General features: G+C 40.8%; 6 protein-coding genes across 20 annotated transcripts in view; all 6 read left to right on the forward strand.

Moving 5' to 3' along the window:
* LOC133899983 (ankyrin repeat-containing protein NPR4-like) overlaps window positions 1-3,619 on the forward strand; it is a 7,131-nt gene extending 3,512 nt beyond the window's left edge. For 4 of the 5 annotated variants that reach the window (XM_062341043.1, XM_062341039.1, XM_062341041.1 and 1 more), the window contains 3 exons: window positions 1-199; window positions 1,043-1,380; window positions 3,217-3,619. The exon at window positions 1-199 is cut by the window's left edge and continues 334 nt beyond it. In XM_062341043.1, the coding sequence (XP_062197027.1) occupies window positions 1-199; window positions 1,043-1,380; window positions 3,217-3,562 (883 nt within the window). In that variant the 3' untranslated portion in view covers window positions 3,563-3,619. Of the gene's footprint in view, window positions 200-1,042; window positions 1,786-3,216 lie in introns of those variants that run through there. The other variant, XM_062341044.1, reaches the window with a different exon arrangement.
* A 13,483-nt stretch (window positions 3,620-17,102) lies between these two features.
* On the forward strand, window positions 17,103-22,455 carry LOC133900924 (ankyrin repeat-containing protein NPR4-like). Of its 7 annotated transcripts, none has more exons than XM_062342221.1 (6): window positions 17,103-17,246; window positions 17,319-17,506; window positions 17,614-19,047; window positions 19,540-20,155; window positions 20,331-20,863; window positions 21,707-22,455. In XM_062342221.1, the coding sequence occupies exons 4-6, from the start codon at window positions 19,543-19,545 to the stop codon at window positions 22,304-22,306; spliced, it is 1,746 nt and encodes a 581-aa protein (XP_062198205.1). In that variant the 5' UTR covers window positions 17,103-17,246; window positions 17,319-17,506; window positions 17,614-19,047; window positions 19,540-19,542; the 3' UTR covers window positions 22,307-22,455. The 7 variants fall into 7 exon arrangements, with proteins under 7 accessions (XP_062198205.1, XP_062198206.1, XP_062198203.1 ...); XM_062342222.1 differs by having other exon boundaries at window positions 17,368-17,506; XM_062342219.1 differs by lacking the exon at window positions 17,319-17,506 and adding an exon at window positions 19,300-19,402.
* An 11,707-nt stretch (window positions 22,456-34,162) lies between these two features.
* Window positions 34,163-39,544, forward strand: LOC133900926 (ankyrin repeat-containing protein NPR4-like). Of its 4 annotated transcripts, XM_062342227.1 has the most exons (6): window positions 35,838-35,892; window positions 35,969-36,107; window positions 36,360-36,462; window positions 36,600-37,215; window positions 37,391-37,923; window positions 38,767-39,544. In XM_062342227.1, the coding sequence occupies exons 4-6, from the start codon at window positions 36,603-36,605 to the stop codon at window positions 39,364-39,366; spliced, it is 1,746 nt and encodes a 581-aa protein (XP_062198211.1). In that variant the 5' UTR covers window positions 35,838-35,892; window positions 35,969-36,107; window positions 36,360-36,462; window positions 36,600-36,602; the 3' UTR covers window positions 39,367-39,544. The 4 variants fall into 4 exon arrangements, with proteins under 4 accessions (XP_062198212.1, XP_062198209.1, XP_062198210.1 ...); XM_062342225.1 differs by having other exon boundaries at window positions 35,761-36,107; XM_062342228.1 differs by lacking the exons at window positions 35,838-35,892; window positions 35,969-36,107; window positions 36,360-36,462 and adding an exon at window positions 34,163-34,305.
* A 1,364-nt stretch (window positions 39,545-40,908) lies between these two features.
* Window positions 40,909-41,250, forward strand: LOC133900242 (uncharacterized). Its single transcript, XM_062341356.1, has one exon. It carries the CDS (start codon window positions 40,909-40,911, stop codon window positions 41,248-41,250), a length of 342 nt encoding a protein of 113 aa, XP_062197340.1.
* Window positions 41,251-54,809: 13,559 nt separating this feature from the next.
* LOC133900050 (ankyrin repeat-containing protein At2g01680-like) lies at window positions 54,810-60,156 on the forward strand. 2 transcript variants are annotated; one of them, XM_062341131.1, is made up of 4 exons: window positions 54,810-54,953; window positions 57,249-57,864; window positions 58,039-58,571; window positions 59,388-60,156. In XM_062341131.1, exons 2-4 carry the CDS (start codon window positions 57,252-57,254, stop codon window positions 59,976-59,978), a joined length of 1,737 nt encoding a protein of 578 aa, XP_062197115.1. In that variant the 5' UTR covers window positions 54,810-54,953; window positions 57,249-57,251; the 3' UTR covers window positions 59,979-60,156. The 2 variants fall into 2 exon arrangements, with proteins under 2 accessions (XP_062197115.1, XP_062197114.1); XM_062341130.1 differs by lacking the exon at window positions 54,810-54,953 and adding an exon at window positions 55,970-56,756.
* A 1,514-nt stretch (window positions 60,157-61,670) lies between these two features.
* On the forward strand, window positions 61,671-62,012 carry LOC133900243 (uncharacterized). Its single transcript, XM_062341357.1, has one exon. The coding sequence runs from the start codon at window positions 61,671-61,673 to the stop codon at window positions 62,010-62,012; it is 342 nt and encodes a 113-aa protein (XP_062197341.1).
* The last annotated feature ends 10,077 nt before the right edge of the window (window positions 62,013-72,089 follow it).

Here is a 72,089-nt window from a genome sequence, read left to right on the forward strand (position 1 = left end):
ACAGCTTCAGAAAATCGTTAACGTGCGGAACAGAAAAGGAGATACTGCTCTGCATATCGCAGTCCAAAAGTGCAATCCGAAGATTGTCTCTGCTTTACTGCTTCACCAAGACATAGACGTTACAGTTGTTAACAACATTGGTAACCCAGCAACCTGGCAATTGTCTGCTGTCTCCGATCATGCCAAGACTTTGAACTGGGTACGTATGTTTTCTCCATATGTTGGTCCCCTGAAAACCTTAAGGACAAGGTGTACTTCTGGACTGCCATATTGTGCCCCTTCCATCCATTATGCACTTTTGAACTTTTAGAACTAAGCACGACTAATCATTTACATTAGTAGTCTGCAAACAGGGTCCATGCAATTTACATGTTTACACAGACAACCATTAAGAACCATTTGAAAGGAAAAACAGAAGGATTTTAAAGCCACGTGACTATTTTGAATTCAGCAACTGTCACAATAAACCATATAATTTGCAGGGGCACGTCACTTTATGAAACTACCTTACAAATAAACTAATTCAGACTAAAAGGAATTCAATACAGATGCAGAAACAGATTGAGATTATATACTCTCTCTGTTCAAGAATACAAGGCGTATTTCGTTTTGGCACGGTCTTCAAAGTTAGACTTTGACCATTATTTTCTCACAAAATATATAATTTATGGCTACAAAACTAATATAGGGTGAAAGAGTTTTGAAATTTGAATCTAGTTGTATATTTTTTATACACCAAATATACTAATAATTTGACTAATTATTTATCAAAATATATATAGTTTGACTTTTTCAAAATAAAATACGCCTTTATTTTTTAACGGAGGGAGTAGTAACTATGTAGCCTTCAATTTTTTTTAAAGAAAACATAGTACAATTTTTTTTAAAGAAAACATAGTAACAGTGTAACTAGAAGGTACCAACATAGAAAAATAAAAAAGAAACTTGAGCCGCCCCACAATTTTGTAGAATTTATTGTTTTCCTTGAGTATTAGATTAATTGCTGCGAGCATCATTTGCACCTTTCTTTGAATTCATGCAGAATGAAGTGTCCATGCTTATGTTGAAAGCTGATCCAGAAGGCGCAGCATGTACTTATAATCTCAAAAACGTCGTCAAGGCTACAGTAGCTAAAGCATCAAGGAAGGATGTCAGGTCACTGACTCAAACATACACAAGCAACACTTCCCTAGTGGCGATCCTCATCGCGACGATTACCTTCGCCGCCGCTTTCACCTTGCCCGGAGGATATAGCAGTGACGCTGGAAGTGAGGGGGTTCCCATCATGTCAAGGAAGCTCGCGTTTCAAGCATTCTTGATCTCCGACACCTTAGCAATGTGCTCCTCACTTGCCGTTGCCTTCATATGCATCCTAGCCAGGTGGGAGGACCTTGAGTTCTTGCTTTACTATAGATCTTTTACAAAGAAGCTTATGTGGTTTGCATACGTAGCAACAACCACGGCATTTGCAACTGGTTTATACACAGTTCTGGCCCCTCGTCTCCTATGGTTGGCTATTGCAATTTGCATTCTGCCAATCTTATTGCCCACTCTTACCAAGCTGCTTGGTGAATGGCCAGTCTTGAAGCTCAAGTTTCGGTTGGGTCGAACTTTCAACTCTGACCTCCTTGATATGGTCTGACCTCGTCACTTTGTGTTGTTGATTCCGGCTACTTTATGCTCGCATTGTTTGTTCCAAGACATGTTTAAACATTGTAAAAGAATGTTATGTTAGTAATTTGGATTTCTGTGTAAGACCTAAGCTATGCATTGAGAACGCTTCTAGTTTGCCAATCGTGTGTTGATGATTAATTACTCAAATATTCTGTTCAACTTTTTTTTCAAAGTCTACTGATAGCAACCACGGACTTCATATTTTAGGCACAATAGAATCTCACCACCTTAGCCGGTTCTCAGGGCCATGTGCGTAGCTGTGTACCCTCTTCTGCCTCACTAGTTGCTCCAGAAAGTTTTGGTTCACAGCAATCCAACATCGGCAACTAGGTCGTCTGTAACTCCAAGTGCGTGCAATACTTTGCTCCCTCTTCTGTCACACTCGCACAGCTTTCTAGGATTTCCTAGGGAAAAATGCCAAATACTCTAAAAGTCAGTCTGATTTTAAGATTTTTCCCATAAATTATTTTGTTGCAAAAATCCCCCAAAAGCTTATTCGGTTTTGATATTTCCCTTTTTTCATTTTTCATATATATATATATATATATATATATATATATATATTACGTGTATATATATACGTGTGTATATATACGTGTGTATATATACGTGTATATATATTACGTGTATATATATGTGTATATAAATATATGTATATTGTATATATACATATATATATATACATATATACATATATATATATGTATACATATACGGCGAGCCTATTCTGCACCTATGCGCAGTTGCTATTTGTACTGCGTACATCTTCCAGTTACAACCCAAAATACTGTGAGTTACAAGTTGTTAGGTAGACCAGTTATAACTTCACGTCCAGAAATATATAATTGCAACACGAGAAGTTAACACTGTAAGTTATAACTTGTTATTCGCACTGTGTACATCTCTAGTTACAATCCGAAACACTATGAGTTACAACTTATTAGGTAGACCAGTTACAACTTTATGTCTAGAAATGCATAATTTCAATACAAGAAGTTAACACTGTTAGTTACAACTTGTTATTCGCACCGCGCACATCCCCCAGTTACAACTCAAAACACAGTGAGTTACAATTTGTTAGATAGATCAGTTACAACTTAACATCTATAAATGCATAATTGCAATACGAGAAGCTAACACTGTGAGTTACAACTTGTTATTCGCACTGCGCGTATCTCCCAGTTACAACCCGAAACACTGTGAGTTACAACTTGTGGGGTGTGCGCAGATATGAACTACAGTGAGCATACCTGCAGAACTGCGCACATCTCCCAGTTACAACTCAAAATACTGTGAGTTACAATTTGTTAAATAGATCAGTTACAACTTCACGTCCATAAATACATAATTGCAACACAAGAAGTTAACACTGTGAGTTACAACTTGTTATTCGCACTACGCATATCCCCCAATTACAACTCGAAACACTGTGAGTTACAACTTGTAGGGTATGCGCAAACATAAACTACAGTGAACATACTTGCAGAATATATATATATATATAAGAGGGCTGCTCAAAGCAACCATATTTGGTGATGCCAGATCAATGAAGCACCTGGCTCTGCATGCCCCGGGCGTGCTGCATGGAAAAACTCCGCAGGGGAACAACTGCTTCCACATCTCCTACATCCATGGCCACGAGCGGTTCTGCAAAGAAATCCAGGCGCTGAAGCTGAGCCAGCTTCTCCTTGCCGTTGTCAACGTAGATGGTGAGACGCCGCTGCTCACCACCGTGACAAGCGGTCATCCCTCTCTGGCTTCTGTTCTCCTCAGATGTTGCCGTGAGCTGCAGCTGATAGAGGCAATCTTGAAGCAAGACAAGAACGGATGCAACGCACTGCACCACGCCATCCACAGCGGCCACAGGGTGCTCGCGCTGGTGTGCTGATAGCAGCAGAGTCCGCCCTGTCGCGCGCCGTCAACGAGTACAACAAGATGTCATGTCCTGGGTAATTAGAATGCGATTTGTGGTAGTAATTTAGCAATTAGAGAGAATTTGGACTGGGAGAAGCAAGGAACTGGGGAGGGGCAGCACGATCAGCAGGAGACAAACCGAGGAGGAAGACGAGTCGAAGACGATATCTGTTCTGTTCTCCCTCTCCACGAGTTGCTGGCCTCTTTTGTATTGTTGACCTTGGGCTTGCCTTTGGGCCGTAGCTTGGTCTATTGGGCTTGCCTTTGGGCCGTAGCTTGGTCTATTGGACTTGTCGGCCCACAACGCCATCCATACAGTCCATGATACCGTATATGCCTGACATTACCCCTCCGTGAGAAACAGATTGTCCCCAAGCTATGGCATTCAGAAATTGCCTGCACACCACATCATTGCATCTAATCCATGAATCACTCCCAGAGCAGCAACAATATATTTGCCTTACCATCTCAGCCATCTCCTAAATTGATGGCATATTTATAATTGTAACTGATGATGGTATAGTTGGCTTGTACTTGATCACTGAAACTTGTGCAACTTCCTCACCAGCACACTTCAGCTTCTTCGTGCTCACAATTTTTGTTGCCACTAATCATTTAACTAATGATCTCTGACAAGGGTTCTTAGGGACAGAGATACCTCATGATCTATGAAAGGCCCTACAAGAGATATTCGGTATCTCGTTATGTACAAATACAGAAGAAAGATTCATAGTATGAGGGTATATAATATTGAATCTTTGGATAAGTGCACAACTAATTTCATAGAGTCACTATATGAAGTTAATAGGAAGAAGTGTCTAATGAACTCATAGATCGTATTCTATTCAACTAGCACTCAAATAATAAGCATGTGGCAACCATGCTAAGGAAGGAGCACAATGAGTGCAACATAGTGATCGTTATTGAGGAATGTAGCGGATTACACCTTAAGGAGTGTACTTCATCCTACCATATTTTCCTAAGGGTGTTTATCACTTGAGGAGTTGAATGGAAAGGGATGACATATTGAAAGTGAGATTACCGTTGAAGATATGACAGGGTTCATTTTAGAACACAGAAGATGGTATGTGTGAGTCATATTAATTAGACAATGTCAAGGTCAGAGCATCGGCGTATGCCTTGTATGAGTTTGTTGTTTAAATTAGCAAAGGCTATTTTTGGCAATTGTTTACTGCACACAAGTAAATTGCTGAAAATTGTTAGAAATTTTATCTATCGCTTAGCTTTGGATGTAAGTGTGATGCTCCTATGCTTATAGCATAATCTGTCGATAGCAAATACCTTTTACTAATTAATTGCATGGAATAAATTGATATGTCTCACACATTGGATGGAATTTTCCATTAAATATGATTTAGATCATACGCTCTATATACCCAAACTACAACTTGGAAAAGTGGATCTATAAAGTGGAGCTGTACCGTAGTACCCTATAATGATGTCTCCCTCATGAGAAAGCATTGGCCAAGCAATACTTAAGGAATCATTTGACTAATGATCTCCGACAAGGGTTCTTGGGGACGAAGATACCTCGTGATCTATAAAAGGCACTACAAGAGATATTCAATATCTCATTATGTACAAATACAGCAGAAAGATTCATAGTATGAGGGTATGCAATATTGAATATTTGGATAATCTAACCTCACAGAGTCACTCTATGAAGTTTATAGGAAAAAGTGTCTGAATGAACTCATAGATCGTATTCTATTCAACTAGCACTCAGATAATAAACATGTGGCGACCATGCTAAGGGAGGAGCACAATGATTACCTTCACTACATTACCATATCGATGACTATTGAGGAATGTAGTGGATGCCACCTTAAGGAGTGTACTTCATCCTACCATATTTTCCTAAGGGTGTTTATCGCTTGAGGAGTCGAATGGAAAGGGATGGCATATTGAAAGGGAGATTACCATCGAAGACGTGACATGGTTTATTTTAGAACATAGAAGATGATATCTATGAGTCATATTAATTAGATAATGTTAAGGTCATGGCATCCACATATGCCTTGTATGAGTTTGTTGTTTAAATTAGCAAAGGCTATTTTCAGCAATTCTTTTCTCCGCACAAGTAAACTGTTAGAAATTTTATCTATTGCTTAGCTTTGGATATTATTGTGATGCACATATGCTTATAGCATAATCTGTCAATAACAAATAACTTTTACTAATTAACCACATGGAATAAATTTATATGTCTCATACATTGGATGAAATTTCCCATTAAATATGTTCTAGATCATATGCTCTATATATCCAAACTAAAACTTGGAAAAGTGGATCTATAAAGTGGAGAAATACCGGAGTACATATTGTGCCTTTTGTTTGTTGTTCCTTTAAATTCTTGTTTGATTAGTGAGTGGTAACACAATTATTACAACAATGAGAACTTTATTTATTATTATTTTGATACACATAAATTGGAAGAGGAGTGAAGATTCCATGGAAATAAAAATGGATATCTTTCATATAAATAGCCATTGAAATTAAATCTAGTCATTTAACAAATATACAAATCTGTTCCTGATAAATGATAGACTATATCTTGCCCCAATATAGGAGTATCCATCTTCCACTATAAATGATCAAAAGTTTTGAACACCCTGACCATTTAAGCCTCACAAATTTTATGGGTGCTTTCGTTCCTATATATAGCACCACGTATGCTGTTATGCTAGATAGAACATCAGGTTCACATCATTGTTCCTTCGCGAGTAGATTAGCACTAAGATGATGTCTGAGAAAGTACCAATTCTCCTCTTACTAGTGTGTGCAATAATTTCTCTCTCTGCTGCAACATCATTCAAAGCATCAAATGCAAACACATACTGCTACAACCACACCCTACTGCCAGCACAGCACCTCTGTCGCGAGTCAGGATTTAGACATGAAGTGACCACACGATGCATCTTTAAGCATAAAATGACAGCATCCTGCTGCCAGCATAGGATCTCTATCATGACTCACACTTTAGATAGGAAATGACCGCACAACTCAGCTTTAATAATGAAATGACAACATCTCTGTCCTGACTAAGGCTTTATACATGAAGTGACCACACGACTCAGCTTTAACCATTCACATCTGATTCCATCAAGCATGCCACGGGTTTGATGTTAGTCACAATTCTGACAATTATGAGACATATCTACTCCACGAATTGCTTGAGCTAGATGTTAGTGACCACTCTGATACTTCTAGGTACAAAGTCTACACTCATGTGACTGGGCATAATAGTCAAAACATTTGGAGGAATATATGGTGGCACCATTGAAGTCCTTCAGCGAGGTCATATGCACAGTGATAAATTGACCAGACGAATCTACTCTCCATGTAAACCTAGCCATACTGGGGTAACACATGTTCTTTCTTTACATTGTTTTGCAAATTAGATGCAATTAGATGTATACTCAACTTTCTGTAAATATCATTTATCATTGGGTAAAAATGCATCGCCTTAGCTTTTAGCATGAAATGACAACACTTTGCTGCAGCACAGTATCTCTATTGTGACTCACACTTTAGACACGAAGTGACCATAGGACAGAGTTTTAAGCATGAAATGACAACACATCTGTCGTGAATTAGGCTTTAGACATGAAGTGACCACACGACTAAGCTTTAACCATGAAATGAGAACACCTGTGCTGACTCAGGCTTTAGACACGAAGTGACCACATGCCATTGTAACTTGTCGTATCTTGTGTACGAGTAGAGTACAAGTTGGTGCATATTTCCTTATGTACTGTACCCATAGACAAGCAATAAATGCTTATGATGAACGTTATTTGTGATGTACTTTACTTTCTTCAATGAAATGACTGGGTTTTATTATTGTAGTAATACGTTTTTTCTAAGCCCAATGCATTCATAGGATTTTCTGCCTTCCATGCAGAGGCAATAATAACTCCTTACTGAACTTTTGCAGAATGAAATGACCACACCAAGCAACAGCTTTCATAGGGTATCTCTGTCAAGCATCAATGCCACAACTTTTTCAGCTTTCATAGGGAATCATATGCTCCAGCCCCCAGCCAAGCCCATGCACTCAGTCCATACACCAGCCCCCAGCCACTATAAATAACCCCACCCTCATCCATAGATAGATCACTCATTTCTCAGCTCCCTCAACTACAATGTCTTCCTCAGCTCCACCAAGCCCACCCAAGAAACTTTGGAGGATTTTTCATACCTCAGGGGGTCGAACCGCCGATGTGCTTCTGTGATGATCTTTGTAGGCTTCGTGAGTCCTAAGACATCTCCTACACCTATGACCTACGCTTCTTCATGTGTACCAACTACTAATACGACAAGCCTCGATATGGATCCTATGTGAACCACCGGTATAGTGATATACATAACTCAGTGCCACTTTCTATATGATTGCATGCACTGTCTTACTAATATCCCCTCTTGTTTTATTTGTGCAGTCTCCTCCACTTATATTTGAATTCATGTAATGGCTGGATATAGAGCAAAATAAGGATCGGAAACGGTGGGTCAACATGAGCATGCAGTGAAGGAGGGAAGTGTAAGAACATTGGGAGTACGAGCAACAACAGGAGGAACTACGGCTGAAGCATTAGGAGGAGGAGCGCACGAGGAAGGCAGCGGATGAGTGTGCCGTGGCTGACGCACACGAAGCAGAGAGGGAAACAAAGTGGGAGAGGGCCAGTCGCGCTAAGGCATAGGGCCCCGATGCGCTAGGTGCACTCAATAGATATCATCTATTGTAACCCGGCCTATTTTCATTCCCTAAAGCATGTTAGGTTTAGCAGCGGCCCGCTAGGTTAGTCTTTAGGCGTACCGTACATGTCAACGTTTGTTCTCGTCATCTCTTTATGGTTAGGGTCCATTCGCACAGTGATGATATATCCCATAAAATATTTATCAGCGTATGTAACCTTCGTGCCGGGTAAAATGATAATAGTGCTTTGACAAAAAAAAATAATTTGCACCAAATGTACACTATTTTTCAAATTGTCGTATAAAAAATGTTAAATTTAAAAAAAAAATATGTGCACATATCGCTCATTCAGAGGGCGAGACCAAGTTCTCACCTCTGAACGCGTGAGACCAAGTTCTCGTCCGTTTAGAGGGAGAGAACTAGGTCTCACCTTTTGAACGGGCGAGATCTTCCTCTGAACGCCAGGGCCTGTAAGATGTTGCCCGTTCAACAGGCGAGAACAAGGTATCACCCGTTGAACGGGCGACGATAGGTTAGTTCTGCGATTTTTTTCAAATGGACACGTATTCTGAAAATATTAAAGAAAAAATATAAAAAAAATTCGTGATTGGTCTCATCAGCGCATAGTGGAATGGCTCACGCGTGGCACATAAAGGATGTTGACAACTCGATTGGGGTCGCAAGGTAGGTGGCGTGCTCGGGCACTTTGGTGAAGAGTTTTTTTACTATCCTTAGAAAGATACCATACCAAAACTTGGTATCTCACTAGTTATAAATCGTGGTACCTTTCCAAGGACCATCGAACACCTCTATGCAACGACGGACTCATGATTTAGTGATCCGGTATTCAGTATTTATGGTATAAAAATTATGGGCTTTGATGTTTGCTACTGTGGTATGAAAATGTAGGTTTTTTCTAGTTAATAGGTCAAGTGGAGAATGGATATTAGCTTGAACTTATGTTTTGCTAGGTGGTATGATGTATTAAAACAGCAAGCAAATAAGTTGACTCAACTAGAGATATGTATATATAGTATAGCTGTTATATACTTATTTTTTTGGGCAAAAAATTAGGTATTCAGTTGAATACCTTTGCACCAACGTGGGTCCGCCCATACCTCTGTGTGAAGCATGCCACGATGGAGTTGGAGATGCTATTGCAATAAGGAGCAATGAGGCACAATGGGCGGCGATAATCAAACAGAATGGTTGCCGTGCAGGGCGTCAGACAATAGGTGTGCTGTGTCTTCAACGGTTATTGCCAGCAGCATATATATGCTGGCGTGGGCTTGCACTTTGTTATTGAATCGGTCAGTGCAACGTAGCAGGCATCATGTTTGAGAGCTTCACGAAGGTGTGTTACGGCGAGGCACGAAAAATGCTGACCATGGCAAGAGTTGCACGCACGTGAAGGATGTCATGTCAGGGCCAGCAAGTGTAGGGGTGTATTCAATAATAATCCAAAGGATGGTGTAGCAGGTTAATTGGCGTGGGCTTGGACATCTTCCTCAACTTTGTTGGGATAGTGGCGTAAGCTGTGTTCGGACGTTTTGACCGGTGAAGATGATACGATGGTGTCTTCAGCGGTCTGGGTGAGTTCATGCCAACTGGTGTAGTTTGATTGTCCTCACGGAGACACTTAATTCCCACCGTCGCAAATCTCACCATGCCTGATGGATCAAGTAGTGATGCTATAAGCCTGGGACTTCCTATCGTGGCAAGGATGTACGTATTCACCTCGTGTATTTGACCCCTCGGCATTGTTCTCAATATTTGTTTGATCAGAACAGTTGAAAGTGGAAAGATACAGGAAACCATCATTGTATATGATAAAATAAAGCACCACAACTGCGGCCCCAAGATTTCTCAATACACTTCTAAAAAACTATTTTTCAGAACAAGGAGGTACGTATTCACCTCGTGCATTTGACCCCTCGGGCATTGTTCTCAATATTGGTTTGATCAGAACATTTGAAAGTGGAAAGATAGGAAACCATCATTGTATATGATTAAATAAAGCACCACAACTGCGGCCCCAAGATTTCTCAATACACTACTACAAAAACTATTTTTTAACACTCACGGTGCTTTTCCACAGACAGCTCATATGACAAATCGTCTGAGCAGTTGGCGGAGGGTCCTACGGTTTCAGACCACCTGTGGAAACAAATTTCCACATGTCGTTGCTTACGACAGCCGCCTGTGGTAATGATACAATTTCCAGAGGTGGGTGATATAAGAAGCTACCTATGTAACATGTCATTTCCAGAGGTGGTTCCTTATGTGAACTGCCTCTAAGTAATGGAATAATTTTCAAGAGACAGGTGACATAAGAAACAGTCTGTGTAAAAGGTCATTTTCAGAGACGATTCTTTATGTGAACCACCTCTGGTAATAAGATAATTACTACAGGCGGACCACATAATTAGCCACCTATTAAAACATCTTTCTAGAGACAGCACCTCATGTGACCCATCTCTAGTAATCTCTCTATAAAACAATACATGTTCAGGAGCTCCATTCAGACCGAGCTGCTATGTTAGAACAAAGCAGCTCAAAGGCAGCCGGGAGATTACCAAACAAGTGGGCAAGTTTTATTTTTGAATTCTTTGAAGGAGCTGACTATATAAGGTAAGAGTATCCCATCCATAGATAGCATCTTTTTTAAGTTTAGATCTAGATTTAAGGCTTAATTAGGGTTTGAATATGATCTAGAGATTCACATAGTTCTAGCCATTTAGATCCTCGAATTAGCTAAAATTTGTGGTCAATGTTAATTCAACTGTGTAAATTCACATGATTGTAGCATTATATTTCAAAATTGTAACTTCAATTTGATGTTTTTTAGCTTCTAGGAGCTTTAATCATGAATGGAGATCTTTTAGATATATCTAGATCTAGATCTGATGTAGAGGGAAAGAGAGGGTAATGAATCTACATTGTTTTGAGTCATAAATTTGCACCAATATAAATTCAATTGCGTAGACATATTATAATTATAACAAGCCCAATTTTCCATTTTTTTTAAAAAATCTTTTTTATTATGATTTTCTTATTAATTAATTTGTGGATCTAATTTTGTGATTAAAGTTAAAGATGGACAAAGCATGGATGTACGATACGCCAAGACATGGAGAAATATACATCAAATGACTCTTTACTTTTATTGAAGCCACCAAGAAGGACGTTTTGACTAAGATGACAAAGGAAATACACTGTCCATGCTCTGTCTATAAGAACCAGAAATTGTGGGACAAATCAAGCATAATCAAATCACACTTGATCTTGAGAGGTTTTGTCGAGAATTACACATGTTCATTCAAACATGGTGAAAAACGTACATGTGAATGAAACAATGACATCTTTGCTGATCAAGTGGATGGTGATGATGAGTAAGTCGAAGGCGACACTAATGTAATGATGGATGATGATGATGATTTTGATATACAGGAAATGTTGCGCCACGCAAAACCACCTGTTTTAAGGGAGAGGAGAGGTTTAGATAATTTTGAGGCGTTACAGAAGACATCAAAGGAACTTTTATATGAGGAATCGAAGGACTGTGATAAAGAGTTTACGGTGTTGCATTTGACGCTTGAACTTCTAAGGTTGAAGGCCAGCAATGGATGATCTAACAAGAGTTTCTCGGATCTGTTGAGTCTCTTAGCAATCATGCTTCTGATGCCTAACTCCTTGCCCACCACCACTTATCAAGTGAAGAAGTTTATTTGTCCGATGTCATTAAATGTGCAAAAAATACACGCGTGTCTGAACTACTTATCCTCTACCGTAAAGAGTATGAAGACTTGGATAGATGCCCAGTGTGCAATGCGAATTGGTACAAGAGGAATGACAATTGTGAGGACGAAGATGCTTCTACCAACGCGAAGAAGATGAAGAGTATTGCTGGTCGTGACAAAGAAGACACTTCTTCCAATGCGGAGAAGAAGAGAAGAAGTCATACCATGGTGATGTGGTACCTGCTAGTGATCTCCCGCTTGCAGCGTTTGTACTCGAATCCTAGGGACTCTGAACTAATGTGTTGGCATTTCGATAAGCACAAGAAGGATGGAACTAAGCTTTGACACCCCGTTGATGCTAGCCAATAGAGAAAGTTCGATGTCATGTATCTAGATTTCGCTAAAGAACCAAGGAATGTAAGGTTCGCGTTGAGTACCGATAGAATGAATCCTTTCGGGGACATAAGCACCTCACATAGCACTTGGCAAGTGGTCCTGGCTATATACAACCTTCCTCCATGGCTATGTATGAAGCGGAAGTACATTGTGTTATCCATTCTTATCGAGGGACCGAAACAACCTAGCAACGATATAGATATGTTTCTGGAACCATTGATGGAAGATATGACGAAACTGTGAAACGATAGGGTCCGGGTGTGGGATGAGTTGTGACCATAGTACTTCACGCTAAAAGCCATGATTTTTCCGTACTCACAGAAGTTAGTGTACACGTGACACCGATGGTTCTTACTCAAAACTCACAAATACCGCAAGATGAAGAAATATTTTGATAATACGATTTAGCAAGGTGTTGGTCCAAAACCTCGTAGCGGGGTACTAATGTTTTAAATGGTCAAGAACATTAAGGTTGTTTATGCGAAGCCGCCGAAGGGTAAAAAGAGAAAGAAAAGGGAGACTCCGACCGGCATGCTGTGGAAGAATATACCAATTTTCTTTAAGTATTTGCCCTACTGGAGGACTTGGACATTCGCCACAGCATCAATGTTATGCATGCTTTAAAGAATGTGTGTGATAGCATCATTGGCCTCTTATTGACATACCGGACAAGATAAATGATAGAATCAAGTCATGTAAGGACTTGATACATTTTTAAATCAGGCCAGAGCTACACCCTAAAGATAGACCAAACGGGAAACATTACCTTCCCCCGGCTAGCTACTCTCTGACACCTAAGGAGAAAAAAGGCACTGTGCAAGTGCTTACATGGGGTGAAAGTCCGGACTGGTTACTCATCCAACATCAAGAAGCTAGTCTCAATGAAAGATTTGAAGCTAATCGGCATGAAGTCTCACGATTATCATGTGATGATGATGCAGATACTCCCTATTGCAATCAGGGGTATCAAGCCAAGATACATAAAGGTGGTCATCACACGGTTGTGTCACTTCTTCAACGCAATTCATAGAAGGTAATCAATGCTGAAAAACTAGGTGCTCTACATAGTTACTTGATAGAGACTCTATGCCAACTTGATATGTGCTTCTCTCCATCCTTTTTTGATGTCATGGTATACCTCTTGGTTCAAATCGTGAATGAGATAATTGCATTAGGCCCTATATTCTTACATCAGATACGATATATCGGCATTCTCAAGGGCTATGTATGGAATCTTGCTCACCTAGAGGGTCCCATGATTGAGGGCTACGGTACCAAGGAAGTCGTTGAGTGTTGCATCATCAAAGATGCGAAACCGATTGGTGTACCTGTATCTCGACATGAGAGGAGATTGTCTGGGAGAGGGACCAAAGGAAAGAAAAGATTCATCGATGAGGATTACAAAGCTAGTGTAAGAAGCACATTTCACCATCTTGCAATAGCTCAAGATAGTGGAGCCGTACGTCGAGCAACACATGAATGAGGTTCACAGAGAAAATCAAGGCCGCTCAGATGATTGGATCATGAAAGAGCACAAATGTTGCTTCACCACATGGTTCAAGAACCAAAACCTACCAGATGGTGAATCTGTAGATAAAAAAATGCTGAAAATGTTGACTTGTGGCCCATCAAGTTTAGTTACGTCTAAGCATCCAGTACCTTTGCCTAAGCATCAAGCACCTTTGCTTGCTCAGGCATCTTCGCCTCGTGCTTCACCGCCTGTGACTCCAGCACCTTCACCTAAGCATCAAAGAGTCCCTATCATGGTTACCCCATACGAAAAGACTCTAACATCTCCGGTGAATAGGTGACTTTTGTCTTCCAAACTAAAGGCATCATCTGCTCAGGAATCTCCAGTGAAGGGCGATGTCACAAAAGAGACCGGCAAAACACTGAGTACCCCTCAGTTGGATTTCTTTCCTACACCGAATGTTCCTGAGACTTATGAGAATGGCAAGTCATTTCTACCCTCGATTCAACTTCAAGATGGTCCATGGGAGATGAGAAGATTCCACAAATTGTACATGAGGGAATGTCATGCGGGGTTCTCAATAAGCATTGCTTATGTTCCCGCTAACATTTTCCTAAGCAGAGACTCCTATCTCATGGTGGATTTTAAGAATATGCACGCTTTGTTCTGTCACGACAAACTCGACTTCAATCTCATAAGCGTGTGGTGCCACTAAGTGCCTACAATCTACCAATATATGTATAGTAGCTAATGACTAGTGACTTGTTCTGTAGAATGCAATTTAATGATGCAGAAAAGATGAAGTTACCGGTCGAATTCCTTAATCCGCAACGAATTTCCCAGCCCAACATGGTCTTGAAGTTGAAGACGGATGCCGTAGAGATTAAGGGGAAGAGTAACAGGGAGAAAGCAAGAGTCATAAAAGAAATGACCAAATCACACAAGCTTGATATGTCGACCTATGTAGGAAGGGCTATTCTAGAAATGCAAGACAAGGACTACATCATGGCCCCCTACAACTTTAAGTAAGTTTGATACGTCAATTAGTCCTAAAAGTTTATTTTGCACCTAAGTTGATCGATCAAGAACCTAACATAAGTATTCATGTAGCAACCACTTTATTTGTATAATGTTGATGCCGAAGTGGAGCAGACTAATAGTCCTTGACTCAGCCAATCTCTCCCAATCATGCTGCCAAGATCTCATCGATATTATACAATTGTAAAGAAAATTCTCATACAAACAATCCTTATAATTCATTTATGAATTGATAATAACTTCTTCGCATTCGAATAGGGCTTACAAGTGGTACGTGTTGCAAGGTGAGAGACACGATACAGCCAAGCTGGATGAGATATTTGTCCGTACACACTTTCCGGTAATAACACACCTTTAATGCTTGTATCTCACTATTTATGATGAAGAGTACTATTGAACTAACGAATATATTGCATTATTATTTGAAGTGCCACAAGTAAGGTTTTGACACCATTCTTTGTGAATAATATGCTTGCCAGTTTCTTAGGGTAAACGGAAGGTACACAATGAACCCTGAGTATGTAAGTCATCATTGCGTTTGCACATTTTTCTTTTGTTCTATTTTTGTTGTCACTAGTGTTTTAACTCTTTTTGTTGTGTTTTCATTGCAGGCATAGAGGATCAAATGTACTAACTCCTCGCTCACTCACAAAGATATCCAAAACGTGATATGTGTCTGTCGGTGATATGGGAACCGGGGATTCTCGAGTCCCGATGCCATGACAGCACATTGCCACGTGGCGCCATCCCTCGGGGACCATCTCCCCGAGGGCCCGAGAAGAGCCAGGCCCGGCAGGGGGTGTTCGGGGCCAAGAACAGTTAGTTTCCGAGTACCCAAAGTTCCCTGAGGACATGAGAAGAGCCAAGTCCGGGAGGGGGTGCTCGGGGACATGAACTGGTCCCCGAGTGCCCAGAGTTCCCCGAGGACCTGAGAAGAGCCAGGCCCGGGAGGGGGTGCTCGGGGCCAAGGACAGTTGGTCCCTGAGTACCCCGAGTTCCTCGAGGACCTAAAAAGCCCCTTGCCGATGGACCCCACAAGGGTTCCATGGTGAGGTGTCAATCGGTGGAAAGCCCGATGCTGTATTTAAGAGGGAGCATGGTCGGTCACATCCAACCACTCCTCCCACGCCTGTCGTACTGAGTATGTCAGTCCCTATCATCGCCTGGTAGGAAGGCGTGGGAACATTTAATGCGACAGGTCCCATCGCACGTTACCCTGCGGGGCCCATAAAGGAGACAGCTTGAAGATATCGTCGATGGACTCGAGGCGTATCGCCTGTCGCCCTCCCGCGTCAGACTGTGTCAGATCTGCTCTGACCGGACGGGCATGCGAGGATATTCAGCGGCTGGTCGGTGGCCCCCGTGCGCCTGCTAAAGTTGGGGCGTAATGACTGACGGGACCGACCGAAGGGCGCATTTTCAACCTCTGTAACATCAAACTGTAGACTCCTAATGGTTGCTTTCCATTTATGGCTTACGGGAACTTGTGCCCCCGATCTGGGCACGTCGAGCCTCCCCCGGTAGGATAAAAGGGGGAGCTCTTCGTAGAAAGACAAGTTTTAGCAAGTCAGAAGGTTGAAGCTAGCCGAAGCTCAAGACTTGATAGATAGACAAAAAAACTTATAACACAGAGATCCAGAGAAAGTCATTTCAAGAGCATTAATAGCATATCAGACACACAGGAGTAGGATATTACGCTCCGTACGATTCGAACCTGTCTAAATCACTTGTGCATTTACTCCTACTTAACAAATTAAATTTGCGCCAGTTTGGTGAGGCCATGTTGAGTTTCGTGTACGAAATTAACAATTTACTCTGGAGTTTACGTGTTTAAGAAAGACCGCATAATCTATTTATAAACTTCATCATGCTTAGGTATGGAACAAACAGTCGATTTTCTGATGTAACTTCTTAGTTGCAAATCTTTTTTCTTTTTCACGTGCATATGCCTTCCTTAACGCCCCCCTGAACACTGAGGAATCCAACTTTAAAGCATGAGCCTTTATTCATTGAGTCCCAATTAAGTATCTGTCACCTTAAGCTCTTAGCAACATCAATTCCTTGCTTGTCCGAGTAACTCAGACACCTTGCTCTAGTGATTCGGGCTCTATATAACAAGACTGCAGCAAGGGACAAGCCTGGACAAGGTCCTTTAAGAAGTGTACCTGCTTGTCCACCCAACTACTAGTACTTGTTTGGCTGTAATGATTTTGAGATTTTTTTTTTCTCTCTTGAGTCAACCAAGGCGGTCGGATCATCTCGTGCCGTCCATACGAACTGCCAATTCTGCAAGCAGGTATTAGACCAAGCCCAAGAGAATTCTTTCACAGGTAGATTTTCGTCGTGAAGGAATTTTCGTTTCTTTCAGCGTTTCTAACGGTTTCGCTTCGCGGTTCCCTTCACGACGGGATTCTTAGGGTCATTCCTTTCAGGACGGGATTCTCTCTCCATTCCCTTCGCGATTCTCCTCAAAGGGAAGCTGTTGGAGATGAGAGGAAATAAAGGGAATAGAAACGGGGAAGAAAATCGGGAAAGGAATAAAATAAAGAGAATATGGTTGGGGATAGTCTTATGAATATCCTTGCTGTTTTAGATTATATTAGTTCATGGCTAGTACTAATTAAGAAGTAGAAATAATATGTATATATTTCTTTCTTACTAAGCTGCTTGGTGGATGGCCTGTCTTAAAGCTGATCTTCGGGGCTTCGGTTGGGTCGAACATTCAAGTCTGAGCTCCTTGCTATGGTCTGACCTTGTTACTTTGTGTTACTGATTCCGGCTACTTTAAGGTGTGGAAAAACTGTGTTAGTAAGTATGGAAAATGAATGTTATGTTAGTAACTTCGAATTCCGTGTAATACAAAAGCTGTGTACTGCAAACGCTGCTCATATGGCAATCGTGTGTGTTGATGAGTGATTACTCTCTATTCTATTTTGCATTTTTTTTTACTGACAGAGAACGTGTATAGGACCTCATAAACTCTATTAGGTGTACTTCCCGCGCGTTGCTGTGGGTTTTATTATGCATTCAAATGTAAAACCACCGGACTAGTAGCTTGTTTGTGTAAGAGATGTTGATATATGTATTTAAATGTTCCAACATTCAATGCATCCGAATTTTTTTTGCCCGACATGGAAGTTTACCCGAAATTCAGCAAAAAATAGGCGAAAAATTGAATCCTGGTCTGGGGAGTATAACTTTGGGGAAACTCAAATTTGAGGCCTGTTTCGTACTGATATGCAAAAGAAACCCACGGAGCCGAATGTGGCAGAGGACCAAGCCCACCCTTGCGACCCTCCTAATATCACTATTTGAAATTAGGAACCCTAAACTATCGTATACATTAACAAAATGTGTGCCAGTTTGGTGATGCCATGTTGAGTTTCTGCACCAAACAATTTACCTTGGAGTTTACGTGTTTAAGAAATAGCATATAATCTATTTATAAACCTCATCGTGCTTGAGGTATGGAACAAACAGTCAATTTTCTTACGTAAATTCTTAGTTGCAAATCCTTTTTTCTCCTTTTCACGTGCATGTGCTTTCTTCCTTAACGCACCCCTGAACACTGAGGAATCCAACTTTGCGTGCCCTTTGAAGCATGTGCCTTTATTCATTGAGTCCCAATTACTCCTTCTGGTTGCAAATGTAGGTCGTTTTAGCCTCCTCAACTATTCTCTAAATATAAGTCATTCTCGAACTTCTATGCATTTTTTTCTCTTTTGTTCCCGTCTTGCCCTTTTTAATAAATACTACTATTCTCACAAATGAATGAGTTATCTTTTCTAATACAGAATAAATAAAGGACAACAAGATCATTTGATCTACTTTCTTAATCCTTGTGCACAAATCTAAAACAACTTTCATTTACAATCGGAGGGAGTAAGTATTTGTCACCTTAAGCTCTTAGCAACATCAATTCCTTGCTTGTCCGAGTAACTCAGACACATTGCTCTAGTGATTCTGGTTCTATATAACAAGACTGCAGCAAGGGGCAATTTCCTTGTCCACCTAACTACTTGTTTGGCTGCATTGATTTTGAGATTTTATTTCAACCAAGGCAGCTGGATCATATTAACTGCCAATTCTGCAAGCAGGTATTATGAATATCCTTGTTGTTTATGTGTTACTTCATGGCTAGTACTAATTAAGTAGAAATAATATGTATATATTTCTGTGAGCGAAAGAAATATGTATATATAACATTTCATGAGTATTTTTTGCTGACTAAACGAGACCCGAAGCTTCACTGCAGGCTACATAGTTACTATATAATCTCAATCTGCTATGTTTTCTACAAAATTGTGTGGTAGCACAAGTTACTATGTTTTCTTTTTAAAAATTTGCAGGCTAGATAGTTACTATATAATCTCAATCTGCTCCATGGATGCCATGTGAGCAAAACAATGGTCAAAACCAGCCTGTGCGATCAAAGTGAGCTGGTATTGGAAGGTTAGGGGCTAAATAAACCGGATAATACTCTACGGGATTACTCGGACAACAAAGATAATTTCCAGGAGTAAAATGGACATTTTCAATTTTAATTGTATCATCAATAGTTTTGTAAAAGGTGTCATTTTAATTTGCAGCATATGGAAGCCGGTGCAGCTACAACTAGATCATCAGGAGGAGCACAAGCACCGATGGACAGACGTCTCATGGCGGCAGCCAAATCTGGTGATGCCACATCAATGATTGATCTTGCTCATGATGACCCAGGCGTGCTGCTTGGAACAACACCACAGGGGAACACCTGCCTCCATATCTCCTCCATGCACGGCCACCAAGGGTTCTGCAACGAGGCCCTGCGGCTGAACCAGTCTCTCCTCACCGCGGTCAATGCGGATGGGGAGACACCACTGCTCACCGCCGTGACAAGGGGTCATGCTTCTTTGGCATCTTTTTTACTCGGACGCTGCCGTGATCAGCAGCTGAGCGAGGCGATCTTGGCGCAAGACAAGCATCGGTATAATGCTCTCCACCATGCCATTCGCAGCGGCCACAGGGAGCTCGCACTGGAGTTGATAGCAGCGGAGCCTGCCTTGTCACGAGCCGTGAACAAATACAATGAGTCACCCATGTTCATAGCGGTCATGAGAAATTATGAAGAAGTCTTCGAGAGACTGTTGGGGATTCCTGATTCTGGACACGGGGGAGCCTGTGCCTGCAATGCTCTGCTTGCTGCCGTGAGAAATGGCAATTCAGGTGAGGTTGCAGATTAGGAACGTACGTGGAATACACGGCAAACTGGAATTAGGATTGAGAAAAATCAATACTATGTAGACAGCAACTTACTACTCTCTAATATCATCATTAGTAATCCATAGGTATGATAATTCCGTCATTGTTAACCATTGTTTGTTCCTTGATGTGTTTTCAGTTATCGCTAAAAAGATTATTGAGACACGTCCTCGGCTGGCCACAGAAGAAGATATGGATGCGAATACGCCAATGCGGATGGCTGTACTTTGGGACCAGATTGACGTTCTAAGAGTATTGTTGGAACATGACTGCTCTTTAGGGTATGAAGTAAGCACAAGAGGTAATCCTCTTCTTACTTCAGCCGCATTTCGAGGCAATGTAGGTGTCGCTCGGGAGCTTCTTAACCATTGTCCGGATGCTCCCAGTTGGGATCCAAATGATGACTGGACATGTCTTCACGAGGCTATATCGGAAGGTCATGAAAACTTCGTAGAATTTATCCTGCGGGCCCCACAGCTTCAGAAAATCGTTAACATGCGGAACAGAAATGGAGATACTGCTCTGCATATCGCAGTCCAAAAGTGCAATCCGAAGATTGTCTCTGCTTTACTGCTTCACCAAGACATAGACGTTACAGTTGTTAACAACATTGGTAACCCAGCAACCTGGCAATTGTCTGCTGTCTCCGATCATGCCAAGACTTTGAACTGGGTACGTATGTTTTCTCCATATGTTGGTCCCCTGAAAACCTTAAGGACAAGGTGTACTTCTGGACTGCCATATTGTGCCCCTTCCATCCATTATGCACTTTTGAACTTTTAGAACTAAGCACGACTAATCATTTACATTAGTAGTCTGCAAACAGGGCCCATGCAATTTACTTGTTTACACAGACAACCATTAAGAACCATTTGAAAGGAAAAACAGAAGGATTTTAAAGCCACGTGACTATTTTGAATTCAGCAACTGTCACAATAAACCATATAATTTGCAGGGGCACGTCACTTTATGAAACTACCTTACAAATAAACTAATTCAGACTAAAAGGAATTCAATACAGATGCAGAAACAGATTGAGATTATATACTCTCTCTGTTCAAGAATACAAGGCGTATTTCGTTTTGGCACGGTCTTCAAAGTTAGACTTTGACCATTGTTTTCTCACAAAATATATAATTTATGGCTACAAAACTAATATAGGGTGAAAGAGTTTTGAAATTTGAATCTAGTTGTATATTTTTTATACACCAAATATACTAATAATTTGACTAATTATTTATCAAAATATATATAGTTTGACTTTTTCAAAATAAAATACGCCTTTATTTTTTAACGGAGGGAGTAGTAACTATGTAGCCTTCAATTTTTTTTAAAGAAAACATAGTACAATTTTTTTTAAAGAAAACATAGTAACAGTGTAACTAGAAGGTACCAACATAGAAAAATAAAAAAGAAACTTGAGCCGCCCCACAATTTTGTAGAATTTATTGTTTTCCTTGAGTATTAGATTAATTGCTGCGAGCATCATTTGCACCTTTCTTTGAATTCATGCAGAATGAAGTGTCCATGCTTATGTTGAAAGCTGATCCAGAAGGCGCAGCATGTACTTATAATCTCAAAAACGTCGTCAAGGCTACAGTAGCTAAAGCATCAAGGAAGGATGTCAGGTCACTGACTCAAACATACACAAGCAACACTTCCCTAGTGGCGATCCTCATCGCGACGATTACCTTCGCCGCCGCTTTCACCTTGCCCGGAGGATATAGCAGTGACGCTGGAAGTGAGGGGGTTCCCATCATGTCAAGGAAGCTCGCGTTTCAAGCATTCTTGATCTCCGACACCTTAGCAATGTGCTCCTCACTTGCCGTTGCCTTCATATGCATCCTAGCCAGGTGGGAGGACCTTGAGTTCTTGCTTTACTATAGATCTTTTACAAAGAAGCTTATGTGGTTTGCATACGTAGCAACAACCACGGCATTTGCAACTGGTTTATACACAGTTCTGGCCCCTCGTCTCCTATGGTTGGCTATTGCAATTTGCATTCTGCCAATCTTATTGCCCACTCTTACCAAGCTGCTTGGTGAATGGCCAGTCTTGAAGCTCAAGTTTCGGTTGGGTCGAACTTTCAACTCTGACCTCCTTGATATGGTCTGACCTCGTCACTTTGTGTTGTTGATTCCGGCTACTTTATGCTCGCATTGTTTGTTCCAAGACATGTTTAAACATTGTAAAAGAATGTTATGTTAGTAATTTGGATTTCTGTGTAAGACCTAAGCTATGCATTGAGAACGCTTCTAGTTTGCCAATCGTGTGTTGATGATTAATTACTCAAATATTCTGTTCAACTTTTTTTTCAAAGTTTACTGATAGCAACCTTGGACTTCATATTTTAGGCACAATAGAATCTGAACTGTATTTTTCAATGACAATGAGACCTCATTGCTAGGCCTCCAGCGCCGCCGCTAGCGACGTTGACCTCGCCACCTTAGCCGGTTCTCAGGGCCATGTGCGTAGCTGTGGAAAAATGCCAAATACTCTAAAAGTCAGTCTATTTTCAGCAATTCTTTTCTCCGCACAAGTAAACTTTTAGAAATTTTATCTATTGCTTAGCTTTGGATATTATTGTGATGCACATATGCTTATAGCATAATCTGTCAATAACAAATAACTTTTACTAATTAACCACATGGAATAAATTTATATGTCTCATACATTGGATGAAATTTCCCATTAAATATGTTCTAGATCATATGCTCTATAAATCCAAACTAAAACTTGGAAAAGTGGATCTATAAAGTGGAGAAATACCGGAGTACATATTGTGCCTTTTGTTTGTTGTTCCTTTAAATTCTTGTTTGATTAGTGAGTGGTAACACAATTATTACAACAATGAGAACTTTATTTATTATTATTTTGATACACATAAATTGGAAGAGGAGTGAAGATTCCATGGAAATAAAAATGGATATCTTTCATATAAATAGCCATTGAAATTAAATCTAGTCATTTAACAAATATACAAATCTGTTCCTGATAAATGATAGACTATATCTTGCCCCAATATAGGAGTATCCATCTTCCACTATAAATGATCAAAAGTTTTGAACACCCTGACCATTTAAGCCTCACAAATTTTATGGGTGCTTTCGTTCCTATATATAGCACCACGTATGCTGTTATGCTAGATAGAACATCAGGTTCACATCATTGTTCCTTCGCGAGTAGATTAGCACTAAGATGATGTCTGAGAAAGTACCAATTCTCCTCTTACTAGTGTGTGCAATAATTTCTCTCTCTGCTGCAACATCATTCAAAGCATCAAATGCAAACACATACTGCTACAACCACACCCTACTGCCAGCACAGCACCTCTGTCGCGAGTCAGGATTTAGACATGAAGTGACCACACGATGCATCTTTAAGCATAAAATGACAGCATCCTGCTGCCAGCATAGGATCTCTATCATGACTCACACTTTAGACAGGAAATGACCACACGACTCAGCTTTAATAATGAAATGACAACATCTCTGTCCTGACTAAGGCTTTATACATGAAGTGACCACACGACTCAGCTTTAACCATTCACATCTGATTCCATCAAGCATGCCACGGGTTTGATGTTAGTCACAATTCTGACAATTATGAGACATATCTACTCCACGAATTGCTTGAGCTAGATGTTAGTGACCACTCTGATACTTCTAGGTACAAAGTCTACACTCATGTGACTGGGCATAATAGTCAAAACATTTGGAGGAATATATGGTGGCACCATTGAAGTCCTTCAGCGAGGTCATATGCACAGTGATAAATTGACCAGACGAATCTACTCTCCATGTAAACCTAGCCATACTGGGGTAACACATGTTCTTTCTTTACATTGTTTTGCAAATTAGATGCAATTAGATGTATACTCAACTTTCTGTAAATATCATTTATCATTGGGTAAAAATGCATCGCCTTAGCTTTTAGCATGAAATGAAAACACTTTGCTGCAGCACAGTATCTCTATTGTGACTCACACTTTAGACACGAAGTGACCATAGGACAGAGTTTTAAGCATGAAATGACAACACATCTGTCGTGAATTAGGCTTTAGACATGAAGTGACCACACGACTAAGTTTTAACCATGAAATGAGAACACCTGTCCTGACTCAGGCTTTAGACACGAAGTGACCACATGCCATTGTAACTTGTCGTATCTTGTGTACGAGTAGAGTACAAGTTGGTGCATATTTCCTTATGTACTGTACCCATAGACAAGCAATAAATGCTTATGATGAACGTTATTTGTGATGTACTTTACTTTCTTCAATGAAATGACTGGGTTTTATTATTGTAGTAATACGTTTTTTCTAAGCCCAATGCATTCATAGGATTTTCTGCCTTCCATGCAGAGGCAATAATAACTCCTTACTGAACTTTTGCAGAATGAAATGACCACACCAAGCAACAGCTTTCATAGGGTATCTCTGTCAAGCATCAATGCCACAACTTTTTCAGCTTTCATAGGGAATCATATGCTCCAGCCCCCAGCCAAGCCCATGCACTCAGTCCATACACCAGCCCCCAGCCACTATAAATAACCCCACCCTCATCCATAGATAGATCACTCATTTCTCAGCTCCCTCAACTACAATGTCTTCCTCAGCTCCACCAAGCCCACCCAAGAAACTTTGGAGGATTTTTCATACCTCAGGGGGTCGAACCGCCGATGTGCTTCTGTGATGATCTTTGTAGGCTTCGTGAGTCCTAAGACATCTCCTACACCTATGACCTACGCTTCTTCATGTGTACCAACTACTAATACGACAAGCCTCGACATGGATCCTATGTGAACCACCGGTATAGTGATATACATAACTCAGTGCCACTTTCTATATGATTGCATGCACTGTCTTACTAATATCCCCTCTTGTTTTATTTGTGCAGTCTCCTCCACTTATATTTGAATTCATGTAATGGCTGGATATAGAGCAAAATAAGGATCGGAAACGGTGGGTCAACATGAGCATGCAGTGAAGGAGGGAAGTGTAAGAACATTGGGAGTACGAGCAACAACAGGAGGAACTACGGCTGAAGCATTAGGAGGAGGAGCGCATGAGGAAGGCAGCGGATGAGTGTGCCGTGGCTGACGCACACGAAGCAGAGAGGGAAACAAAGTGGGAGAGGGCCAATCGCGCTAAGGCATAGGGCCCCGATGCCCTGAGAAAGGGCAAATATCCTAGGTGCACTCAATAGATATCATCTTTTTTAACCCGGCCTATTTTCATTCCCTAAAGCATGTTAGGTTTAGCAGCGGCCCGCTAGGTTAGTCTTTAGGCGTACCGTACATGTCAACATTTGTTCTCGTCATCTCTTTATGGTTAGGGTCCATTCGCACAGCGATGATATATCCCATAAAATATTTATCAGCGTATGTAACCTTCGTGCCGGGTAAAATGATAATAGTGCTTTGACAAAAAAAAATAATTTGCACCAAATGTACGCTATTTTTCAAATTGTCGTATAAAAAATGTTAAATTTAAAAAAAATTTGTGCACATATCGCTCATTCAGAGGGCGAGACCAAGTTCTCACCTGTGAACGCGTGAGACCAAGTTCTCGTCCGTTTAGAGGGAGAGAACTAGGTCTCACCTTTTGAACGGGCGAGATCTTCCTCTGAACGCCAGGGCCTGTAAGATGTTGCCCGTTCAACAGGCGAGAACAAGGTATCACCCGTTGAACGGGCGACGATAGGTTAGTTCTGCGATTTTTTTCAAATGGACACGTATTCTGAAAATATTAAACAAAAAATATAAAAAAATTTCGTGATTGGTCTCATCAGCGCATAGTGGAATGGCTCACGCGTGGCACATAAAGGATGTTGACAACTCGATTGGGGTCGCAAGGTAGGTGGCGTGCTCGGGCACTTTGGTGAAGAGTTTTTTTACTATCCTTAGAAAGATACCATACCAAAACTTGGTATCTCACTAGTTATAAATCGTGGTACCTTTCGAAGGACCATCGAACACCTCTATGCAACGACGGACTCATGATTTAGTGATCCGGTATTCAGTATTTATGGTATAAAAATTATGGGCTTTGATGTTTGCTACTGTGGTATGAAAATGTAGGTTTTTTCTAGTTAATAGGTCAAGTGGAGAATGGATATTAGCTTGAACTTATGTTTTGCTAGGTGGTATGATGTATTAAAACAGCAAGCAAATAAGTTGACTCAACTAGAGATATGTATATATAGTATAGCTGTTATATACTTATTTTTTTGGGCAAAAAATTAGGTATTCAGTTGAATACCTTTGCACCAACGTGGGTCCGCCCATACCTCTGTGTGAAGCATGCCACGATGGAGTTGGAGATGCTATTGCAATAAGGAGCAATGAGGCACAATGGGCGGCGATAATCAAACAGAATGGTTGCCGTGCAGGGTGTCAGACCATAGGTGTGCTGTGTCTTCAACGGTTATTGCCAGCAGCATATATATGCTGGCGTGGGCTTGCACTTTGTTATTGAATCGGTCAGTGCAACGTAGCAGGCATCATGTTTGAGAGCTTCACGAAGGTGTGTTACGGCGAGGCACGAAAAATGCTGACCATGGCAAGAGTTGCACGCACGTGAAGGATGTCATGTCAGGGCCAGCAAGTGTAGGGGTGTATTCAATAATAATCCAAAGGATGGTGTAGCAGGTTAATTGGCGTGGGCTTGGACATCTTCCTCAACTTTGTTGGGACAGTGGCGTAAGCTGTGTTCGGACGTTTTGACCGGTGAAGATGATACGATGGTGTCTTCAGCGGTCTGGGTGAGTTCATGCCAACTGGTGTAGTTTGATTGTCCTCACGGAGACACTTAATTCCCACCGTCGCAAATCTCACCATGCATGATGGATCAAGTAGTGATGCTATAAGCCTGGGACTTCCTATCGTGGCAAGGATGTACGTATTCACCTCGTGTATTTGACCCCTCGGCATTGTTCTCAATATTTGTTTGATCAGAACAGTTGAAAGTGGAAAGATACAGGAAACCATCATTGTATATGATAAAATAAAGCACCACAACTGCGGCCCCAAGATTTCTCAATACACTTCTAAAAAACTATTTTTCAGAACAAGGAGGTACGTATTCACCTCGTGCATTTGACCCCTCGGGCATTGTTCTCAATATTGGTTTGATCAGAACATTTGAAAGTGGAAAGATAGGAAACCATCATTGTATATGATTAAATAAAGCACCACAACTGCGGCCCCAAGATTTCTCAATACACTACTACAAAAACTATTTTTCAACACTCACGGTGCTTTTCCACAGACAGCTCATATGACAAATCGTCTGAGCAGTTGGCGGAGGGTCCTACGGTTTCAGATCACCTATGGAAACAAATTTCCACATGTCGTTGCTTACGACAGCCGCCTGTGGTAATGATACAATTTCCAGAGGTGGGTGATATAAGAAGCTACCTATGTAACATGTCATTTCCAGAGGCGGTTCCTTATGTGAACTGCCTCTAAGTAATGGAATAATTTTCAAGAGACAGGTGACATAAGAAACAGTCTGTGTAAAAGGTCATTTTCAGAGACGATTCTTTATGTGAACCACCTCTGGTAATAAGATAATTACTACAGGCGGACCACATAATTAGCCACCTATTAAAACATCTTTCTAGAGACAGCACCTCATGTGACCCATCTCTAGTAATCTCTCTATAAAACAATACATGTTCAGGAGCTCCATTCAGACCGAGCTGCTATGTTAGAACAAAGCAGCTCAAAGGCAGCCGGGAGATTACCAAACAAGTGGGCAAGTTTTATTTTTGAATTCTTTGAAGGAGCTGACTATATAAGGTAAGAGTATCCCATCCATAGATAGCATCTTTTTTAAGTTTAGATCTAGATTTAAGGCTTAATTAGGGTTTGAATATGATCTAGAGATTCACATAGTTCTAGCCATTTAGATCCTCGAATTAGCTAAAATTTGTGGTCAATGTTGATTTAACTGTGTAAATTCACATGATTGTAGCATTATATTTCAAAATTGTAACTTCAATTTGATGTTTTTTAGCTTCTAGGAGCTTTAATCATGAATGGAGATCTTTTAGATATATCTAGATCTAGATCTGATGTAGAGGGAAAGAGAGGGTAATGAATCTACATTGTTTTGAGTCATAAATTTGCACCAATATAAATTCAATTGCGTAGACATATTATAATTATAACAAGCCCAATTTTTCCATTTTTTTAAAAAATCTTTTTTATTATGATTTTCTTATTAATTAATTTGTGGATCTAATTTTGTGATTAAAGTTAAAGATGGACAAAGCATGGATGTACGATACGCCAAGACATGGAGAAATATACATCAAATGACTCTTTACTTTTATTGAAGCCACCAAGAAGGACGTTTTAACTAAGATGACAAAGGAAATACACTGTCCATGCTCTGTCTATAAGAACCAGAAATTGTGGGACAAATCAAGCATAATCAAATCACACTTGATCTTGAGAGGTTTTGTCGAGAATTACACATGTTCATTCAAACATGGTGAAAAACGTACATGTGAATGAAACAATGACATCTTTGCTGATCAAGTGGATGGTGATGATGAGTAAGTCGAAGGCGACACTAATGTAATGATGGATGATGATGATGATTTTGATATACAGAAAATGTTGCGCCACGCAAAACCACCTGTTTTAAGGGAGAGGAGAGGTTTAGATAATTTTGAGGCGTTACAGAAGACATCAAAGGAACTTTTATATGAGGAATCGAAGGACTGTGATAAAGAGTTTACGGTGTTGCATTTGACGCTTGAACTTCTAAGGTTGAAGGCCAGCAATGGATGATCTAACAAGAGTTTCTCGGATCTGTTGAGTCTCTTAGCAATCATGCTTCTGATGCCTAACTCCTTGCCCACCACCACTTATCAAGTGAAGAAGTTTATTTGTCCGATGTCATTAAATGTGCAAAAAATACACGCGTGTCTGAACTACTTATCCTCTACCGTAAAGAGTATGAAGACTTGGATAGATGCCCAGTGTGCAATGCGAATTGGTACAAGAGGAATGACAATTGTGAGGACGAAGATGCTTCTACCAACGCGAAGAAGATGAAGAGTATTGCTGGTCGTGACAAAGAAGACACTTCTTCCAATGCGGAGAAGAAGAGAAGAAGTCATACCATGGTGATGTGGTACCTGCTAGTGATCTCCCGCTTGCAGCGTTTGTACTCGAATCCTAGGGACTCTGAACTAATGTGTTGGCATTTCGATAAGCACAAGAAGGATGGAACTAAGCTTTGACACCCCGTTGATGCTAGCCAATAGAGAAAGTTCGATGTCATGTATCTAGATTTCGCTAAAGAACCAAGGAATGTAAGGTTCGCGTTGAGTACCGATAGAATGAATCCTTTCGGGGACATAAGCACCTCACATAGCACTTGGCAAGTGGTCCTGGCTATATACAACCTTCCTCCATGGCTATGTATGAAGCGGAAGTACATTGTGTTATCCATTCTTATCCAGGGACCGAAAGAACCTAGCAACGATATAGATATGTTTCTGGAACCATTGATGGAAGATATGACGAAACTGTGAAACGATAGGGTCCGGGTGTGGGATGAGTTGTGACCATAGTACTTCACGCTAAAAGCCATGATTTTTCCGTACTCACAGAAGTTAGTGTACACGTGACACCGATGGTTCTTACTCAAAACTCACAAATACCGCAAGATGAAGAAATATTTTGATAATACGATTTAGCAAGGTGTTGGTCCAAAACCTCGTAGCGGGGTACTAATGTTTTAAATGGTCAAGAACATTAAGGTTGTTTATGCGAAGCCGCCGAAGGGTAAAAAGAGAAAGAAAAGGGAGACTCCGACCGGCATGCTGTGGAAGAATATACCAATTTTCTTTAAGTATTTGCCCTACTAGAGGACTTGGACATTCGCCACAGCATCAATGTTATGCATGCTTTAAAGAATGTGTGTGATAGCATCATTGGCCTCTTATTGACATACCGGACAAGATAAATGATAGAATCAAGTCATGTAAGGACTTGATACATTTTTAAATCAGGCCAGAGCTACACCCTAAAGATAGACCAAACGGGAAACATTACCTTCCCCCGGCTAGCTACTCTCTGACACCTAAGGAGAAAAAAGGCACTGTGCAAGTGCTTACATGGGGTGAAAGTCCGGACTGGTTACTCATCCAACATCAAGAAGCTAGTCTCAATGAAAGATTTGAAGCTAATCGGCATGAAGTCTCACGATTATCATGTGATGATGATGCAGATACTCCCTATTGCAATCAGGGGTATCAAGCCAAGATACATAAAGGTGGTCATCACACGGTTGTGTCACTTCTTCAACGCAATTCATAGAAGGTAATCAATGCTGAAAAACTAGGTGCTCTACATAGTTACTTGATAGAGACTCTATGCCAACTTGATATGTGCTTCTCTCCATCCTTTTTTGATGTCATGGTATACCTCTTGGTTCAAATCGTGAATGAGATAATTGCATTAGGCCCTATATTCTTACATCAGATACGATATATCGGCATTCTCAAGGGCTATGTATGGAATCTTGCTCACCTAGAGGGTCCCATGATTGAGGGCTACGGTACCAAGGAAGTCGTTGAGTGTTGTATCATCAAAGATGCGAAACCGATTGGTGTACCTGTATCTCGACATGAGAGGAGATTGTCTGGGAGAGGGACCAAAGGAAAGAAAAGATTCATCGATGAGGATTACAAAGCTAGTGTAAGAAGCACATTTCACCATCTTGCAATAGCTCAAGATAGTGGAGCCGTACGTCGAGCAACACATGAATGAGGTTCACAGAGAAAATCAAGGCCGCTCAGATGATTGGATCATGAAAGAGCACAAATGTTGCTTCACCACATGGTTCAAGAACCAAAACCTACCAGATGGTGAATCTGTAGATAAAAAAATGCTAAAAATGTTGACTTGTGGCCCATCAAGTTTAGTTACGTCTAAGCATCCAGTACCTTTGCCTGAGCATCAAGCACCTTTGCTTGCTCAGGCATCTTCGCCTCGTGCTTCACCGCCTGTGACTCCAGCACCTTCACCTAAGCATCAAAGAGTCCCTATCATGGTTACCCCATACGAAAAGACTCTAACATCTCCGGTGAATAGGTGACTTTTGTCTTCCAAACTAAAGGCATCATCTGCTCAGGAATCTCCAGTGAAGGGCGATGTCACAAAAGAGACCGGCAAAACACTGAGTACCCCTCAGTTGGATTTCTTTCCTACACCGAATGTTCCTGAGACTTATGAGAATGGCAAGTCATTTCTACCCTCGATTCAACTTCAAGATGGTCCATGGGAGATGAGAAGATTCCATAAATTGTACATGAGGGAATGTCATGCGGGGTTCTCAATAAGCATTGCTTATGTTCCCGCTAACATTTTCCTAAGCAGAGACTCCTATCTCATGGTGGATTTTAAGAATATGCACGCTTTGTTCTGTCACGACAAACTCGACTTCAATCTCATAAGCGTGTGGTGCCACTAAGTGCCTACAATCTACCAATATATGTATAGTAGCTAATGACTAGTGACTTGTTCTGTAGAATGCAATTTAATGATGCTGAAAAGATGAAGTTACCGGTCGAATTTCTTAATCCGCAACGAATTTCCCAGCCCAACATGGTCTTGAAGTTGAAGACGGATGCCGTAGAGATTAAGGGGAAGAGTAACAGGGAGAAAGCAAGAGTCATAAAAGAAATGACCAAATCACACAAGCTTGATATATCGACCTATGTAGGAAGGGCTATTCTAGAAATGCAAGACAAGGACTACATCATGGCCCCCTACAACTTTAAGTAAGTTTGATACGTCAATTAGTCCTAAAAGTTTATTTTGCACCTAAGTTGATCGATCAAGAACCTAACATAAGTATTCATGTAGCAACCACTTTATTTGTATAATGTTGATGCCGAAGTGGAGCAGACTAATAGTCCTTGACTCAGCCAATCTCTCCCAATCATGCTGCCAAGATCTCATCGATATTATACAATTGTAAAGAAAATTCTCATACAAACAATCCTTATAATTCATTTATGAATTGATAATAACTTCTTCGCATTCGAATAGGGCTTACAAGTGGTACGTGTTGCAAGGTGAGAGACACGATACAGCCAAGCTGGATGAGATATTTGTCCGTACACACTTTCCGGTAATAACACACCTTTAATGCTTGTATCTCACTATTTATGATGAAGAGTACTATTGAACTAACGAATATATTGCATTATTATTTGAAGTGCCACAAGTAAGGTTTTGACACCATTCTTTGTGAATACTATGCTTGCCAGTTTCTTAGGGTAAACGGAAGGTACACAATGAACCCTGAGTATGTAAGTCATCATTGCGTTTGCACATTTTTCTTTTGTTCTATTTTTGTTGTCACTAGTGTTTTAACTCTTTTAGTTGTGTTTTCATTGCAGGCATAGAGGATCAAATGTACTAACTCCTCGCTCACTCACAAAGATATCCAAAACGTGATATGTGCCTGTCGGTGATATGGGAACCGGGGATTCTCGAGTCCCGATGCCATGACAGCACATTGCCACGTGGCGCCATCCCTCGGGGACCATCTCCCCGAGGGCCCGAGAAGAGCCAGGCCCGGCAGGGGGTGTTCGGGGCCAAGAACAGTTAGTTTCCGAGTACCCAAAGTTCCCTGAGGACCTGAGAAGAGCCAAGTCCGGGAGGGGGTGCTCGGGGACATGAACTGGTCCCCGAGTGCCCAGAGTTCCCCGAGGACCTGAGAAGAGCCAGGCCCGGGAGGGGGTGCTCGGGGCCAAGGACAGTTGGTCCCTGAGTACCCCGAGTTCCTCGAGGACCTAAAAAGCCCCTTGCCGATGGACCCCACAAGGGTTCCATGGTGAGGTGTCAATCGGTGGAAAGCCCGATGCTGTATTTAAGAGGGAGCATGGTCGGTCACATCCAACCACTCCTCCCACGCCTGTCGTACTGAGTATGTCAGTCCCTATCATCGCCTGGTAGGAAGGCGTGGGAACATTTAATGCGACAGGTCCCATCGCACGTTACCCTGCGGGGCCCATAAAGGAGACAGCTTGAAGATATCATCGATGGACTCGAGGCGTATCGCCTGTCGCCTTCCCGCGTCAGACTGTGTCAGATCTGCTCTGACCGGACGGGCATGCGAGGATATTCAGCGGCTGGTCGGTGGCCCCCCTGCGCCTGCTAAAGTTGGGGCGTAATGACTGACGGGACCGACCGAAGGGCGCATTTTCAACCTCTGTAACATCAAACTGTAGACTCCTAATGGTTGCTTTCCATTTATGGCTTACGGGAACTTGTGCCCCCGATCTGGGCACGTCGAGCCTCCCCCGGTAGGATAAAAGGGGGAGCTCTTCGTAGAAAGACAAGTTTTAGCAAGTCAGAAGGTTGAAGCTAGCCGAAGCTCAAGACTTGATAGATAGACAAAAAAACTTATAACACAGAGATCCAGAGAAAGTCATTTTAAGAGCATTAATAGCATATCAGACACACAGGAGTAGGATATTACGCTTCGTACGATTCGAACCTGTCTAAATCACTTGTGCATTTACTCCTACTTAACAAATTAAATTTGCGCCAGTTTGGTGAGGCCATGTTGAGTTTCGTGTACGAAATTAACAATTTACTCTGGAGTTTACGTGTTTAAGAAAGACCGCATAATCTATTTATAAATTTCATCATGCTTGAGGTATGGAACAAACAGTCTATTTTCTGATGTAACTTCTTAGTTGCAAATCATTTTTCTTTTTCACGTGCATATGCCTTCCTTAACGCCCCCCTGAACACTGAGGAATCCAACTTTAAAGCATGAGCCTTTATTCATTGAGTCCCAATTAAGTATCTGTCACCTTAAGCTCTTAGCAACATCAATTCCTTGCTTGTCCGAGTAACTCAGACACCTTGCTCTAGTGATTCGGGCTCTATATAACAAGACTGCAGCAAGGGACAAGCCTGGACAAGGTCCTTTAAGAAGTGTACCTGCTTGTCCACCCAACTACTAGTACTTGTTTGGCTGTAATGATTTTGAGATTTTTTTTTTCTCTCTTGAGTCAACCAAGGCGGTCGGACCATCTCGTGCCGTCCATACGAACTGCCAATTCTGCAAGCAGGTATTAGACCAAGCCCAAGAGAATTCTTTCACGGGTAGATTTCCATCGTGAAGGAATTTTCGTTCTTTTCAGCGTTCCTAACGGTTTCGCTTCACGGTTTCCTTCACGACGGGATTCTTAGGGTCATTCCCTTCAGGACGGGATTCTCTCTCCGTTCCCTTCGCGATTCTCCTCAAAGGGAAGCTGTTGGAGATGAGAGGAAATAAAGGGAATAGAAACGGGGAAGAAAATCGGGAAAGGAACAAAATGAAGAGAATATGGTTGGGGATAGTCTTATGAATATCCTTGTTGTTTTAGATTATATTAGTTCATGGCTAGTACTAATTAAGAAGTAGAAATAATATGTATATATTTCTTTCTTACTAAGCTGCTTGGTGGATGGCCTGTCTTAAAGCTGATCTTCGGGGCTTCGGTTGGGTCGAACATTCAAGTCTGAGCTCCTTGCTATGGTCTGACCTTGTTACTTTGTGTTACTGATTCCGGCTACTTTAAGGTGTGGAAAAACTGTGTTAGTAAGTATGGAAAATGAATGTTATGTTAGTAACTTCGAATTCCGTGTAATACAAAAGCTGTGTACTGCAAACGCTGCTCATATGGCAATCGTGTGTGTTGATGAGTGATTACTCTCTATTCTATTTTGCATTTTTTTTTACTGACAGAGAACGTGTATAGGACCTCATAAACTCTATTAGGTGTACTTCCCGCGCGTTGCTGTGGGTTTTATTATGCATTCAAATGTAAAACCACCGGACTAGTAGCTTGTTTGTGTAAGAGATGTTGATATATGTATTTAAATGTTCCAACATTCAATGCATCCGAATTTTTTTTGCCCGACATGGAAGTTTACCCGAAATTCAGCAAAAAATAGGCGAAAAATTGAATCCTGGTCTGGGGAGTATAACTTTGGGGAAACTCAAATTTGAGGCCTGTTTCGTACTGATATGAAAAAGAAACCCACGGAGCCGAATGTGGCAGAGGACCAAGCCCACCCTTGCGACCCTCCTAATATCACTATTTGAAATTAGGAACCCTAAACTATCGTATACATTAACAAAATGTGTGCCAGTTTGGTGATGCCATGTTGAGTTTCTGCACCAAACAATTTACCTTGGAGTTTACGTGTTTAAGAAATAGCATATAATCTATTTATAAACCTCATCGTGCTTGAGGTATGGAACAAACAGTCAATTTTCTTACGTAAATTCTTAGTTGCAAATCCTTTTTTCTCCTTTTCACGTGCATGTGCTTTCTTCCTTAACGCACCCCTGAACACTGAGGAATCCAACTTTGCGTGCCCTTTGAAGCATGTGCCTTTATTCATTGAGTCCCAATTACTCCTTCTGGTTGCAAATGTAGGTCGTTTTAGCCTCCTCAACTATTCTCTAAATATAAGTCATTCTCGAACTTCTATGCGTTTTTTTTCTCTTTTTTCCCGTCTTGCCCTTGTTTAATAAATACTACTATTCTCACAAATGAATGAGTTATCTTTTCTAATACAGAATAAATAAAGGACAACAAGATCATTTGATCTACTTTCTTAATCCTTGTGCACAAATCTAAAACAACTTTCATTTACAATCGGAGGGAGTAAGTATTTGTCACCTTAAGCTCTTAGCAACATCAATTCCTTGCTTGTCCGAGTAACTCAGACACATTGCTCTAGTGATTCTGGTTCTATATAACAAGACTGCAGCAAGGGGCAATTTCCTTGTCCACCTAACTACTTGTTTGGCTGCATTGATTTTGAGATTTTATTTCAACCAAGGCAGCTGGATCATATTAACTGCCAATTCTGCAAGCAGGTATTATGAATATCCTTGTTGTTTATGTGTTACTTCATGGCTAGTACTAATTAAGTAGAAATAATATGTATATATTTCTGTGAGCGAAAGAAATATGTATATATAACATTTCATGAGTATTTTTTGCTGACTAAACGAGACCCGAAGCTTCACTGCAGGCTACATAGTTACTATATAATCTCAATCTGCTATGTTTTCTACAAAATTGTGTGGTAGCACAAGTTACTATGTTTTCTTTTTAAAAATTTGCAGGCTAGATAGTTACTATATAATCTCAATCTGCTCCATGGATGCCATGTGAGCAAAACAATGGTCAAAACCAGCCTGTGCGATCAAAGTGAGCTGGTATTGGAAGGTTAGGGGCTAAATAAACCGGATAATACTCTACGGGATTACTCGGACAACAAAGATAATTTCCAGGAGTAAAATGAACATTTTCAATTTTAATTGTATCATCAATAGTTTTGTAAAAGGTGTCATTTTAATTTGCAGCATATGGAAGGCGGTGCAGCTACCACTAGATCATCAGGAGGAGCGCAAGCACCGATGGACAGGCGTCTCATGGCGGCAGCCAAATCTGGTGATGCCACATCAATGATTGATCTTGCTCATGATGACCCAGGCGTGCTGCTTGGAACAACACCACAGGGGAACACCTGCCTCCATATCTCCTCCATGCACGGCCACCAAGGGTTCTGCAACGAGGCCCTGCGGCTGAACCAGTCTCTCCTCACCGCGGTCAATGCGGATGGGGAGACACCACTGCTCACCGCCGTGACAAGGGGTCATGCTTCTTTGGCATCTTTTTTACTCGGACGCTGCCGTGATCAGCAGCTGAGCGAGGCGATCTTGGCGCAAGACAAGCATCGGTATAATGCTCTCCACCATGCCATTCGCAGCGGCCACAGGGAGCTCGCACTGGAGTTGATATTAGCGGAGCCTGCCTTGTCACGAGCCGTGAACAAATACAATGAGTCACCCATGTTCATAGCGGTCATGAGAAATTATGAAGAAGTCTTCGAGAGACTGTTGGGGATTCCTGATTCTGGACACGGGGGAGCCTGTGCCTGCAGTGCTCTGCTTGCTGCCGTGAGAAATGGCAATTCAGGTGAGGTTGCAGATTAGGAACGTACGTGGAATACACGGCAAACTGGAATTAGGATTGAGAAAAATCAATACTATGTAGACAGCAACTTACTACTCTCTAATATCATCATTAGTAATCCATAGGTATGATAATTCCGTCATTGTTAACCATTGTTTGTTCCTTGATGTGTTTTCAGTTATCGCTAAAAAGATTATTGAGACACGTCCTCGGCTGGCCACAGAAGAAGATATGGATGCGAATACGCCAATGCGGATGGCTGTACTTTGGGACCAGATTGACGTTCTAAGAGTATTGTTGGAACATGACTGCTCTTTAGGGTATGAAGTAAGCACAAGAGGTAATCCTCTTCTTACTTCAGCCGCATTTCGAGGCAATGTAGGTGTCGCTCGGGAGCTTCTTAACCATTGTCCGGATGCTCCCAGTTGGGATCCAAATGATGACTGGACATGTCTTCACGAGGCTATATCGGAAGGTCATGAAAACTTCGTAGAATTTATCCTGCGGGCCCCACAGCTTCAGAAAATCGTTAACATGCGGAACAGAAATGGAGATACTGCTCTGCATATCGCAGTCCAAAAGTGCAATCCGAAGATTGTCTCTGCTTTACTGCTTCACCAAGACATAGACGTTACAGTTGTTAACAACATTGGTAACCCAGCAACCTGGCAATTGTCTGCTGTCTCCGATCATGCCAAGACTTTGAACTGGGTACGTATGTTTTCTCCATATGTTGGTCCCCTGAAAACCTTAAGGACAAGGTGTACTTCTGGACTGCCATATTGTGCCCCTTCCATCCATTATGCACTTTTGAACTTTTAGAACTAAGCACGACTAATCATTTACATTAGTAGTCTGCAAACAGGGCCCATGCAATTTACATGTTTACACAGACAACCATTAAGAACCATTTGAAAGGAAAAACAGAAGGATTTTAAAGCCACGTGACTATTTTGAATTCAGCAACTGTCACAATAAACCATATAATTTGCAGGGGCACGTCACTTTATGAAACTACCTTACAAATAAACTAATTCAGACTAAAAGGAATTCAATACAGATGCAGAAACAGATTGAGATTATATACTCTCTCTGTTCAAGAATACAAGGCGTATTTCGTTTTGGCACGGTCTTCAAAGTTAGACTTTGACCATTGTTTTCTCACAAAATATATAATTTATGGCTACAAAACTAATATAGGGTGAAAGAGTTTTGAAATTTGAATCTAGTTGTATATTTTTTATACGCCAAATATACTAATAATTTGACTAATTATTTATCAAAATATATATAGTTTGACTTTTTCAAAATAAAATACGCCTTTATTTTTTAACGGAGGGAGTAGTAACTATGTAGCCTTCAATTTTTTTTAAAGAAAACATAGTACAATTTTTTTTAAAGAAAACATAGTAACAGTGTAACTAGAAGGTACCAACATAGAAAAATAAAAAAGAAACTTGAGCCGCCCCACAATTTTGTAGAATTTATTGTTTTCCTTGAGTATTAGATTAATTGCTGCGAGCATCATTTGCACCTTTCTTTGAATTCATGCAGAATGAAGTGTCCATGCTTATGTTGAAAGCTGATCCAGAAGGCGCAGCATGTACTTATAATCTCAAAAACGTCGTCAAGGCTACAGTAGCTAAAGCATCAAGGAAGGATGTCAGGTCACTGACTCAAACATACACAAGCAACACTTCCCTAGTGGCGATCCTCATCGCGACGATTACCTTCGCCGCCGCTTTCACCTTGCCCGGAGGATATAGCAGTGACGCTGGAAGTGAGGGGGTTCCCATCATGTCAAGGAAGCTCGCGTTTCAAGCATTCTTGATCTCCGACACCTTAGCAATGTGCTCCTCACTTGCCGTTGCCTTCATATGCATCCTAGCCAGGTGGGAGGACCTTGAGTTCTTGCTTTACTATAGATCTTTTACAAAGAAGCTTATGTGGTTTGCATACGTAGCAACAACCACGGCATTTGCAACTGGTTTATACACAGTTCTGGCCCCTCGTCTCCTATGGTTGGCTATTGCAATTTGCATTCTGCCAATCTTATTGCCCACTCTTACCAAGCTGCTTGGTGAATGGCCAGTCTTGAAGCTCAAGTTTCGGTTGGGTCGAACTTTCAACTCTGACCTCCTTGATATGGTCTGACCTCGTCACTTTGTGTTGTTGATTCCGGCTACTTTATGCTCGCGTTGTTTGTTCCAAGACATGTTTAAACATTGTAAAAGAATGTTATGTTAGTAATTTGGATTTCTGTGTAAGACCTAAGCTATGCATTGAGAACGCTTCTAGTTTGCCAATCGTGTGTTGATGATTAATTACTCAAATATTCTGTTCAACTTTTTTTTCAAAGTCTACTGATAGCAACCACGGACTTCATATTTTAGGCACAATAGAATCTCACCACCTTAGCCGGTTCTCAGGGCCATGTGCGTAGCTGTGTACCCTCTTCTGCCTCACTAGTTGCTCCAGAAAGTTTTGGTTCACAGCAATCCAACATCGGCAACTAGGTCGTCTGTAACTCCAAGTGCGTGCAATACTTTGCTCCCTCTTCTGTCACACTCGCACAGCTTTCTAGGATTTCCTAGGGAAAAATGCCAAATACTCTAAAAGTCAGTCTGATTTTAAGATTTTTCCCATAAATTATTTTGTTGCAAAAATCCCCCAAAAGCTTATTCGGTTTTGATATTTCCCTTTTTTCATTTTTCATATATATATATATATATATATATTACGTGTATATATATATACGTGTGTATATATACGTGTGTATATATACGTGTATATATATTACGTGTATATATATGTGTATATAAATATATGTATATTGTATATATACATATATATATATACATATATACATATATATATATGTATACATATACGGCGAGCCTATTCTGCACCTATGCGCAGTTGCTATTTGCACTGCGTACATCTCCCAGTTACAACCCAAAATACTGTGAGTTACAAGTTGTTAGGTAGACCAGTTATAACTTCACGTCCAGAAATATATAATTGCAACACGAGAAGTTAACACTGTAAGTTATAACTTGTTATTCGCACTGTGTACATCTCTAGTTACAATCCGAAACACTATGAGTTACAACTTATTAGGTAGACCAGTTACAACTTTATGTCTAGAAATGCATAATTTCAATACAAGAAGTTAACACTGTTAGTTACAACTCAAAACACAGCGAGTTACAATTTGTTAGATAGATCAGTTACAACTTAACATCTATAAATGCATAATTGCAATACGAGAAGCTAACACTGTGAGTTACAACTTGTTATTCGCACTGCGCGTATCTCCCAGTTACAACCCGAAACACTGTGAGTTACAACTTGTGGGGTGTGCGCAGATATGAACTACAGTGAGCATACCTGCAGAACTGCGCACATCTCCCAGTTACAACTCAAAATACTTTGAGTTACAATTTGTTAAATAGATCAGTTACAACTTCACGTCCATAAATACATAATTGCAACACAAGAAGTTAACACTGTGAGTTACAACTTGTTATTCGCAATACGCATATCCCCCAATTACAACTCGAAACACTGTGAGTTACAACTTGTAGGGTATGCGCAAACATAAACTACAGTGAACATACTTGCAGAATATATATATATATATATATATATATAAGAGGGCTGCTCAAAGCAACCATATTTGGTGATGCCAGATCAATGAAGCACCTGGCTCTGCATGACCCGGGCGTGCTGCATGGAAAAACTCCGCAGGGGAACAACTGCTTCCACATCTCCTACATCCATGGCCACGAGCGGTTCTGCAAAGAAATCCAGGCGCTGAAGCTGAGCCAGCTTCTCCTTGCCATTGTCAACGTAGATGGTGAGACGCCGCTGCTCACCACCGTGACAAGCGGTCATCCCTCTCTGGCTTCTGTTCTCCTCAGATGTTGCCGTGAGCTGCAGCTGATAGAGGCAATCTTGAAGCAAGACAAGAACGGATGCAACGCACTGCACCACGCCATCCACAGCGGCCACAGGGTGCTCGCGCTGGTGTGCTGATAGCAGCAGAGTCCGCCCTGTCGCGCGCCGTCAACGAGTACAACAAGATGTCATGTCCTGGGTAATTAGAATGCGATTTGTGGTAGTAATTTAGCAATTAGAGAGAATTTGGACTGGGAGAAGCAAGGAACTGGGGAGGGGCAGCACGATCAGCAGGAGACAAACCGAGGAGGAAGACGAGTCGAAGACGATATCTGTTCTGTTCTCCCTCTCCACGAGTTGCTGGCCTCTTTTGTATTGTTGACCTTGGGCTTGCCTTTGGGCCGTAGCTTGGTCTATTGGGCTTGCCTTTGGGCCGTAGCTTGGTCTATTGGACTTGTCGGCCCACAACGCCATCCATACAGTCCATGATACCGTATATGCCTGACATTACCCCTCCGTGAGAAACAGATTGTCCCCAAGCTATGGCATTCAGAAATTGCCTGCACACCACATCATTGCATCTAATCCATGAATCACTCCCAGAGCAGCAACAATATATTTGCCTTACCATCTCAGCCATCTCCTAAATTGATGGCATATTTATAATTGTAACTGATGATGGTATAGTTGGCTTGTACTTGATCACTGAAACTTGTGCAACTTCCTCACCAGCACACTTCAGCTTCTTCGTGCTCACAATTTTTGTTGCCACTAATCATTTAACTAATGATCTCTGACAAGGGTTCTTAGGGACAGAGATACCTCATGATCTATGAAAGGCCCTACAAGAGATATTCGGTATCTCGTTATGTACAAATACAGAAGAAAGATTCATAGTATGAGGGTATATAATATTGAATCTTTGGATAAGTGCACAACTAATTTCATAGAGTCACTATATGAAGTTAATAGGAAGAAGTGTCTAATGAACTCATAGATCGTATTCTATTCAACTAGCACTCAAATAATAAGCATGTGGCAACCATGCTAAGGAAGGAGCACAATGAGTGCAACATAGTGATCGTTATTGAGGAATGTAGCGGATTACACCTTAAGGAGTGTACTTCATCCTACCATATTTTCCTAAGGGTGTTTATCACTTGAGGAGTTGAATGGAAAGGGATGACATATTGAAAGTGAGATTACCGTTGAAGATATGACAGGGTTCATTTTAGAACACAGAAGATGGTATGTGTGAGTCATATTAATTAGACAATGTCAAGGTCAGAGCATCGGCGTATGCCTTGTATGAGTTTGTTGTTTAAATTAGCAAAGGCTATTTTTGGCAATTGTTTACTGCACACAAGTAAATTGCTGAAAATTGTTAGAAATTTTATCTATCGCTTAGCTTTGGATGTAAGTGTGATGCTCCTATGCTTATAGCATAATCTGTCGATAGCAAATACCTTTTACTAATTAATTGCATGGAATAAATTGATATGTCTCACACATTGGATGGAATTTTCCATTAAATATGATTTAGATCATACGCTCTATATACCCAAACTACAACTTGGAAAAGTGGATCTATAAAGTGGAGCTGTACCGTAGTACCCTATAATGATGTCTCCCTCATGAGAAAGCATTGGCCAAGCAATACTTAAGGAATCATTTGACTAATGATCTCCGACAAGGGTTCTTGGGGACGAAGATACCTCGTGATCTATAAAAGGCACTACAAGAGATATTCAATATCTCATTATGTACAAATACAGCAGAAAGATTCATAGTATGAGGGTATGCAATATTGAATATTTGGATAATCTAACCTCACAGAGTCACTCTATGAAGTTTATAGGAAAAAGTGTCTGAATGAACTCATAGATCGTATTCTATTCAACTAGCACTCAGATAATAAACATGTGGCGACCATGCTAAGGGAGGAGCACAATGATTACCTTCACTACATTACCATATCGATGACTATTGAGGAATGTAGTGGATGCCACCTTAAGGAGTGTACTTCATCCTACCATATTTTCCTAAGGGTGTTTATCGCTTGAGGAGTCGAATGGAAAGGGATGGCATATTGAAAGGGAGATTACCATCGAAGACGTGACATGGTTTATTTTAGAACATAGAAGATGATATCTATGAGTCATATTAATTAGATAATGTTAAGGTCATGGCATCCACATATGCCTTGTATGAGTTTGTTGTTTAAATTAGCAAAGGCTATTTTCAGCAATTCTTTTCTCCGCACAAGTAAACTGTTAGAAATTTTATCTATTGCTTAGCTTTGGATATTATTGTGATGCACATATGCTTATAGCATAATCTGTCAATAACAAATAACTTTTACTAATTAACCACATGGAATAAATTTATATGTCTCATACATTGGATGAAATTTCCCATTAAATATGTTCTAGATCATATGCTCTATATATCCAAACTAAAACTTGGAAAAGTGGATCTATAAAGTGGAGAAATACCGGAGTACATATTGTGCCTTTTGTTTGTTGTTCCTTTAAATTCTTGTTTGATTAGTGAGTGGTAACACAATTATTACAACAATGAGAACTTTATTTATTATTATTTTGATACACATAAATTGGAAGAGGAGTGAAGATTCCATGGAAATAAAAATGGATATCTTTCATATAAATAGCCATTGAAATTAAATCTAGTCATTTAACAAATATACAAATCTGTTCCTGATAAATGATAGACTATATCTTGCCCCAATATAGGAGTATCCATCTTCCACTATAAATGATCAAAAGTTTTGAACACCCTGACCATTTAAGCCTCACAAATTTTATGGGTGCTTTCGTTCCTATATATAGCACCACGTATGCTGTTATGCTAGATAGAACATCAGGTTCACATCATTGTTCCTTCGCGAGTAGATTAGCACTAAGATGATGTCTGAGAAAGTACCAATTCTCCTCTTACTAGTGTGTGCAATAATTTCTCTCTCTGCTGCAACATCATTCAAAGCATCAAATGCAAACACATACTGCTACAACCACACCCTACTGCCAGCACAGCACCTCTGTCGCGAGTCAGGATTTAGACATGAAGTGACCACACGATGCATCTTTAAGCATAAAATGACAGCATCCTGCTGCCAGCATAGGATCTCTATCATGACTCACACTTTAGACAGGAAATGACCACACGACTCAGCTTTAATAATAAAATGACAACATCTCTGTCCTGACTAAGGCTTTATACATGAAGTGACCACACGACTCAGCTTTAACCATTCACATCTGATTCCATCAAGCATGCCACGGGTTTGATGTTAGTCACAATTCTGACAATTATGAGACATATCTACTCCACGAATTGCTTGAGCTAGATGTTAGTGACCACTCTGATACTTCTAGGTACAAAGTCTACACTCATGTGACTGGGCATAATAGTCAAAACATTTGGAGGAATATATGGTGGCACCATTGAAGTCCTTCAGCGAGGTCATATGCACAGTGATAAATTGACCAGACGAATCTACTCTCCATGTAAACCTAGCCATACTGGGGTAACACATGTTCTTTCTTTACATTGTTTTGCAAATTAGATGCAATTAGATGTATACTCAACTTTCTGTAAATATCATTTATCATTGGGTAAAAATGCATCGCCTTAGCTTTTAGCATGAAATGACAACACTTTGCTGCAGCACAGTATCTCTATTGTGACTCACACTTTAGACACGAAGTGACCATAGGACAGAGTTTTAAGCATGAAATGACAACACATCTGTCGTGAATTAGGCTTTAGACATGAAGTGACCACACGACTAAGCTTTAACCATGAAATGAGAACACCTGTGCTGACTCAGGCTTTAGACACGAAGTGACCACATGCCATTGTAACTTGTCGTATCTTGTGTACGAGTAGAGTACAAGTTGGTGCATATTTCCTTATGTACTGTACCCATAGACAAGCAATAAATGCTTATGATGAACGTTATTTGTGATGTACTTTACTTTCTTCAATGAAATGACTGGGTTTTATTATTGTAGTAATACGTTTTTTCTAAGCCCAATGCATTCATAGGATTTTCTGCCTTTCATGCAGAGGCAATAATAACTCCTTACTGAACTTTTGCAGAATGAAATGACCACACCAAGCAACAGCTTTCATAGGGTATCTCTGTCAAGCATCAATGCCACAACTTTTTCAGCTTTCATAGGGAATCATATGCTCCAGCCCCCAGCCAAGCCCATGCACTCAGTCCATACACCAGCCCCCAGCCACTATAAATAACCCCACCCTCATCCATAGATAGATCACTCATTTCTCAGCTCCCTCAACTACAATGTCTTCCTCAGCTCCACCAAGCCCACCCAAGAAACTTTGGAGGATTTTTCATACCTCAGGGGGTCGAACCGCCGATGTGCTTCTGTGATGATCTTTGTAGGCTTCGTGAGTCCTAAGACATCTCCTACACCTATGACCTACGCTTCTTCATGTGTACCAACTACTAATACGACAAGCCTCGACATGGATCCTATGTGAACCACCGGTATAGTGATATACATAACTCAGTGCCACTTTCTATATGATTGCATGCACTGTCTTACTAATATCCCCTCTTGTTTTATTTGTGCAGTCTCCTCCACTTATATGTGAATTCATGTAATGGCTGGATATAGAGCAAAATAAGGATCGGAAACGGTGGGTCAACATGAGCATGCAGTGAAGGAGGGAAGTGTAAGAACATTGGGAGTACGAGCAACAACAGGAGGAACTACGGCTGAAGCATTAGGAGGAGGAGCGCATGAGGAAGGCAGCGGATGAGTGTGCCGTGGCTGACGCACACGAAGCAGAGAGGGAAACAAAGTGGGAGAGGGCCAGTCGCGCTAAGGCATAGGGCCCCGATGCCCTGAGAAAGGGCAAATATCCTAGATGCACTCAATAGATATCATCTATTGTAACCCGGCCTATTTTCATTCCCTAAAGCATGTTAGGTTTAGCAGCGGCCCGCTAGGTTAGTCTTTAGGCGTACCGTACATGTCAACGTTTGTTCTCGTCATCTCTTTATGGTTAGGGTCCATTCGCACAGCGATGATATATCCCATAAAATATTTATCCGCGTATGTAACCTTCGTGCCGGGTAAAATGATAATAGTGCTTTGACAAAAAAAAAATAATTTGCACCAAATGTACACTATTTTTCAAATTGTCGTATAAAAAATGTTAAATTTTAAAAAAAATATGTGCACATATCGCTCATTCAGAGGGCGAGATCAAGTTCTCACCTCTGAACGCGTGAGACCAAGTTCTCGTCCGTTTAGAGGGAGAGAACTAGGTCTCACCTTTTGAACGGGCGAGATCTTCCTCTGAACGCCAGGGCCTGTAAGATGTTGCCCGTTCAACAGGCGAGAACAAGGTATCACCCGTTGAACGGGCGACGATAGGTTAGTTCTGCGATTTTTTTCAAATGGACACGTATTCTGAAAATATTAAAGAAAAAATATAAAAAAAATTCGTGATTGGTCTCATCAGCGCATAGTGGAATGGCTCACGCGTGGCACATAAAGGATGTTGACAACTCGATTGGGGTCGCAAGGTAGGTGGCGTGCTCGGGCACTTTGGTGAAGAGTTTTTTTACTATCCTTAGAAAGATACCATACCAAAACTTGGTATCTCACTAGTTATAAATCGTGGTACCTTTCCAAGGACCATCGAACACCTCTATGCAACGACGGACTCATGATTTAGTGATCCGGTATTCAGTATTTATGGTATAAAAATTATGGGCTTTGATGTTTGCTACTGTGGTATGAAAATGTAGGTTTTTTCTAGTTAATAGGTCAAGTGGAGAATGGATATTAGCTTGAACTTATGTTTTGCTAGGTGGTATGATGTATTAAAACAGCAAGCAAATAAGTTGACTCAACTAGAGATATGTATATATAGTATAGCTGTTATATACTTATTTTTTTGGGCAAAAAATTAGGTATTCAGTTGAATACCTTTGCACCAACGTGGGTCCGCCCATACCTCTGTGTGAAGCATGCCACGATGGAGTTGGAGATGCTATTGCAATAAGGAGCAATGAGGCACAATGGGCGGCGATAATCAAACAGAATGGTTGCCGTGCAGGGCGTCAGACCATAGGTGTGCTGTGTCTTCAACGGTTATTGCCAGCAGCATATATATGCTGGCGTGGGCTTGCACTTTGTTATTGAATCGGTCAGTGCAACGTAGCAGGCATCATGTTTGAGAGCTTCACAAAGGTGTGTTACGGCGAGGCACGAAAAATGCTGACCATGGCAAGAGTTGCACGCACGTGAAGGATGTCATGTCAGGGCCAGCAAGTGTAGGGGTGTATTCAATAATAATCCAAAGGATGGTGTAGCAGGTTAATTGGCGTGGGCTTGGACATCTTCCTCAACTTTGTTGGGACAGTGGCGTAAGCTGTGTTCGGACGTTTTGACCGGTGAAGATGATACGATGGTGTCTTCAGCGGTCTGGGTGAGTTCATGCCAACTGGTGTAGTTTGATTGTCCTCACGGAGACACTTAATTCCCACCGTCGCAAATCTCACCATGCCTGATGGATCAAGTAGTGATGCTATAAGCCTGGGACTTCCTATCGTGGCAAGGATGTACGTATTCACCTCGTGTATTTGACCCCTCGGCATTGTTCTCAATATTTGTTTGATCAGAACAGTTGAAAGTGGAAAGATACAGGAAACCATCATTGTATATGATAAAATAAAGCACCACAACTGCGGCCCCAAGATTTCTCAATACACTTCTAAAAAACTATTTTTCAGAACAAGGAGGTACGTATTCACCTCGTGCATTTGACCCCTCGGGCATTGTTCTCAATATTGGTTTGATCAGAACATTTGAAAGTGGAAAGATAGGAAACCATCATTGTATATGATTAAATAAAGCACCACAACTGCGGCCCCAAGATTTCTCAATACACTACTACAAAAACTATTTTTTAACACTCACGGTGCTTTTCCACAGACAGCTCATATGACAAATCGTCTGAGTAGTGGGCGGAGGGTCCTACGGTTTCAGACCACCCGTGGAAACAAATTTCCACATGTCGTTGCTTACGACAGCCGCCTGTGGTAATGATACAATTTCCAGAGGTGGGAGATATAAGAAGCTACCTATGTAACATGTCATTTCCAGAGGTGGTTCCTTATGTGAACTGCCTCTAAGTAATGGAATAATTTTCAAGAGACAGGTGACATAAGAAACAGTCTGTGTAAAAGGTCATTTTCAGAGACGACTCTTTATGTGAACCACCTCTGGTAATAAGATAATTACTACAGGCGGACCACATAATTAGCCACCTATTAAAACATCTTTCTAGAGACAGCACCTCATGTGACCCATCTCTAGTAATCTCTCTATAAAACAATACATGTTCAGGAGCTCCATTCAGACCGAGCTGCTATGTTAGAACAAAGCAGCTCAAAGGCAGCCGGGAGATTACCAAACAAGTGGGCAAGTTTTATTTTTGAATTCTTTGAAGGAGCTGACTATATAAGGTAAGAGTATCCCATCCATAGATAGCATCTTTTTTAAGTTTAGATCTAGATTTAAGGCTTAATTAGGGTTTGAATATGATCTAGAGATTCACATAGTTCTAGCCATTTAGATCCTCGAATTAGCTAAAATTTGTGGTCAATGTAAATTCAACTGTGTAAATTCACATGATTGTAGCATTATATTTCAAAATTGTAACTTCAATTTGATGTTTTTTAGCTTCTAGGAGCTTTAATCATGAATGGAGATCTTTTAGATATATCTAGATCTAGATCTGATGTAGAGGGAAAGAGAGGGTAATGAATCTACATTGTTTTGAGTCATAAATTTGCACCAATATAAATTCAATTGCGTAGACATATTATAATTATAACAAGCCCAATTTTCAATTTTTTTAAAAAATCTTTTTTATTATCATTTTCTTATTAATTAATTTGTGGATCTAATTTTGTGATTAAAGTTAAAGATGGACAAAGCATGGATGTACGATACGCCAAGACATGGAGAAATATACATCAAATGACTCTTTACTTTTATTGAAGCCACCAAGAAGGACGTTTTGACTAAGATGACAAAGGAAATACACTGTCCATGCTCTGTCTATAAGAACCAGAAATTGTGGGACAAATCAAGCAGAATCAAATCACACTTGATCTTGAGAGGTTTTGTCGAGAATTACACATGTTCATTCAAACATGGTGAAAAACGCACATGTGAATGAAACAATGACATCTTTGCTGATCAAGTGGATGGTGATGATGAGTAAGTCGAAGGCGACACTAATGTAATGATGGATGATGATGATGATTTTGATATACAGGAAATGTTGCGCCACGCAAAACCACCTGTTTTAAGGGAGAGGAAAGGTTTAGATAATTTTGAGGCGTTACAGAAGACATCAAAGGAACTTTTATATGAGGAATCGAAGGACTGTGATAAAGAGTTTACGGTGTTGCATTTGACGCTTGAACTTCTAAGGTTGAAGGCCAGCAATGGATGATCTAACAAGAGTTTCTCGGATCTGTTGAGTCTCTTAGCAATCATGCTTCTGATGCCTAACTCCTTGCCCACCACCACTTATCAAGTGAAGAAGTTTATTTGTCCGATGTCATTAAATGTGCAAAAAATACACGCGTGTCTGAACTACTTATCCTCTACCGTAAAGAGTATGAAGACTTGGATAGATGCCCAGTGTGCAATGCGAATTGGTACAAGAGGAATGACAATTGTGAGGACGAAGATGCTTCTACCAACGCGAAGAAGATGAAGAGTATTGCTGGTCGTGACAAAGAAGACACTTCTTCCAATGCGGAGAAGAAGAGAAGAAGTCATACCATGGTGATGTGGTACCTGCTAGTGATCTCCCGCTTGCAGCGTTTGTACTCGAATCCTAGGGACTCTGAACTAATGTGTTGGCATTTCGATAAGCACAAGAAGGATGGAACTAAGCTTTGACACCCCGTTGATGCTAGCCAATAGAGAAAGTTCGATGTCATGTATCTAGATTTCGCTAAAGAACCAAGGAATGTAAGGTTCGCGTTGAGTACCGATAGAATGAATCCTTTCGGGGACATAAGCACCTCACATAGCACTTGGCAAGTGGTCCTGGCTATATACAACCTTCCTCCATGGCTATGTATGAAGCGGAAGTACATTGTGTTATCCATTCTTATCCAGGGACCGAAAGAACCTAGCAACGATATAGATATGTTTCTGGAACCATTGATGGAAGATATGACGAAACTGTGAAACGATAGGGTCCGGGTGTGGGATGAGTTGTGACCATAGTACTTCACGCTAAAAGCCATGATTTTTCCGTACTCACAGAAGTTAGTGTACACGTGACACCGATGGTTCTTACTCAAAACTCACAAATACCGCAAGATGAAGAAATATTTTGATAATACGATTTAGCAAGGTGTTGGTCCAAAACCTCGTAGCGGGGTACTAATGTTTTAAATGGTCAAGAACATTAAGGTTGTTTATGCGAAGCCGCCGAAGGGTAAAAAGAGAAAGAAAAGGGAGACTCCGACCGGCATGCTGTGGAAGAATATACCAATTTTCTTTAAATATTTGCCCTACTGGAGGACTTGGACATTCGCCACAGCATCAATGTTATGCATGCTTTAAAGAATGTGTGTGATAGCATCATTGGCCTCTTATTGACATACCGGACAAGATAAATGATAGAATCAAGTCATGTAAGGACTTGATACATTTTTAAATCAGGCCAGAGCTACACCCTAAAGATAGACCAAACGGGAAACATTACCTTCCCCCGGCTAGCTACTCTCTGACACCTAAGGAGAAAAAAGGCACTGTGCAAGTGCTTACATGGGGTGAAAGTCCGGACTGGTTACTCATCCAACATCAAGAAGCTAGTCTCAATGAAAGATTTGAAGCTAATCGGCATGAAGTCTCACGATTATCATGTGATGATGATGCAGATACTCCCTATTGCAATCAGGGGTATCAAGCCAAGATACATAAAGGTGGTCATCACATGGTTGTGTCACTTCTTCAACGCAATTCATAGAAGGTAATCAATGCTGAAAAACTAGGTGCTCTACATAGTTACTTGATAGAGACTCTATGCCAACTTGATATGTGCTTCTCTCCATCCTTTTTTGATGTCATGGTATACCTCTTGGTTCAAATCGTGAATGAGATAATTGCATTAGGCCCTATATTCTTACATCAGATACGATATATCGGCATTCTCAAGGGCTATGTATGGAATCTTGCTCACCTAGAGGGTCCCATGATTGAGGGCTACGGTACCAAGGAAGTCGTTGAGTGTTGCATCATCAAAGATGCGAAACCGATTGGTGTACCTGTATCTCGACATGAGAGGAGATTGTCTGGGAGAGGGACCAAAGGAAAGAAAAGATTCATCGATGAGGATTACAAAGCTAGTGTAAGAAGCACATTTCACCATCTTGCAATAGCTCAAGATAGTGGAGCCGTACATCGAGCAACACATGAATGAGGTTCACAGAGAAAATCAAGGCCGCTCAGATGATTGGATCATGAAAGAGCACAAATGTTGCTTCACCACATGGTTCAAGAACCAAAACCTACCAGATGGTGAATCTGTAGATAAAAAAATGCTGAAAATGTTGACTTGTGGCCCATCAAGTTTAGTTACGTCTAAGCATCCAGTACATTTGCCTGAGCATCAAGCACCTTTGCTTGCTCAGGCATCTTCACCTCGTGCTTCACCACCTGTGACTCCAGCACCTTCACCTAAGCATCAAAGAGTCCCTATCATGGTTACCCCATACGAAAAGACTCTAACATCTCCGGTGAATAGGTGACTTTTGTCTTCCAAACTAAAGGCATCATCTGCTCAGGAATCTCCAGTGAAGGGCGATGTCACAAAAGAGACCGGCAAAACACTGAGTACCCCTCAGTTGGATTTCTTTCCTACACCGAATGTTCCTGAGACTTATGAGAATGGCAAGTCATTTCTACCCTCGATTCAACTTCAAGATGGTCCATGGGAGATGAGAAGATTCCACAAATTGTACATGAGGGAATGTCATGCGGGGTTCTCAATAAGCATTGCTTATGTTCCCGCTAACATTTTCCTAAGCAGAGACTCCTATCTCATGGTGGATTTTAAGAATATGCACGCTTTGTTCTGTCACGACAAACTCGACTTCAATCTCATAAGCGTGTGGTGCCACTAAGTGTCTACAATCTACCAATATATGTATAGTAGCTAATGACTAGTGACTTGTTCTGTAGAATGCAATTTAATGATGCAGAAAAGATGAAGTTACCGGTCGAATTCCTTAATCCGCAACGAATTTCCCAGCCCAACATGGTCTTGAAGTTGAAGACGGATGCCGTAGAGATAAAGGGGAAGAGTAACAGGGAGAAAGCAAGAGTCATAAAAGAAATGACCAAATCACACAAGCTTGATATGTCGACCTATGTAGGAAGGGCTATTCTAGAAATGCAAGACAAGGACTACATCATGGCCCCCTACAACTTTAAGTAAGTTTGATACGTCAATTAGTCCTAAAAGTTTATTTTGCACCTAAGTTGATCGATCAAGAACCTAACATAAGTATTCATGTAGCAACCATTTTATTTGTATAATGTTGATGCCGAAGTGGAGCAGACTAATAGTCCTTGACTCAGCCAATCTCTCCCAATCATGCTGCCAAGATCTCATCGATATTATACAATTGTAAAGAAAATTCTCATACAAACAATCCTTATAATTCATTTATGAATTGATAATAACTTCTTCGCATTCGAATAGGGCTTACAAGTGGTACGTGTTGCAAGGTGAGATACACGATACAGCCAAGCTGGATGAGATATTTGTCCGTACACACTTTCCGGTAATAACACACCTTTAATGCTTGTATCTCACTATTTATGATGAAGAGTACTATTGAACTAACGAATATATTGCATTATTATTTGAAGTGCCACAAGTAAGGTTTTGACACCATTCTTTGTGAATAATATGCTTGCCAGTTTCTTAGGGTAAACGGAAGGTACACAATGAACCCTGAGTATGTAAGTCATCATTGCGTTTGCACATTTTTCTTTTGTTCTATTTTTGTTGTCACTAGTGTTTTAACTCTTTTTGTTGTGTTTTCATTGCAGGCATAGAGGATCAAATGTACTAACTCCTCGCTCACTCACAAAGATATCCAAAATGTGATATGTGCCTGTCGGTGATATGGGAACCGGGAATTCTCGAGTCCCGATGCCATGACAGCACATTGCCACGTGGCGCCATCCCTCGGGGACCATCTCCCCGAGGGCCCGAGAAGAGCCAGGCCCGGCAGGGGGTGTTCGGGGCCAAGAACAGTTAGTTTCCGAGTACCCAAAGTTCCCTGAGGACATGAGAAGAGCCAAGTCCGGGAGGGGGTGCTCGGGGACATGAACTGGTCCCCGAGTGCCCAGAGTTGCCCGAGGACCTGAGAAGAGCCAGGCCCGGGAGGGGGTGCTCGGGGCCAAGGACAGTTGGTCCCTGAGTACCCCGAGTTCCTCGAGGACCTAAAAAGCCCCTTGCCGATGGACCCCACAAGGGTTCCATGGTGAGGTGTCAATCGGTGGAAAGCCCGATGCTGTATTTAAGAGGGAGCATGGTCGGTCACATCCAACCACTCCTCCCACGCCTGTCGTACTGAGTATGTCAGTCCCTATCATCGCCTGGTAGGAAGGCGTGGGAACATTTAATGCGACAGGTCCCATCGCACGTTACCCTGCGGGGCCCATAAAGGAGACAGCTTGAAGATATCGTCGATGGACTTGAGGCGTATCGCCTGTCGCCCTCCCGCGTCAGACTGTGTCAGATCTGCTCTGACCGGACGGGCATGCGAGGATATTCAGCGGCTGGTCGGTGGCCCCCGTGCGCCTGCTAAAGTTGGGGCGTAATGACTGACGGGACCGACCGAAGGGCGCATTTTCAACCTCTGTAACATCAAACTGTAGACTCCTAATGGTTGTTTTCTATTTATGGCTTACGGGAACTTGTGCCCCCGATCTGGGCACGTCGAGCCTCCCCCAGTAGGATAAAAGGGGGAGCTCTTCGTAGAAAGACAAGTTTTAGCAAGTCAGAAGGTTCAAGCTAGCCGAAGCTCAAGACTTGATAGATAGACAAAAAAACTTATAACACAGAGATCCAGAGAAAGTCATTTCAAGAGCATTAATAGCATATCAGACACACAGGAGTAGGATATTACGCTCCGTACGATTCGAACCTGTCTAAATCACTTGTGCATTTACTCCTACTTAACAAATTAAATTTGCGCCAGTTTGGTGAGGCCATGTTGAGTTTCGTGTACGAAATTAACAATTTACTCTGGAGTTTACGTGTTTAAGAAAGACCGCATAATCTATTTATAAATTTCATCATGCTTGAGGTATGGAACAAACAGTCGATTTTCTGATGTAACTTCTTAGTTGCAAATCTTTTTTCTTTTTCACGTGCATATGCCTTCCTTAACGCCCCCCTGAACACTGAGGAATCCAACTTTAAAGCATGAGCCTTTATTCATTGAGTCCCAATTAAGTATCTGTCACCTTAAGCTCTTAGCAACATCAATTCCTTGCTTGTCCGAGTAACTCAGACACCTTGCTCTAGTGATTCGGGCTCTATATAACAAGACTGCAGCAAGGGACAAGCCTGGACAAGGTCCTTTAAGAAGTGTACCTGCTTGTCCACCCAACTACTAGTACTTGTTTGGCTGTAATGATTTTGAGATTTTTTTTTTCTCTCTTGAGTCAACCAAGGCGGTCGGATCATCTCGTGCCGTCCATACGAACTGCCAATTCTGCAAGCGGGTATTAGACCAAGCCCAAGAGAATTCTTTCACTGGTAGATTTTCGTCGTGAAGGAATTTTTGTTTCTTTCAGCGTTCCTAACGGTTTCGCTTCACGGTTCCCTTCACGACGGGATTCTTAGGGTCATTCCCTTCAGGACGGGATTTTCTCTCCATTCCCTTCGCGATTCTCCTCAAAGGGAAGCTGTTGGAGATGAGAGGAAATAAAGGGAATAGAAACGGGGAAGAAAATCGGGAAAGGAACAAAATAAAGAGAATATGGTTGGGGATAGTCTTATGAATATCCTTGTTGTTTTAGATTATATTAGTTCATGGTTAGTACTAATTAAGAAGTAGAAATAATATGTATATATTTCTTTCTTACTAAGCTGCTTGGTGGATGGCCTGTCTTAAAGCTGATCTTCGGGGCTTCGGTTGGGTCGAACATTCAAGTCTGAGCTCCTTGCTATGGTCTGACCTTGTTACTTTGTGTTACTGATTCCGGCTACTTTAAGGTGTGGAAAAACTGTGTTAGTAAGTATGGAAAATGAATGTTATGTTAGTAACTTCGAATTCCGTGTAATACAAAAGCTGTGTACTGCAAACGCTGCTCATATGGCAATCGTGTGTGTTGATGAGTGATTACTCTCTATTCTATTTTGCATTTTTTTTTACTGACAGAGAACGTGTATAGGACCTCATAAACTCTATTAGGTGTACTTCCCGCGCGTTGCTGTGGGTTTTATTATGCATTCAAATGTAAAACCACCGGACTAGTAGCTTGTTTGTGTAAGAGATGTTGATATATGTATTTAAATGTTCCAACATTCAATGCATCCGAATTTTTTTTGCCCGACATGGCAGTTTACCCGAAATTCAGCAAAAAAATAGGCGAAAAATTGAATCCTGGTCTGGGGAGTATAACTTTGGGGAAACTCAAATTTGAGACCTGTTTCCTACTGATATGCAAAAGAAACCCACGGAGCCGAATGTGGCAGAGGACCAAGCCCACCCTTGCGACCCTCCTAATATCACTATTTAAAATCAGGAACCCTAAACTATCGTATACATTAACAAAATGTGTGCCAGTTTGGTGATGCCATGTTGAGTTTCTGCACCAAACAATTTACCTTGGAGTTTACGTGTTTAAGAAATAGCATATAATCTATTTATAAACCTCATCGTGCTTGAGGTATGGAACAAACAGTCAATTTTCTTACGTAAATTCTTAGTTGCAAATCCTTTTTTCTCCTTTTCACGTGCATGTGCTTTCTTCCTTAACGCACCCCTGAACACTGAGGAATCCAACTTTGCATGCCCTTTGAAGCATGTGCCTTTATTCATTGAGTCCCAATTACTCCATCTGATTGCAAATGTAGGTCGTTTTAGCCTCCTCAACTATTCTCTAAATATAAGTCATTCTCGAACTTCTATGCGTTTTTTTCTCTTTTGTTCCCGTCTTGCCCTTGTTTAATAAATACTACTACTCTTACAAATGAATGAGTTATCTTTTCTAATACAAAATAAATAAAGGACAATAAGATCATTTGATCTACTTTCTTAATCCTTGTGCACAAATCTAAAACAACTTTCATTTACAATCGGAGGGAGTAAGTATTTGTCACCTTAAGCTCTTAGCAACATCAATTCCTTGCTTGTCCGAGTAACTCAGACACATTGCTCTAGTGATTCTGGTTCTATATAACAAGACTGCAGCAAGGGGCAATTTTCTTGTCCACCTAACTACTTGTTTGGCTGCATTGATTTTGAGATTTTATTTCAACCAAGGCAGCTGGATCATATTAACTGCCAATTCTGCAAGCAGGTATTATGAATATCCTTGTTGTTTATGTGTTACTTCATGGCTAGTACTAATTAAGTAGAAATAATATGTATATATTTCTGTGAGCGAAAGAAATATGTATATATAACATTTCATGAGTATTTTTTGCTGACTAAACGAGACCCGAAGCTTCACTGCAGGCTACATAGTTACTATATAATCTCAATCTGCTATGTTTTCTACAAAATTGTGTGGTAGCGCAAGTTACTATGTTTTCTTTTTAAAAATTTGCAGGCTACATAGTTACTATATAATCTCAATCTGCTCCATGGATGACATGTGAGCAAAACAATGGTCAAAACCAGCCTGTGCGATCAAAGTGAGCTGGTATTGGAAGGTTAGGGGCTAAATAAACCGGATAATACTCTACGGGATTACTCGGACAACAAAGATAATTTCCAGGAGTAAAATGGACATTTTCAATTTTAATTGTATCATCAATAGTTTTGTAAAAGGTGTCATTTTAATTTGCAGCATATGGAAGCCGGTGCAGCTACCACTAGATCATCAGGAGGAGCACAAGCACCGATGGACAGGCGTCTCGTGGCGGCAGCCAAATCTGGTGATGCCACATCAATGATTGATCTTGCTCATGATGACCCAGGCGTGCTGCTTGGAACAACACCACAGGGGAACACCTGCCTCCATATCTCCTCCATGCACGGCCACCAAGGGTTCTGCAACGAGGCCCTGCGGCTGAACCAGTCTCTCCTCACCGCGGTCAATGCGGATGGGGAGACACCACTGCTCACCGCCGTGACAATGGGCCATGCTTCTTTGGCATCGTTTTTACTCGGACGCTGCCTTGATCAGCAGCTGAGCGGGGCGATCTTGGCGCAAGACAAGCATCGGTATAATGTTCTCCACCATGCCATTCGCAGCGGCCACAGGGAGCTCGCACTGGAGTTGATAGCAGCGGAGCCTGCCTTGTCACGAGCCGTGAACATATACAATGAGTCACCCATGTTCATAGCGGTCATGAGAAATTATGAAGAAGTCTTCGAGAGACTGTTGGGGATTCCTGATTCCGCTCATGGGGGAGCCTGCGCCGAAAATGCTCTGCATGCTGCCGTGAGAAATGGCAATTCAGGTGAGGTTGCAGATTACGAACATACATAGAATACACGGAAAACTGGAACTAGGATTGAGAGAAATCAATACTATGTAGATAGCAACTTATTACTCTCTATATCATCCTTAGTAATCCATAGGTATGATAATTCCGTCATTGTTAACCATTGTTTGTTCCTTGATGTGTTTTCAGTTATCGCAAAAAAGATTATTGAGACACGTCCTCGGCTGGCCACAGAAGAAGAGATTGAGGCGAGTACGCCAATGCGGATGGCTGTACTTTGGGACCAGATTGACGTTCTAAGAGTATTGTTGGAACATGACTGCTCTTTAGGGTATGAAGTAAGCACAAGAGGTAATCCTCTTCTTACTTCAGCCGCATTTCGAGGCAATGTAGGTGTCGCTCGGGAGCTTCTTAACCATTGTCCGGATGCTCCCAGTTGGGATCCAAATGATGACTGGACATGTCTTCACGAGGCTGTATCGGAAGGTCATGAAAACTTCGTAGAATTTATCCTGCGGGCCCCACAGCTTCAGAAAATCGTTAACATGCGGAACAGAAATGGAGATACTGCTCTGCATATCGCAGTCCAAAAGTGCAATCCGAAGATTGTCTCTGCTTTACTGCTTCACCAAGACATAGACGTTACAGTTGTTAACAACTTTGGTAACCCAGCAACCTGGCAATTGTCTGCTGTCTCCGATCATGCCAAGACTTTGAACTGGGTACGTATGTTTTCTCCATATGTTGGTCCCCTGAAAACCTTAGGGACAAGGTGTACTTCTGGACTGCCATATTGTGCCCCTTCCATCCATTATGCACTTTTGAACTTTTAGAACTAAGCACGACTAATCATTTACATTACTCAGCAGTCTGCAAACAGGGCCCATGCAATTTACATGTTTACACAGACAACCATTAAGAACCATTTGAAAGGAAAAACAGAAGGATTTTAAAGCCACGTGACTATTTTGAATTCAGTAACTGTCACAATAAACCATATAATTTGCTGGGGCACGTCACTTTATGAAACTACCTTACAAATAAACTAATTCAGACTAAAAGGAATGAGAAATCAAGAAGGAATTCAATACAGATCCAGAAACAGATTGAGATTATATACTCTCTCCGTTCAAGAATACAAGGCGTATTTCGTTTTGGCATGGTCTTCAAAGTTAGACTTTGACCATTATTTTCTCACAAAATATATAATTTATGGCTACAAAACTAATATAGGGTGAAAGAGTTTTGAAATTTGAATCTAGTTGTTTATTTTTTATACACTAAATATTGATCAAAATATATATAGTTTGACTTTATCAAAATAAAATACGCCTTGTATTTTTTAACGGAGGGAGTAGTAACTATGTAGCCTTCAATTTTTTTAAAAGGAAACATAGTGACAGTGTAACTAGAAGGTACCAACATAGTAAAACAAAAAAACTTGCGCCACCCCTCAATTTTGTAGAATTTATTGTTTTCCTTGAGTATTAAATTAATTACTCCGAGCATCATTTGCACCTTTCTTTGAATTCATGCAGAATGAAGTGTCCATGCTTATGTTGAAAGCTGATCCAGGAAATATTTATAATCTCAAAAACGTCGTCAAGGCTACAGTAACTAAAGCATCAAGGATGGATGTCAGGTCACTGACTCAAACATACACAAGCAACACTTCCCTAGTGGCGATCCTCATGGCGACGATTACCTTCGCCGCCGCTTTCACCTTGCCCGGAGGATATAGCAGTGACGCTGGAAGTGAGGGGGTTCCCATCATGTCAAGGAAGCTTGCGTTTCAAGCATTCTTGATCTCCGACACCTTAGCAATGTGCTCCTCACTTGCCGTTGCCTTCATATGCATCATAGCCAGGTGGGAGGACCTTGAGTTCTTGCTTTACTATAGATCTTTTACAAAGAAGCTTATGTGGTTTGCATACGTAGCAACAACCACGGCATTTGCAACTGGTTTATACACAGTTCTGGCCCCTCGTCTCCTATGGTTGGCTATTGCAATTTGCATTCTGCCAATCTTATTGCCCACTCTTACCAAGCTGCTTGGTGAATGGCCAGTCTTGAAGCTCAAGTTTCGGTTGGGTCGAACTTTCAACTCTGACCTCCTTGATATGGTCTGACCTCGTCACTTTGTGTTGTTGATTCCGGCTACTTTATGCTCGCGTTGTTTGTTCCAAGACATGTTTAAACATTGTAAAAGAATGTTATGTTAGTAATTTGGATTTCTGTGTAAGACCTAAGCTATGCATTGAGAACGCTTCTAGTTTGCCAATCGTGTGTTGATGATTAATTACTCAAATATTCTGTTCAACTTTTTTTTCAAAGTTTACTGATAGCAACCTTGGACTTCATATTTTAGGCACAATAGAATCTGAACTGTATTTTTCAATGACAATGAGACCTCATTGCTAGGCCTCCAGCGCCGCCGCTAGCGACGTTGACCTCGCCACCTTAGCCGGTTCTCAGGGCCATGTGCGTAGCTGTGGAAAAATGCCAAATACTCTAAAAGTCAGTCTGATTTTAAGATTTTTTCCCATAAATTATTTTGTTGCAAAAATCCCCCAAAAGCTTATTCGGTTTTGATATTTCCCTTTTTTCATTTTTCATATATATATAAACAATGAAAAAGAGGAAATCATTTTTCATATATACATATATATACACATGTATATATATATATGTATATGTATTATTCGGTTTTGATATTTCCCTCTTTTCATTTTTCATATATATATATATATATATAAACAATGAAAAAGAGGAAATCATTTTTCATATATATATATATATATACACGTATATGTATATGTATATATACGTATATATATACATGTATATATATATGTATATGTATATGTATATATAAATATATGTATATTGTATATATACATATATGTACATATATATATGTATATATGTATATATATGTACACACATATATATGTATATATATATGTGTGTGTGTATATATACACGGCGAGCCTATTCTGCGCCTATGCGCAGTTGCTATTTGCACTGCGTACATCTCCCAGTTACAACCCGAAATACTGTGAGTTACAAGTTGTTAGGTAGACCAGTTACAGCTTCACGTCCAGAAATATATAATTGCAACACGAGAAGCTAACACTGTGAGTTACAACCTGTTATTCGCATTGTGTACATCTCTAGTTACAACCCGAAACACTATAAGTTACAACTTATTAGGTAGATCAGTTACAACTTTATGTCTAGAAATGCATATTTCAATACAAGAAGTTAACACTGTGAGTTACAACTTGTTATTCGCATGCATATCCCCCAGTTACAACTCAAAACACAGTGAGTTACAATTTGTTAGATAGATCAGTTACAACTTAACATCTATAAATGCATAATTGCAATACGAGAAGCTAACACTGTGAGTTACAACTTGTTATTCGCACTGCGCGTATCTCCCAGTTACAACCCGAAACACTGTGAGTTACAACTTGTGGGGTGTGCGCAGATATGAACTACAGTGAGCATACCTGCAGAACTGCGCACATCTCCCAGTTACAACTCAAAATACTGTGAGTTACAATTTGTTAAATATATCAGTTACAACTTCACGTCCATAAATACATAATTGCAACACAAGAAGTTAACACTGTGAGTTACAACTTGTTATTCGCACTACGCATATCCCCCAATTACAACTCGAAACACTGTGAGTTACAACTTGTAGGGTATGCGCAAACATAAACTACAGTGAACATACTTGCAGAATATATATATATATATATATATATATAAGAGGGCTGCTCAAAGCAACCATATTTGGTGATGCCAGATCAATGAAGCACCTGGCTCTGCATGACCCGGGCGTGCTGCATGGAAAAACTCCGCAGGGGAACAACTGCTTCCACATCTCCTACATCCATGGCCACGAGCGGTTCTGCAAAGAAATCCAGGCGCTGAAGCTGAGCCAGCTTCTCCTTGCCGTTGTCAACGTAGATGGTGAGACGCCGCTGCTCACCACCGTGACAAGCAGTCATCCCTCTCTGGCTTCTGTTCTCCTCAGATGTTGCCGTGAGCTGCAGCTGATAGAGGCAATCTTGAAGCAAGACAAGAACGGATGCAACGCACTGCACCACGCCATCCACAGCGGCCACAGGGTGCTCGCGCTGGTGTGCTGATAGCAGCAGAGTCCGCCCTGTCGCGCGCCGTCAACGAGTACAACAAGATGTCATGTCCTGGGTAATTAGAATGCGATTTGTGGTAGTAATTTAGCAATTAGAGAGAATTTGGACTGGGAGAAGCAAGGAACTGGGGAGGGGCAGCACGATCAGCAGGAGACAAACCGAGGAGGAAGACGAGTCGAAGACGATATCTGTTCTGTTCTCCCTCTCCACGAGTTGCTGGCCTCTTTTGTATTGTTGACCTTGGGCTTGCCTTTGGGCCGTAGCTTGGTCTATTGGGCTTGCCTTTGGGCCGTAGCTTGGTCTATTGGACTTGTCGGCCCACAACGCCATCCATACAGTCCATGATACCGTATATGCCTGACATTACCCCTCCGTGAGAAACAGATTGTCCCCAAGCTATGGCATTCAGAAATTGCCTGCACACCACATCATTGCATCTAATCCATGAATCACTCCCAGAGCAGCAACAATATATTTGCCTTACCATCTCAGCCATCTCCTAAATTGATGGCATATTTATAATTGTAACTGATGATGGTATAGTTGGCTTGTACTTGATCACTGAAACTTGTGCAACTTCCTCACCAGCACACTTCAGCTTCTTCGTGCTCACAATTTTTGTTGCCACTAATCATTTAACTAATGATCTCTGACAAGGGTTCTTAGGGACAGAGATACCTCATGATCTATGAAAGGCCCTACAAGAGATATTCGGTATCTCGTTATGTACAAATACAGAAGAAAGATTCATAGTATGAGGGTATATAATATTGAATCTTTGGATAAGTGCACAACTAATTTCATAGAGTCACTATATGAAGTTAATAGGAAGAAGTGTCTAATGAACTCATAGATCGTATTCTATTCAACTAGCACTCAAATAATAAGCATGTGGCAACCATGCTAAGGAAGGAGCACAATGAGTGCAACATAGTGATCGTTATTGAGGAATGTAGCGGATTACACCTTAAGGAGTGTACTTCATCCTACCATATTTTCCTAAGGGTGTTTATCACTTGAGGAGTTGAATGGAAAGGGATGACATATTGAAAGTGAGATTACCGTTGAAGATATGACAGGGTTCATTTTAGAACACAGAAGATGGTATGTGTGAGTCATATTAATTAGATAATGTCAAGGTCAGAGCATCGGCGTATGCCTTGTATGAGTTTGTTGTTTAAAGTAGCAAAGGCTATTTTTGGCAATTGTTTACTGCACACAAGTAAATTGCTGAAAATTGTTAGAAATTTTATCTATCGCTTAGCTTTGGATGTAAGTGTGATGCTCCTATGCTTATAGCATAATCTGTCGATAGCAAATACCTTTTACTAATTAATTGCATGGAATAAATTGATATGTCTCACACATTGGATGGAATTTTCCATTAAATATGATTTAGATCATACGCTCTATATACCCAAACTACAACTTGGAAAAGTGGATCTATAAAGTGGAGCTGTACCGTAGTACCCTATAATGATGTCTCCCTCATGAGAAAGCATTGGCCAAGCAATACTTAAGGAATCATTTGACTAATGATCTCCGACAAGGGTTCTTGGGGACGAAGATACCTCGTGATCTATAAAAGGCACTACAAGAGATATTCAATATCTCATTATGTACAAATACAGCAGAAAGATTCATAGTATGAGGGTATGCAATATTGAATATTTGGATAATCTAACCTCACAGAGTCACTCTATGAAGTTTATAGGAAAAAGTGTCTGAATGAACTCATAGATCGTATTCTATTCAACTAGCACTCAGATAATAAACATGTGACGACCATGCTAAGGGAGGAGCACAATGATTACCTTCACTACATTACCATATCGATGACTATTGAGGAATGTAGTGGATGCCACCTTAAGGAGTGTACTTCATCCTACCATATTTTCCTAAGGGTGTTTATCGCTTGAGGAGTCGAATGGAAAGGGATGGCATATTGAAAGGGAGATTACCATCGAAGACGTGACATGGTTTATTTTAGAACATAGAAGATGATATCTATGAGTCATATTAATTAGATAATGTTAAGGTCATGGCATCCACATATGCCTTGTATGAGTTTGTTGTTTAAATTAGCAAAGGCTATTTTCAGCAATTCTTTTCTCCGCACAAGTAAACTGTTAGAAATTTTATCTATTGCTTAGCTTTGGATATTATTGTGATGCACATATGCTTATAGCATAATCTGTCAATAACAAATAACTTTTACTAATTAACCACATGGAATAAATTTATATGTCTCATACATTGGATGAAATTTCCCATTAAATATGTTCTAGATCATATGCTCTATATATCCAAACTAAAACTTGGAAAAGTGGATCTATAAAGTGGAGAAATACCGGAGTACATATTGTGCCTTTTGTTTGTTGTTCCTTTAAATTCTTGTTTGATTAGTGAGTGGTAACACAATTATTACAACAATGAGAACTTTATTTATTATTATTTTGATACACATAAATTGGAAGAGGAGTGAAGATTCCATGGAAATAAAAATGGATATCTTTCATATAAATAGCCATTGAAATTAAATCTAGTCATTTAACAAATATACAAATCTGTTCCTGATAAATGATAGACTATATCTTGCCCCAATATAGGAGTATCCATCTTCCACTATAAATGATCAAAAGTTTTGAACACCCTGACCATTTAAGCCTCACAAATTTTATGGGTGCTTTCGTTCCTATATATAGCACCACGTATGCTGTTATGCTAGATAGAACATCAGGTTCACATCATTGTTCCTTCGCGAGTAGATTAGCACTAAGATGATGTCTGAGAAAGTACCAATTCTCCTCTTACTAGTGTGTGCAATAATTTCTCTCTCTGCTGCAACATCATTCAAAGCATCAAATGCAAACACATACTGCTACAACCACACCCTACTGCCAGCACAGCACCTCTGTCGCGAGTCAGGATTTAGACATGAAGTGACCACACGATGCATCTTTAAGCATAAAATGACAGCATCCTGCTGCCAGCATAGGATCTCTATCATGACTCACACTTTAGACAGGAAATGACCACACGACTCAGCTTTAATAATGAAATGACAACATCTCTGTTCTGACTAAGGCTTTATACATGAAGTGACCACACGACTCAGCTTTAACCATTCACATCTGATTCCATCAAGCATGCCACGGGTTTGATGTTAGTCACAATTCTGACAATTATGAGACATATCTACTCCACGAATTGCTTGAGCTAGATGTTAGTGACCACTCTGATACTTCTAGGTACAAAGTCTACACTCATGTGACTGGGCATAATAGTCAAAACATTTGGAGGAATATATGGTGGCACCATTGAAGTCCTTCAGCGAGGTCATATGCACAGTGATAAATTGACCAGACGAATCTACTCTCCATGTAAACCTAGCCATACTGGGGTAACACATGTTCTTTCTTTACATTGTTTTGCAAATTAGATGCAATTAGATGTATACTCAACTTTCTGTAAATATCATTTATCATTGGGTAAAAATGCATCGCCTTAGCTTTTAGCATGAAATGACAACACTTTGCTGCAGCACAATATCTCTATTGTGACTCACACTTTAGACACGAAGTGACCATAGGACAGAGTTTTAAGCATGAAATGACAACACATCTGTCGTGAATTAGGCTTTAGACATGAAGTGACCACACGACTAAGCTTTAACCATGAAATGAGAACACCTGTGCTGACTCAGGCTTTAGACACGAAGTGACCACATGCCATTGTAACTTGTCGTATCTTGTGTACGAGTAGAGTACAAGTTGGTGCATATTTCCTTATGTACTGTACCCATAGACAAGCAATAAATGCTTATGATGAACGTTATTTGTGATGTACTTTACTTTCTTCAATGAAATGACTGGGTTTTATTGTTGTAGTAATACGTTTTTTCTAAGCCCAATGCATTCATAGGATTTTCTGCCTTCCATGCAGAGGCAATAATAACTCCTTACTGAACTTTTGCAGAATGAAATGACCACACCAAGCAACAGCTTTCATAGGGTATCTCTGTCAAGCATCAATGCCACAACTTTTTCAGCTTTCATAGGGAATCATATGCTCCAGCCCCCAGCCAAGCCCATGCACTCAGTCCATACACTAGCCCCCAGCCACTATAAATAACCCCACCCTCATCCATAGATAGATCACTCATTTCTCAGCTCCCTCAACTACAATGTCTTCCTCAGCTCCACCAAGCCCACCCAAGAAACTTTGGAGGATTTTTCATACCTCAGGGGGTCGAACCGCCGATGTGCTTCTGTGATGATCTTTGTAGGCTTCGTGAGTCCTAAGACATCTCCTACACCTATGACCTACGCTTCTTCATGTGTACCAACTACTAATACGACAAGCCTCGACATGGATCCTATGTGAACCACCGGTATAGTGATATACATAACTCAGTGCCACTTTCTATATGATTGCATGCACTGTCTTACTAATATCCCCTCTTGTTTTATTTGTGCAGTCTCCTCCACTTATATTTGAATTCATGTAATGGCTGGATATAGAGCAAAATAAGGATCGGAAACGGTGGGTCAACATGAGCATGCAGTGAAGGAGGGAAGTGTAAGAACATTGGGAGTACGAGCAACAACAGGAGGAACTACGGCTGAAGCATTAGGAGGAGGAGCGCATGAGGAAGGCAGCGGATGAGTGTGCCGTGGCTGACGCACACGAAGCAGAGAGGGAAACAAAGTGGGAGAGGGCCAATCGCGCTAAGGCATAGGGCCCCGATGCCCTGAGAAAGGGCAAATATCCTAGGTGCACTCAATAGATATCATCTATTGTAACCCGGCCTATTTTCATTCCCTAAAGCATGTTAGGTTTAGCAGCGGCCCGCTAGGTTAGTCTTTAGGCGTACCGTACATGTCAACATTTGTTCTCGTCATCTCTTTATGGTTAGGGTCCATTCGCACAGCGATGATATATCCCATAAAATATTTATCAGCGTATGTAACCTTCGTGCCGGGTAAAATGATAATAGTGCTTTGACAAAAAAAAATAATTTGCACCAAATGTACGCTATTTTTCAAATTGTCGTATAAAAAATGTTAAATTTAAAAAAAAATATGTGCACATATCGCTCATTCAGAGGGCGAGACCAAGTTCTCACCTCTGAACGCGTGAGACCAAGTTCTCGTCCGTTTAGAGGGAGAGAACTAGGTCTCACCTTTTGAACGGGCGAGATCTTCCTCTGAACGCCAGGGCCTGTAAGATGTTGCCCGTTCAACAGGCGAGAACAAGGTATCACCCGCTGAACGGGCGACGATAGGTTAGTTCTGCGATTTTTTTCAAATGGACACGTATTCTGAAAATATTAAACAAAAAATATAAAAAAATTTCGTGATTGGTCTCATCAGCGCATAGTAGAATGGCTCACGCGTGGCACATAAAGGATGTTGACAACTCGATTGGGGTCGCAAGGTAGGTGGCGTGCTCGGGCACTTTGGTGAAGAGTTTTTTTACTATCCTTAGAAAGATACCATACCAAAACTTGGTATCTCACTAGTTATAAATCGTGGTACCTTTCCAAGGACCATCGAACACCTCTATGCAACGACGGACTCATGATTTAGTGATCCGGTATTCAGTATTTATGGTATAAAAATTATGGGCTTTGATGTTTGCTACTGTGGTATGAAAATGTAGGTTTTTTCTAGTTAATAGGTCAAGTGGAGAATGGATATTAGCTTGAACTTATGTTTTGCTAGGTGGTATGATGTATTAAAACAGCAAGCAAATAAGTTGACTCAACTAGAGATATGTATATATAGTATAGCTGTTATATACTTATTTTTTTGGGCAAAAAATTAGGTATTCAGTTGAATACCTTTGCACCAACGTGGGTCCGCCCATACCTCTGTGTGAAGCATGCCACGATGGAGTTGGAGATGCTATTGCAATAAGGAGCAATGAGGCACAATGGGCGGCGATAATCAAACAGAATGGTTGCCGTGCAGGGCGTCAGACCATAGGTGTGCTGTGTCTTCAACGGTTATTGCCAGCAGCATATATATGCTGGCGTGGGCTTGCACTTTGTTATTGAATCGGTCAGTGCAACGTAGCAGGCATCATGTTTGAGAGCTTCACAAAGGTGTGTTACGGCGAGGCACGAAAAATGCTGACCATGGCAAGAGTTGCACGCACGTGAAGGATGTCATGTCAGGGCCAGCAAGTGTAGGGGTGTATTCAATAATAATCCAAAGGATGGTGTAGCAGGTTAATTGGCGTGGGCTTGGACATCTTCCTCAACTTTGTTGGGACAGTGGCGTAAGCTGTGTTCGGACGTTTTGACCGGTGAAGATGATACGATGGTGTCTTCAGCGGTATGGGTGAGTTCATGCCAACTGGTGTAGTTTGATTGTCCTCACGGAGACACTTAATTCCCACCGTCGCAAATCTCACCATGCCTGATGGATCAAGTAGTGATGCTATAAGCCTGGGACTTCCTATCGTGGCAAGGATGTACGTATTCACCTCGTGTATTTGACCCCTCGGCATTGTTCTCAATATTTGTTTGATCAGAACAGTTGAAAGTGGAAAGATACAGGAAACCATCATTGTATATGATAAAATAAAGCACCACAACTGCGGCCCCAAGATTTCTCAATACACTTCTAAAAAACTATTTTTCAGAACAAGGAGGTACGTATTCACCTCGTGCATTTGACCCCTCGGGCATTGTTCTCAATATTGGTTTGATCAGAACATTTGAAAGTGGAAAGATAGGAAACCATCATTGTATATGATTAAATAAAGCACCACAACTGCGGCCCCAAGATTTCTCAATACACTACTACAAAAACTATTTTTTAACACTCACGGTGCTTTTCCACAGACAGCTCATATGACAAATCGTCTGAGCAGTTGGCGGAGGGTCCTATGGTTTCAGACCACCTGTGGAAACAAATTTCCACATGTCGTTGCTTACGACAGCTGCCTGTGGTAATGATACAATTTCCAGAGGTGGGTGATATAAGAAGCTACCTATGTAACATGTCATTTCCAGAGGCGGTTCCTTATGTGAACTGCCTCTAAGTAATGGAATAATTTTCAAGAGACAGGTGACATAAGAAACAGTCTGTGTAAAAGGTCATTTTCAGAGACGATTCTTTATGTGAATCACCTCTGGTAATAAGATAATTACTACAGGCGGACCACATAATTAGCCACCTATTAAAACATCTTTCTAGAGACAGCACCTCATGTGACCCATCTCTAGTAATCTCTCTATAAAACAATACATGTTCAGGAGCTCCATTCAGACCGAGCTGCTATGTTAGAACAAAGCAGCTCAAAGGCAGCCGGGAGATTACCAAACAAGTGGGCAAGTTTTATTTTTGAATTCTTTGAAGGAGCTGACTATATAAGGTAAGAGTATCCCATCCATAGATAGCATCTTTTTTAAGTTTAGATCTAGATTTAAGGCTTAATTAGGGTTTGAATATGATCTAGACATTCACATAGTTCTAGCCATTTAGATCCTCGAATTAGCTAAAATTTGTGGTCAATGTTAATTCAACTGTGTAAATTCACATGATTGTAGCATTATATTTCAAAATTGTAACTTCAATTTGATGTTTTTTAGCTTCTAGGAGCTTTAATCATGAATGGAGATCTTTTAGATATATCTAGATCTAGATCTGATGTAGAGGGAAAGAGAGGGTAATGAATCTACATTGTTTTGAGTCATAAATTTGCACCAATATAAATTCAATTGCGTAGACATATTATAATTATAACAAGCCCAATTTTCCATTTTTTTAAAAAAATCTTTTTTCTTATGATTTTCTTATTAATTAATTTGTGGATCTAATTTTGTGATTAAAGTTAAAGATGGACAAAGCATGGATGTACGATACGCCAAGACATGGAGAAATATACATCAAATGACTCTTTACTTTTATTGAAGCCACCAAGAAGGACGTTTTGACTAAGATGACAAAGGAAATACACTGTCCATGCTCTGTCTATAAGAACCAGAAATTGTGGGACAAATCAAGCATAATCAAATCACACTTGATCTTGAGAGGTTTTGTCGAGAATTACACATGTTCATTCAAACATGGTGAAAAACGTACATGTGAATGAAACAATGACATCTTTGCTGATCAAGTGGATGGTGATGATGAGTAAGTCGAAGGCGACACTAATGTAATGATGGATGATGATGATGATTTTGATATACAGGAAATGTTGCGCCAGGCAAAACCACCTGTTTTAAGGGAGAGGAGAGGTTTAGATAATTTTGAGGCGTTACAGAAGACATCAAAGGAACTTTTATATGAGGATTCGAAGGACTGTGATAAAGAGTTTACGGTGTTGCATTTGACGCTTGAACTTCTAAGGTTGAAGGCCAGCAATGGATGATCTAACAAGAGTTTCTCGGATCTGTTGAGTCTCTTAGCAATCATGCTTCTGATGCCTAACTCCTTGCCCACCACCACTTATCAAGTGAAGAAGTTTATTTGTCCGATGTCATTAAATGTGCAAAAAATACACGCGTGTCTGAACTACTTATCCTCTACTGTAAAGAGTATGAAGACTTGGATAGATGCCCAGTGTGCAATGCGAATTGGTACAAGAGGAATGACAATTGTGAGGACGAAGATGCTTCTACCAACGCGAAGAAGATGAAGAGTATTGCTGGTCGTGACAAAGAAGACACTTCTTCCAATGCGGAGAAGAAGAGAAGAAATCATACCATGGTGATGTGGTACCTGCTAGTGATCTCCCGCTTGCAGCGTTTGTACTCGAATCCTAGGGACTCTGAACTAATGTGTTGGCATTTCGATAAGCACAAGAAGGATGGAACTAAGCTTTGACACCCCGTTGATGCTAGCCAATAGAGAAAGTTCGATGTCATGTATCTAGATTTCGCTAAAGAACCAAGGAATGTAAGGTTCGCGTTGAGTACCGATAGAATGAATCCTTTCGGGGACATAAGCACCTCACATAGCACTTGGCAAGTGGTCCTGGCTATATACAACCTTCCTCCATGGCTATGTATGAAGCGGAAGTACATTGTGTTATCCATTCTTATCCAGGGACCGAAACAACCTAGCAACGATATAGATATGTTTCTGGAACCATTGATGGAAGATATGACGAAACTGTGAAACGATAGGGTCTGGGTGTGGGATGAGTTGTGACCATAGTACTTCACGCTAAAAGCCATGATTTTTCCGTACTCACAGAAGTTAGTGTACACGTGACACCGATGGTTCTTACTCAAAACTCACAAATACCGCAAGATGAAGAAATATTTTGATAATACGATTTAGCAAGGTGTTGGTCCAAAACCTCGTAGCAGGGTACTAATGTTTTAAATGGTCAAGAACATTAAGGTTGTTTATGCGAAGCCGCCGAAGGGTAAAAAGAGAAAGAAAAGGGAGACTCCGACCGGCATGCTGTGGAAGAATATACCAATTTTCTTTAAGTATTTGCCCTACTGGAGGACTTGGACATTCGCCACAGCATCAATGTTATGCATGCTTTAAAGAATATGTGTGATAGCATCATTGGCCTCTTATTGACATACCGGACAAGATAAATGATAGAATCAAGTCATGTAAGGACTTGATACATTTTTAAATCAGGCCAGAGCTACACCCTAAAGATAGACCAAACGGGAAACATTACCTTCCCCCGGCTAGCTACTCTCTGACACCTAAGGAGAAAAAAGGCATTGTGCAAGTGCTTACATGGGGTGAAAGTCCGGACTGGTTACTCATCCAACATCAAGAAGCTAGTCTCAATGAAAGATTTGAAGCTAATCGGCATGAAGTCTCACGATTATCATGTGATGATGATGCAGATACTCCCTATTGCAATCAGGGGTATCAAGCCAAGATACATAAAGGTGGTCATCACATGGTTGTGTCACTTCTTCAACGCAATTCATAGAAGGTAATCAATGCTGAAAAACTAGGTGCTCTACATAGTTACTTGATAGAGACTCTATGCCAACTTGATATGTGCTTCTCTCCATCCTTTTTTGATGTCATGGTATACCTCTTGGTTCAAATCGTGAATGAGATAATTGCATTAGGCCCT

This window comes from Phragmites australis, chromosome 19 (genome assembly GCF_958298935.1).
Source record: "Phragmites australis chromosome 19, lpPhrAust1.1, whole genome shotgun sequence".
In the NCBI taxonomy this organism is placed as follows: Eukaryota; Viridiplantae; Streptophyta; class Magnoliopsida; order Poales; family Poaceae; genus Phragmites; species Phragmites australis.

Excerpts from the sequence above, each read along its gene's own strand:
- LOC133900924 (XM_062342224.1), top strand. The coding sequence starts at position 19,543 with ATGGAAGCCGGTGCAGCTACAACTAGATCATCAGGAGGAGCACAAGCA. Across the intron at positions 20,156-20,330 it reads CGTGAGAAATGGCAATTCAG|TTATCGCTAAAAAGATTATT; the intron begins GTGAGGTTGCAG and ends ATGTGTTTTCAG. Across the intron at positions 20,864-21,706 it reads ATGCCAAGACTTTGAACTGG|AATGAAGTGTCCATGCTTAT; the intron begins GTACGTATGTTT and ends GAATTCATGCAG.
- LOC133900926 (XM_062342228.1), top strand. The coding sequence starts at position 36,603 with ATGGAAGGCGGTGCAGCTACCACTAGATCATCAGGAGGAGCGCAAGCA. Across the intron at positions 37,216-37,390 it reads CGTGAGAAATGGCAATTCAG|TTATCGCTAAAAAGATTATT; the intron begins GTGAGGTTGCAG and ends ATGTGTTTTCAG. Across the intron at positions 37,924-38,766 it reads ATGCCAAGACTTTGAACTGG|AATGAAGTGTCCATGCTTAT; the intron begins GTACGTATGTTT and ends GAATTCATGCAG.
- LOC133900242 (XM_062341356.1), top strand. The coding sequence starts at position 40,909 with ATGAAGCACCTGGCTCTGCATGACCCGGGCGTGCTGCATGGAAAAACT.
- LOC133900050 (XM_062341131.1), top strand. The coding sequence starts at position 57,252 with ATGGAAGCCGGTGCAGCTACCACTAGATCATCAGGAGGAGCACAAGCA. Across the intron at positions 57,865-58,038 it reads CGTGAGAAATGGCAATTCAG|TTATCGCAAAAAAGATTATT; the intron begins GTGAGGTTGCAG and ends ATGTGTTTTCAG. Across the intron at positions 58,572-59,387 it reads ATGCCAAGACTTTGAACTGG|AATGAAGTGTCCATGCTTAT; the intron begins GTACGTATGTTT and ends GAATTCATGCAG.
- LOC133900243 (XM_062341357.1), top strand. The coding sequence starts at position 61,671 with ATGAAGCACCTGGCTCTGCATGACCCGGGCGTGCTGCATGGAAAAACT.